This window comes from Haemaphysalis longicornis, unplaced genomic scaffold (genome assembly GCF_048455015.1).
Source record: "Haemaphysalis longicornis isolate Haplotype H1 unplaced genomic scaffold, Haemaphysalis longicornis Haplotype H1 scaffold_7, whole genome shotgun sequence".
Lineage (NCBI taxonomy): Eukaryota > Metazoa > Arthropoda > Arachnida > Ixodida > Ixodidae > Haemaphysalis > Haemaphysalis longicornis.
Window position 1 is genome coordinate 118,144,267 of NW_027526422.1, and position 61,810 is coordinate 118,206,076.

Genomic DNA, 61,810 nt, shown 5'->3' on the forward strand with positions numbered 1-61,810 from the left:
ACAGATGGTTCTCCTTTTCAATGCTAAACCATGGCCACTGTGCAAAAAAATGGGGTCATGAAACTGCAATCACACCCAAATTTCTGTGCGTTCACGTGTAGTTCGAATACTACAAAGTTTACAACAGTCATTATATACAAGAATGTAAAATTTACGATAGCATTTAACATAATGGTAAAACAATATCTAAAAGAAAAGTACTGTTAATGCAGTACTCATTTGTAAAACAAATACGTTAGCAAGAACGACCTCCCAAATCCTTGTTTCGCGTTCCACTTGTTGCGCGGCGGTGACTGCGCAAACGACACAAGATTATCACTCGTAATCTAGTGTAGATGATTTACTTTCTCAGTACTCACTATCACAGTGAGTTCTACAATGCAGTGTTTGGCAATTGATTTTTATATTTATTTAAGCATTCATTTATTTAAACCACCTTACAGCCCCTGGTAGGGCATTAAGTAGGAGGCGTTACATGTGAAAAAAGCATAACCTTCACAAGATTTGTAATAGGCCCGCAAAAAAGAACTGAATTCAAGGCAAAATTAGATAAGAAATTTGCCCTAAATACATATCTAGTAAAGAAAGAACAACAAAAAACAGAAAAACATGCGGCAGATTCGATATCAATACGAGTTAATGCTAAACTGACGCTTCAAACGCGGGAGTGCGATTGCAAAAATTTCCTAAAAAACATAATAGCAGATTAGTAGGTACTACAAAAATGTGAGCTTGAGGACGTTCAACGAAGGCGACGTGATTGAATCCTGCGGCAATGCTATCATTAAAATTGTTTTAAATCCTGATGGCCCGGGGAACTGTTTTGCCATACTTACGGAAAAACGACGCATAATATTTAGCCTATGTGACATGCCGTGAAGAACTTTGAGGTGTAGGGTTGATGTGCGCCATGGAGAATATTTTTGTGACAAAGCCATAGAAGTGTTGCGTCGAAGATATAACCGGAGAAGTGAAAGATTAAGACTAATTCGTGTCAAACTTGAGGGGTACTTGTTATTTTTTTAAATAAACCTTGATTTATAGACTCATTCAAGCATGCTAATCAAATATTGATGGCATGGGAACCAGGTTGCTAACGCAATCTCGAGCTGCGGTCGAACGTTTGTTATGTAAGCTAGTTTCTGAGTGCTAGAAGGAACATGACGCAAATTTTGACGCAAGAAACCTAATGACATTGAAGCCTTGGCGCATATGATGTCTATATCGTTACTCGAGAAAAGGCTTTCTGAGAGGGTATACGCGTGATTATTCGGAGGATGAAACACTCGCTAGTTTGGTGTTATTTATATGATAGCCCAAAATTGATTTTTCACGCTTCCGGGTAAAAGAGGCCACACTGCACTTTCATATGTGTAGGACATTACCTAAGCGTTACACCAATTAGAAATTATGTTTAGGGTTCCTATTCCTGAAAGCCCGAGCTTAAGCGGAACTTGGGAAACACGAGCTCTGGCGACGCCCACGTAACTTAATGATAATATTTCGAGGCAGAGTTCAAGCGCTTTAAGAATGCAATTCATGCTATTTGCTCATAATTGGTGAGACTACCGGTCGAAGGCAGCGCGTTATACGGAGGCGCGACTAGGGCGTGCCGCTTCTTTTATTGCGTTCTCTCGCTCCACTGCTGCGCTGGTGGCTACTGGGGGCACGCCAATCGAACTACATTACTTCATCGCGCTTTTGATATTATTCTGCATTTCACTATAAAGTTGTTTTATTTTTTATTTTAGGCGTTCTTATGAGATTTTTGCTTAAAATTTGCCGTCCTATGAAGCAGTTTCTCCCCATTTCTGTTGTCAGCGGCAGAGAATGCGATCACGTGAATAAGATCTACTGGCAAAAAAAAAGAAAGCGGGTGATTGAAACACGCCACATTCAAATGACTTGCTGTTCGGTGTTATCGAAACCGTCCGTGAGCTTTCAGATTCAAAATTTCATAAGCGCTTGCTTATGTGATTTAAAGGCGAAAGATTGGCGATACATAATAGCAACTGATACATTGCACTTGCAATACTTATTAACAACTCATGATTGTACTTGTGATAATTCTTTACTGATACATTACACTTCCCTATTCCCTCGCTTTTATTTCTTTATTTATTTCTTTAATTAATAGCACAGTGAAAAACTGCGTGATCACCGCCTGCTGATTTTTCACGGGCTTAATCACTACACGGTACTCGATAGGAGCAAGATCACTTATTATATGCGGAAACGTAACTCAAGTATCTCTTTTGCCTTTTGACACTCTTCGATACGTTAAAAAGTTTTAAGGACCAAACGTGCGCTGAAAAGACGCTTTTTTGCTAATTTGAAGCTTTTTTTACGCAATCCATATTGTAGAGAGGTTGCTAGCTGGGATTCTTTACCGAGTGGCGACATTCTTCTTTATCCATGGCGAGAACGGCATTTACTATTTCCTGTTTTCCTTGACAAGACAGGAGTTTTTGTTTCCTGGCTGCAGGACCGACACTACACGTAGCAGTGGCGATGCGCAAGTACACACCGACAGGCAGGCCTAGCACCTAATAAACACCGCGCTCACACGTGGAAAAGCACAGGAACAGTAGTTTACGGTGCGGGTGAAATTCGTGAAATTAGTGTATTTCTCTATCCTATCCTTCAGAAAAATGGCAAAAAACAGGGACTCACCAACGTAGCCAACCACCTGATGCATCGGCTGGCTCTTTGCAGAACAAACCACTTGGCCTCTTTGTTAGACGAGTGGCGTAAACATAATTAGGTGTCACCTCTACCCAAAAATACGAACCGCAGCCTCCATCCCGAGCGCAGGACCGCCCGCAGCGAAGCCCACGAACGCTGATATGGCAATCGATCTGACTTGTCCTACACCGATGATACGCTGACAAAAAAAAAACCATGGTTGCGGCAACCCCTAAAAACCAATTAATTACATGCTGATCGATCCGGATGGCCTCCCCTAGAGACGCCGAAGAACACGCCGGTACATTAGCCATCATCCAATGCTCCAGAAAATTCTGCATTTCTGACTCTTAAGATGCCTGCCGCAGTTTCTTTTTGAGGGAGGGTAGCACCAACGACCCTACCGGTACTTCAGCACTACCGTCTATCTCACAGAGTGGCGATCGTTTGGACAGCTGCACACGCCTCTTCAACGGGCAACCACTTCGACCACCAACCGGCTCGCCAACTCGCCCAGCGAGCCCTCGGAACCGCAGCTACGACCCACTTCTCACCTGTCAGGACTTTGTTTAATTTTACCGGACCACCACACGAAAATTTCCGTTCTTTTACCCATCCTGCAGCAAAACTTAGGAAATAACACTCCGACAATTACAAGCAGGGACGTATATACACGCGGTTCGGGTGAATTTATTCTTTCCCACACAGTACACCGGTCTAATGCAAATTTTGTCCACAGCTAGGTACCCTCCTGCATATAATTCTGGAATGCGCCCTAAGCCCAGCCCTACCACCCCTGTCCTCCTGTTCCTTTTCTGGGCTGTGTTGACCAGCTGGCGACTGGAGGGCCAGACTCTCCGGGTGACACGGGCCAGGACTACAAGGGCAGCGTATGGATAACAGGACTAAGGTCCACTCTCAGTTTTGAGCTCATTGAAATGTTTTTGTCTCCCCCCGGCTTGCGCAGTGCCTTTGCCAAACTAAACTGGCCAAATCCCCGAGGAGCGCCTCGCGTTACGTAGGAACCAACAACGCCACAGCTGGCGCAGCACCTTCTCAACGGTACATCGACGCGACTCCAAGAACACCGCGCATGCGTTGTGGACGTACACACTGCCGCTGCGCCCCAGCTGTCGTCGAGCGGTAGCGCGCATGTAATTCTTGGCATTAGAAACATGACGATATCGATGCATATGCCGATGACTTGTGCTAGCACAGTGCCAAGCGACGACAGAAAACGAAAATAAACATTTCAAACTTCTACAAATGTGCTGTGATGTGTCTTTCAATGATCGCGTATAAAGAAATCCTGCTATGGTCCAAGCCTTGTGCGACTTAGTACAAGCTTCGCCAGTTTTTTTAGTGTAAAAGCCCTATTTACCGTGTGCTTTGAGATCGAAGAGCTGCGGGAGCGGCGTTTGGGCCGCAGTGTTTGAGGCCACAGGTTGGTCCGTGCACCTCCATGCAGGCACGGCCGCAATACAGCGGTCCTCGCTGTGTGCGTGCGGGGGGGAGGGGGGGTAAGGGGGGGGGTGGAGGGGGGGGGAGGGCTATGAGGGGAGGCGACCATGCGTGAGCAGGTTGCGTATGTTCCGCGATATCGAATGGCCTGCGCGCAGCTGCTTACTAAAACGCTCGGGGTTTCGCCCAGCAGCTCGGTGTCCTTCAAACGCAAATCGCTTCAAACGTGTCGCACCGGGTTCAGATCACACAAGCGTTCTGATTGATTGATTGTGGGGTTTAACGCCCCGACGCAACGCAGGCGATGAGGCGCGCCGTAGTGGAGGGCTGCGGATTAATTTTGACCACCTGGGGATCTTTAACGTGCGCCGAAATCTCGTACACACGAGCGTTTTTGCTTTTCGCCTCCATCAGAAAAGCGGCCGCCGCGGCCGGGAATCGAACCCTCGACCTCGTGCTCAGCCACAAGCATTCTGGTTAAACAATTAGCATTGAGCGAGTACTCAATATGTCCCGCCGATGGGAATCCAGGTGCGTACTAAGTCATAGCAACCAAAAGGGAAGAAGGCACAAGCGATAAGTAATTATCACAATAATTGAAAGACAAGTGCGAGCTATACAACTGGACACCTAAGGTTTCGCAATTGCTACTTCGTAAGCAGTCGTTAGGTGTCCTGGTATTTATTCTTGCTGTCAACTGGAAGATGAATGTATATATTTGTGTAATAAAATCAGCAGATATTTCAGCATCTTGTTTCCACACTCAGTGCGATGACTGGGATGAAGACCCTTGCATTGAACAAAATCTCTAAAATATAAAACATCACCGTGTGAGGTAACATACGAAAGGGAAAACTAATTTGTATGAACAAAATATAATACCTGAATTAGAGGGACACTGAAGTCGCAATACGAGTTGTTCAAAGGCGATAAATTAGTTAATCGAGAACAAAATATACCACTCTAACAGGTAGCATTTTTTTAGTCAGGTAGCAAATAGCCAAAACGTGAAGACAGGTACCGCCGCCACTTTCTATTCCGCACAACTTGCTGCGGAACTGGTTAAAGCGTTTGGCGAGCGCATCGTCTTTGTTGGCCGCCGCTGGATAGCGCTACTCGTTCACACTTGGGGCGGCGGTACCGCTTTTCAAGGAAGCGTGTGAGCTACGAACGGACAGTTGGTTGGATGCGGTGCTCTAAAAGGTCGTTTTTTTTTTTCAACGGAACTTCAATACTACGGCCAATTTCCGGTTTTGTGGCATACTCGATCGAATTACTCCCTATTCGTTAATCACTTGAATCCGAATGCAGCAGTTCGATATTTTGGAATTATTCGTCGCTCCCGCATAGGCAGCCAAAAGTTAAGCGTTTCGTCAAGCCATCAAAGGTGACCCCCCAGGCTTGTCGCAATACCTCCCAACGCGAACATTTTTATCGTGAGTGTCATTTCTTACCTTGCGTAGAGGTTAGATGAGCTTCCGGCCACCATCGCTCTCCTTTCCAAGGCGGCAATGAAACGGCACCGCCGCCGACATAGAGGAACCAAGGCGGCGCACTTGTACTGCCGATTCGATACAGAATCAGCGGAGCACTGTTCAAAATGGCGGCCTGTAATCTGCGCTTTGGTTGGCTACGGCTGGGGGTACTATTCTCTACAACACTCTTTTCTTAGCGGAGCGCTTAGGTGGCGCTAAATAATATGGGGCCAATTGCGTGTCACTTTTCTACTTTGGCGACCAGTTATTGCGTTTCAACATAAATCGTCTAATCTAAGTAGATCCATCACTTTTGTGTTTACTTTTTTTTTTCAGTATTCTCTAGGTATTTAGTAAATGAATTCTGGTAAATACGGCAGCTCCCTGCGGGAGCTGCCACGCATTGGTGTAGGCATCAACTGTTTATTTTTTTACCCGTAACGATGTCATCATGCCCCTGGATAGGCTTCAGTCACTTCTGTCTACATTCGGTGTAATTTTGGTGGTGGTGGTGATGCCTTACCTCACTAAAGTAGCCGAATTATTTTTCTGGCCTAGAGGGTAACGAAAAATAGTCCGAATAAAAGAACAATTTCAAGAACTCCGGGAGTGATAAAAACAAACTTTTTTTTTTTTTCACTTGAATAGGACTCAACAAGTCGCGAATAGGTCCTTACCCTAAATTCCGCATTCGTGTACGAACGTCTGCTTGCATCTCTGCAGGCGTCGATTATTCTTCGTAAACACTGTGCAATGCACAGGCGATGGGGTGAGCCTTGTGAACCCCAAAAATACAATGGCTACCGATCAAGTAAAAGAAGAGCGGGCACGACGCGCGACAGGGTACAAACCTGATGACAATCTTGCATATAAATCCGAGTCACCCGGTGCCTAAAAAAGGCGGTGTCTAACAAAATCGCCACATAAGACCCATTTACCGCTTTCGAGGTTGATTACGCCGCAGAAAACATGCAAACGTATCGCCGCCAAGACCAATGTTTGTTACCACGACGTGAGTCTAGCCAGTCCCCGTCCAATGTGAAGCTAGCAAGGGGGCTTAGCCTTAAAAAGGGCGTCGTCCTTGGGTCGCATCGTGACTCTCTCGCGGAATATTTTGCCCGTAAAATCAAACGTTTGGCTTCATTCTTTCCGAAATATTCGTTGTTGATATACATCCCACCTATAGGACAACTTGCGGTTCCTCGGGAAAATTTGCTGTATCCAGCAAGTCCGAATTTTTTTATTCCGAAAAAACTTTAGGCTACTATATTATGAGTCGCCGCGGTCGTCTGAGAAAATGGCGTCGGCGGCACCTGTGTTTGAGCTGCGTGCGTTCGTTAACCTCGTACGGAATTTTTTTCTGGAAGTGTTTGCTGGAGGCGAAGCTCAGTGCGAACTGCGGGCTTGTTTTTAAGACCCCTACAGGGACGACGACCACCCTTGCCACGCACTTGGAACAATATACGGGTTGCATAAGAATACGAGGAATTTCATAAACTTTACCGCAATCGCGAGCGCCTGCAATCATACAGAGTGGTCGATGAACCCAGCAACATTACATGATTCGCTGCGCGATTTCCGGAATATGTTATTTCTTCCAGGAAGGCCTTTGCGCCAATGGTTGTTCCGAATTTGTAAGCTATAAAAAAATTAAAGCCGTTCCACTCAACGTGAAAGCTGTCGTAAATGCAGAGCAGTGATTCCCCATAATGGCCTGTGGCACTGTTATCCGCTTACTGCTACCACCCATCACGCTCTTCGCCTCCCTGTCTCACTTCTCTCTTGATGAATTGAACGGAGGTTTGTCGAAAGCAGTTCAAATTTCCCGCCTTCGCAGTGCTCACGCGCCCCCTGCCTGGAACGAACAGCGCGAGCGGTTCTCGCACGTGCCGGCACCTTACTGCGCAGTCCACAACGCGTTGTTTTTGGCGGTCCCATCTCCCCGCGAGGGGGACTCGAGTAAATGCGTCGCATAGGGGGTGGGTGTATTGCGTTAACGTTTAGTGTTTGGGGAGTTGGTGGCAGTGAATGCGTTTTATAAGCAGCTTTTTGACGTAGTTTGAATGAGTCAATGATATAAGGCGCTTTCGTAGCCTCCCATTCTGTGTCGGCTTTGTGGCGCAGTGGGTAGAGCACCATGTACATTGCGTTCCGCCCGCATGGTCGAGGGATCGAAACCAGTCGCCGGATAGTATTTTTTTATATAGTGTAGGGGTAGGGGTGCGGACAACGACGGTGCGGACTACGACAGACGTCAACGCGGGTGACATCGTCAGTTACTCAAATGCTCTGTATTTAAAACGACCTGAAGGAGCAGTTTCAGGACGTATCTAACCACGGTGGTTCTGAGTGCGCCACTATAACCACAGTTGGCTGGACATCGAGGGCTGGCGACAGCTACGTGTGTGCTACAGTCCATATGTGGGGCCGCGGCTTCAGGCGGCACGTGTACGCATTCGCCGGCAAACCGATGTCACAGGAGCACACTGGAGGGAACACGTTCTGTTTCTCCGACACGTGACGGGAGATTGGGCCATGGCCGCTCGATTGGCGGTGAGCGCGACCACGGGCGGCGCTGCGAATCGCGCCTCCGTGACGTCGGCTTAGCGATTCTCGCATTTGTCGTCTGCTTCACTCAGGCTCGCTCTCCCTCCTGTATCTAAGCGCTCGGTCGACGTCTGATTTTTATTTATTATTTAGCTTCTATTGATGAATGAAAGAAACAGACTACCTTTAGAATACCCAACCTTCTAACTGATGTTTCTAGAACAATGGTCGAACAGAAGGTAACCATACCTGTCGCAACTTTAGCACGTGCATGACATGTTAACGTATGTCGATTCTATACATTATCTACCCTCATAGCAAGTGCACAAGTTCCTAATATGCCAGAAACGCGTGATGATCGCAAGTGTTCTGATAAACGGAGTAGTTGTTCTTACCGCACTCTCGAAGCATTTGCTGGTGGAATTCTACAAATGTATGCGCTAGCAGCTTCCGCCCGGAGTAAGCAAGTCAGAGGTGACACCCCTACCGAAACCTTTTTCCCTTATACTTGAAGACTAGGACCACGTTTGATTTATGACTATAAGTGCCTAAACATTGACAGGAGGCTTCAAGCTGTGCTTCCATGGCTATGTTATGTCACTGTGGTTTGTTTACAAGAGACAAAATGAAATTGCGGTAGGAAGGTTGAAGGCACGTCGTCTTGGTCTTTGTGCAGCAGCATTGTTTATATTTCACCACTGCTTTGCCAACGACTACTGTTCTAAGTTTTATATTACCTTTGATATTGTCCTTCTTTTCATTGCTGTGTTTGCTGTGTGCGTGGCAAGTGGGGAGTAGCAACGCCTGAATACATCAAGCCAGAAAAAAAACGTGGAATGCAATGACAACCTGCCTTCAGTTTAAGTATTACTAAATATAATAGACGAAATATTTTGTTTTAAAGAAATAATATGTCACCTTCCCCTAGAAACTTGTAAAACTAGCCTTGTTGACGTTCGACAAAGGCCAGAGCAGGCAATTTACATTCACTGGAAAAATTACGCAACACACCAATGAAAAGCAAAAAATTAGTCCAATCAAAACAGTCACTCAAAAATTGTTATTCGTCAAGCTAACACTTGCGTGCGGTGGGCGCTATGACGGTGCTCGGAAGCGGTGCCTTGGCCGTTGGAACTATCGTGATTGGCCTAGGACGTGTTCTTGACGCTATTCTCGGTGGTCGCGAAAAACCACTGCATGACTGATGCTGCCAAGTCGTCTCCAGTCTTGCAGGACTGGGCAAAGATGTGGCTCGCGTTGAAGTCCCCTAAACGTTCACGTCCAACAGAGATCTCGCTATTGACCTCATTCCGTCTGCCTCCGCCTTGTCAGGCTTTTTCCTCGGATCGGCCTCGTAGTGCTCAGGCTGTGCCAATAGGCTGTGCCAACAGGCTGTGCCAATAGGATAGGGTTCGGCTTGGACGTCGGCTTGGCCATCGCATCCAGTTCTCCCTGAAAACCATGCAGCTCCGGCCTCATAATTGCAGCATCTCGTTTCCGCCTCCTCTCATGTCGTCTGTTTTGTTCATTTTTGACTCAGATGACCACTACAGATGACCAGTGCGGTGGATACTATAGTCACATTCGGTAAATGGACGGCTAGGATTTTGTAAGTGCTGACTCCTTTGTAATGACCATAAAGGGCTGCAAGGATGTCACCTAGTGATTGCCTTCTTCAGCGGAATAACTGCGTCATATATTTCAGGGCGCACTATACAGCCATGTCCCGTTAATACGGAACCCGTTAATATGGACACCCCGTCATACGGACGATATTTTCGGTGACCAGTTTCTCCCCATGCAATTCTGCTCCGTTAATATGGAAAACCGCAGTCCGGACTATGAACGGGTATTTTGGAGAGGAAATGGGCACATACAGGCATTTCCGTCTCGTTAGTATAGACACGGGTGCAAAAGCCAAAATAAAAAAAATGTCTAGTGACACCCAGAAGCCCCAGCGCGTACCATAGAGTCGCGGTAGGTGGAAGCATACAAAGCCGAAGCATGCATTTATCTCGGAAAGCTCTACCTTCGAGTACCATCTAATTAGATCGAGAACATTCGTCAGCAGGAATTAACACTCTAGGGTTCTGACGACGGAGTGACAACCCGTTTCAATCAAAGAAGATTTCACGGTGCGTCAGACGCCGGAATGAGCACGTTCTGAGGCTCAGGACAAGATAACAGCACGATGAAAGTTCGTACCAAGTATACGATTCACATAAAAGGCAAGGCGATGCACTTCTCTGGTCAGTTTGGCGGATGCAATGGCTGGTGTTAAGCTTAAACGGACCGAGCTTTACCCTCAGATGAAAACGGAAGTATGCCAGGGCTTCTTCAAATGTGAGACACCTTCAGCATGTGTTCCTTAATCGTTGTGTTTAGGACATTGATTAGTTATTAGGGACAATCTACATTATCGACGATTTTTGAGGGGAGCGCAGGCGTACATATTAACAAGACATGACTGTATCAGCCTTTCAATGAACTTCTCTTTAAATGAAAGCACCGAGCAACGATGCATGCAAGTACGTGTGGCCGTTTCGCCCCCAGTGTGCCACCACAGTACTGTGCAATTATTTCAACAGTATGCGACGAACCTTGCACCACAATTGGTAGTGTTAAGCTGCATACCCCCATCATTGCCGACCCTGGCTTCGCTTTCGCTAACGTACTCGTTGCCTTTCCAGTGGCCGCGAGAGAATTATTCTCACAAGCTTACCCATGAGCGCCGGCACATCGTGAACGGGACCACAGAAGACAGTTTTGAAGGTATTTACAACCAGAATGCTCCCTTGTCAATCCTAGTGGCACTACGTTTGTTGCAGGACCTAACGTCGCTGTGCACGTAAACAACACCAGGTTGAAACACATTCTCTCTAGTTGGGTCTCAACCCTCATTTGCGTGCAAATCAGGAGTTTGTCATACTAATCAAACAATACCGCAGTAGTAATCCAGAAGGCCAAGACGTTGATTCGCAAAACACCTAACGTGGGACGGCTTGCAATGCCATATTAGGAAAAGACTACCAGATCACTGATGACGACATACCCGCGTCGTCGAAAAGGCAATGGGCCCCTCCTCTCGTTTTGGTGACAAACATGAGAGATAACGGTTCCATGAAGATTTTAGCGCGGTCAACAAAGTAAAAAGGATGTTTGCAAGCTGCCTCGAAAACGTCCTTTTGTCGGACTGTATCCTGCTCATTAGCTCGGGCAGTATTTCTTTTTTAATATATTAAAATGGTTCGCGGTGCATTGGGGCTATACATTTTTATGCAGTCTTCCTGGACCAAAATGTTTATGTGTGAGTGTATGCCTCAAACACTTTAGTATCCATATTGAGCCTCCGGGAGAATCAGGGAACGTATTCCATTACAGGGATTGCAATTAAATTTCCAAATTCATAACATTCGTTTGGTTACTCACTGTGGAAAGGCTCTCACTGCGTCCCAGCGGGAGAGTAAATGCCTCCCGCTAAAAGTACGTCTGATCATCATCATCCTAATCATCAACATTGTCAGCCTGTCTACGTCCGCTCCGGGCCGAAGGCCTCTCCCATGTAAGTCCAATTATCCCGGTCCTTTGCGAACTGCGGTAAATTTATCCCCGCAAACGTCTTGATCATATTAAACAATAGAACACTCTTGAACAATTTTTGTCTTGAACGATTGACCATATTCGTACGATCAATCATGTGACAGAGTAATGCGTGGACTACACCTAACCCCTATAGACTTCATAGATAATGAGAGAGCACTTGACTGAGTCGAAACCTCAGCAGTCATGCAGGAATGGCGGAATGAAGGGGTAGACGAACATTTCATAAGGATACTAGAGAATATCTACAAAGAACCCACAGCTAGTACAGTTCGTCATAAGGAGAGCAGTAATTTGCCTATGTGGAAGGGAGTCAGGCGAGAACACAGACTCTCCAATGGTATTCACAGCATGTTTAGAAGACACATTCATAACTGTAGATCGGGAACAGGTGGGTGGGACGGTTAATGGAGGATACGTTAATAACCTCAGATTTGATTATGACCTTGCTTTGCTAAGTAGCTCGGTGAACTAATTGAAAAGCATGATCACCGCACTGGACAAGCATAAGAGAATCGTGGTCCTGAAAATTACTCTGGAGAAAACTAAACTAATGCTCAATAGCCCCGTTAGAGCACAGCGGTTTGAGATGTTTGGCGATGCAGTGAAAGTGGTAAACGAATGTATCTCCTAGGCCAAGTGGTGACTCCAGATCCCTATCACGAGGCAGAGATAATCAGAAGGATAAGATTGGGGTGGAGTGCCTTGGGCAGCCATTCTCAGATAATGAGTAGTAGTCTACCATTGTCCCTGAAGAGGAAACTGTATAACAGCTGCATCTTATCGGTACTCACGTAGGGAGCAGAAACTTGGAGGCTCACTAAGAGGGTTGAACTTAAATTGAAGGTGACTCAGCAAGCAATGGAACGGAAGATGATAGGTGTAACGTTAAGGTACAAGAACACAGCTGAGTGGGTCGGGGAAAAGGCATGCTAACTTAGGACATATTAGTGGAAATTAAGAAGGTGAAATGGGCGTGGCCAGGTTTGCAAACTGCAAACTGCTCTCCAAAGCTAACCGAGTTTGCCAACTCGGTTAGCTTTGGAGAACCCAGGTGAAAGAAAACCATCACAGATGCGATGCATGACATATTCTATATCATTTTGCCGACCCGCATGAAGTATATTCGAGACATCACGAGGATCATGTACGGCGGCACGTTGGGTCTCCATACAACGAAGTGGCCGTTTTCGAATTTGGCTCTATAACGAGTGCGAAAATTCCCCCATACCCGCCTCGTGCGGCCAGAAAGTTCCAATTGTGGGCCGGATTCGTTCCACCAACATCCAAGCGCACACTGCGTGAAAGTATTACCGCAAGTAAGAAGTTCTTGGTCTGACGGGCATGAATTTCCATGGCATGTTCCGCTCGCTGTGAGGCATTAGGCTCGAGGTCTTGGTAGACAGAAGTTGGTAAACTGTAGGCAACGCCAAACGTTCCGGACGGGTTGAAATTTTTTATTGCAGAAGCTTCTGCTGGCTAGAGTCCATAGCCATCTCAGCTTGGGGGTAGTCACAGCCACGCACGCATTGCTGGTCCCAAGTGGTGTACAGTGGTCCAGGGCACACTCGGGCGATAGCTTCCAAGCAGCGACCCACAGCGGGAGGGGAAGCGCTTTCTTTCACCCACAGACGGCAACCTGAAAATTAATCCCGAATAAACCACTTTGTTTATCCCTACGTTTTCTGTGTTATCAAGGCGAACAACACATCGGTAGCGCTGTAGATGCCTGAAATGTATGGCATTAAAGGGTTAAATTTGTCAGCTATGCGGTATAGTGTGAAAAATTTTGTAATGGCTCCTCGGGAACCGAACGAGGAAATCGGGGCAGAAGATGAATGCAAAAACGGCATAAAAGATTGCGCAGGTTACACTAATTGAATAAGGTTTGAGAAACAGCAGAGCTGGTGGCGGTGCCTCTTCCTTCTTCGGCGACCCCACTGTTGCATCTCACATAAATACTGGACTTGCCTCTGAGCGTTCTTCACAACTGGCATGCCCGAATTGTTTCTCTTCCCGGGCGGGCCGTGTTAGCACTGACTAGAACCGACGGAAATCGACTTCGCGAACTCGAAGTCTGTTCGCCGACCTGTTCTCTGCTCCCCACTTCAGGCGCGAACGCCCCTCAGCTGCCGAGGAGAAGAGCACGCGAGGTACCACGCCACGAACGCTAGAAAAAGTGTTCTCGAAGGTCGAGCTGGCCGACGCCATGCGCTGCTCACGACGCGCACAATCACGAGCGCTCGGTGTTTATTCTTCGTATTTTTGTGCAAAATGCTCACGTGGCACACGCCCACGCGCAAGCCTGGACGACGCCGTGGGCCCTTATTGAGCCGCAGGCTCACGAGCGCTCGGTATTTTTTTTTGTATTTTCCTGTGACCCCGCGACCCCAAGCACAGGATTAAACAGCTCTGCGGCTAAAATGACTCCCTAGCTCACACTATGCCTTCGCGGTTTCCCTGTGTATTAAACATGGTACACAATAGTGTCAGGCGATTTTCGTTGGGTTAGGAAGAACATATTGCACGGTGATGTTCGTGCTCTGAATGTTAAAATGTCTAGTTAGCGCGAAAGTCTCTTGACTGCCCACGTCCCTTTGCTTATATCGGCGTTGTTTAAAGCAAAAGTAGTATGACATAGCTATATTCGTTACTCTCTGGTAAGTTTTGTTGTTTCAGCCTTCTACAGGCGTCTGCTAATAATCTGAATATTGGTCTCTATAGGACGCGCAGTTGTGTTTCCAGCCTTTTTTCTAATTGACGGGACGGATGATCACAGAAATCTCGCTACCACTGAATTTGGTTCCGGAAAGAAATGTTTTTACACATTGAAAAGCTCTGTACAACAAAGTGCATAGAAATAAATGACGTTCGTTAGCGAACATGTTTGAAGAAGATAGGTATTCTTGTTCAAAAACAACCAAATTTAAATGAGGCTTTCAAACCACACAATGCCGGTACGCAATAGCATTGCTCGAGGAACTATTCCAAACCTGGTTACCTTATTATTGGTAAATTTTTTCTGAATTCAATTTTCATAAGAAATATAAACCGTCGTTGATTGCAATAGAATTAGATTTCCTGCTTACCATAGGCGGAATTACCAAAGTCGGCGACGAAGCAGTTATTGTAGTCGGCAAAGGGAATTCTTACAATCTGCACAGATGATGGGTCTGAAAAAAAATATAAAACGGGTAAATCTCATCAGTAAACATGCATTCGATTCATTCAGAACACAAATACATGTGCAATTAAGACTGGCCTAACACAGCGTTAAGGGTAGATGTTGAATGACCGAATTATATCCAAAAACGAAATATTGTGCATTACATATTGATTAATAATACGAAGCGCACGTACATTGTCTATTGGGGATTTACAAGAAATGTATCTTAAAACATATTGGAGGAAAAAAACCAAACAAACCTCCCAATCTTGTCGGAACCTAGGAAAACGTAATATATTTCGGTGCAAATATTTCACTGTAAACAGATCGCCGTTCAGATGATTGTTTCCTAACGGTTTAACCAGTCTTGCAGTTCACAAAACGCGAAGGCCCTGCAGAACTGCTCTTCGTCAAACAAATTTGTTAGAAAAACAATCCAACACATTTACAAATCTGCATCTGTCATAAGAGAAAAATTTGAATATTCGAAGAACAAATGACACTAAATCGCACGAATGAAAGTAGAGAATAAGAAAAGTGCTTTTGAAATAAAGTATTTGTTTCGACACTAGCCCACACCGTAATTCACCTGGCTATTAACGCCACAGAAAGCTATTGCAGGTAACGTTCGAGAGAGGAAAGAACGTTCTAAACAAACTAATATTTTATACTACATATTGCTAATATTCCAGCTTAGAAAAGTTGCGACACCTAGAAGTAGACTCCTAAGGGACCACCAGCAAAGCCTGTCTGCGGCAGTGCGCAGCCATATTTGAGTGAATTGCCGCAATAGCTGCTGCACCCATATCTTTAGAGGTATGCGGTCTTGGCACGCACCACGAGATCTTGAAGGCTGATGAAATTTATATACTTGGTACTGCTTTACCCGGCCCTCAATCACTCTTTTAAAAAACTAACTACCTCTCCTGCAGCCGAACACACCCGACTAGCTTTCTTGTGGCGTTTTGGAGATGTGTTGTTTGGGCATTTACCACTAATACATTTATGTTGGCCGTTTCCTTCAGCGTAAAAAATTAAAAACATGTCTTCATTTGACATCCTCCCAGTTCTGCAATAGTTTTTAGCTTGAACAACGACACTTACATAAGCTGTGGTTAGCAATATTTGTAATCACCCGTCGCAAAGGTTTGCTTTTTTTGGTGAATGTGTGCCATCAAAGGCAGTGCGCTCCTGTTAATAATTTGTGAATCAACGCTGCGCCCGTTCGTCGCCTCTTTCTTGTGTGTCAAGGGTTTTGGCCTGCTTATTCTTTTAATATACTGCATCAAACATAACCATTGATGTGATGTTTTACAAAATAAAATTTTCTTCAAATGTTTTTTTCTTTCTGATTGTTTTTCAGCCTCTAAGTGGCGGACTTCTATTGGCTTGCTCTCAGACGTGTTTTCGCCAGTCGTATGCTAGAGTTCAGCGTAGGTTTTCAAACAATTACTCTGTTTAGTAACTCCTTCTGCAGCGAATGTGGGAATACTCGGATGTACTTGTTTGACTTCTGCGTACTGAAAGTAATTATTCTAACTTTTAAAATTATTTGCATTTTGAGGGTTTACTCCAGCTGAATTTTTCTGCCATAGTTTTGTTCAAAACCGGCTTCGTTAATTACGGACTCCGAACTTCCTACTTTACTTGGAAAAAAAGAAAACCACATTATATATGTCCTCGACACGTACATATTAATGAATAATTTAAAGAATTCATTTTCAAATAGGCCTGAGGTCCTCCAGTGCTTTCGGGGGGGGGGGGGGGGAGGAAGAGAGGGGAAAGTATCAATTAGGTTCTGACAAAAAAGAAAAGCAATATTCCAATCTTCATTCATCGTATACTAAAATGGGGTGGTTCTAGTTGCGAATGACACAAATATCAATAGTCATTCCCTGGCGTAAATAAGAGAGACGCGATGAACCTTATTTCAATCATATACATGATATTTTTATACACGAGACTTTAGGGTAAATATAAACCAACGTGCAGCAAAGAACTGTTTATTATAAATTTCAAACAGCTCCCAAGAAAGAAATGAACCTGTACTAACAAGCCTTCCATAAACTTCACCATCATTAGAAACAATTTGGCGATTGCATCAAATTTGTACGAAAAACATGCCTATGCCCTCCGTTAAACTATGCGAACTGACAACATTCCTTGTTGTCGTAAGACGTAGGCTACAATTGTTAAACTGAACCTGTTTTTATAGAGTTTTTACCGTGCCTTGGTTATTGACTGTAATATTATTCTTCTAGTCGTTTCCGTTTCGTGCTGTTCACTCGGTTTAGTTGTATATTAAACACTTCGGTACCTCTCATATTTTCCGTCGCAGGAAAATTGTCGGGAGATTTAAATAAAAATTGGAAGACAACGCAAACGACCTTCTTTATAAAATATACGTGCTGCCATTTAGGGTCGATGTGTAAAGGCCTACGTTGTGATGACATCTTGCAATTTCCAGACAGCGTACTGAAATTGTGATTCTGGTAACAGGGGGAAGTCAGGAAGGTTCAACATTGCACCGAACTGAGCGTATCACTTACTCATTTCCGATCGAAGGAAGAAGGCATCCGAGCGCCCAAAAAACGTTCCCGTGGATCTGACGCTGAATCTTTGCCGGAATAAAAAAAATAGAGAAACAGCACTGTTAGTCAAAAAGGCAGCTAGCATATTAAACCTTCCGGCTTTCGGGTGGTTCTAGAGAATAAATAAGATCTCATTATGCGTTAACCTAAGCCTTCTCGCATAACCAAATGCAATATTTTGGAGTTTGATTGTTATCATCTCACGTCTTACCACATTTTCAAAGCATTGCTTTCCCATTCACACAAAAGCATTTCAGAAGGTTAAAGTAAAGATCAAAAACTTGTGACCGCGGCTCAATAGTAGGCCACGTATCAACCTGGTGACGCAGTATTTTCCTCAAACGCCAATAATTGTGATCGCAAAGGATTTGACTGAATGTTAAAAAGTTTGGCAACTCCTCTTTATCTGGTATGGAAAACTGTGTACTGAAGTACAACGGGGGGCTGTCGAGGAGGCCTAATAAAAAGAGCAGTTACAGTTATGTAGTCATAAGCTAGGCCATGCAACGAAGCGGACGCACAGCGTCTATTAGAGATTTAGGAGATATTTGGTACGGTATTTTTTTCAAAAGGTCACAACGTAGCTAGGGCCATGGTATACGACCAGAGTACGATGTCGAAACTTCCATATTTAAGACTGGTAAAAAGGAGAATTGAGATCGCTACATTGCGAAATATAAGGAAAAGGACTACCTTGAAAATCTGTAATTATGTGAATTGTGCAGATGACATGGACATGTGTGTATACTTGGAGAATGAAAAAAAACTAGCCAAATACGATTTCAGTTTCAAGAGCGCAGCTATAATTTTTAAATCGCCACGTCTCACGACCGTGGTGAAGTTAACGCCATGCCCATGGGCAAGCACCTCAAAGCTGCAAGGGTTGCAGCACATGCCCAAGTTGCGAATAACCAGCTGGACAGCTCAAATAATGACGATGAAGCTATGCAGGAAAAAAGCCGGGACGAAAAACATTGCAAAGAAGTGGGCAGATTGGTTCAAGTTGAACATAGCTGCCTGTGTGTTGGCAGAGCTTCTCCATAGTAAATATACGCAAAGTGAAGCTGCAGTGTTACTGCCTTTGCAATATACAAAACGGGAAAAAAAAACAGAACCTCTGACAATAGAATTCGGTAGGACTGGCCCATTATTTTATATAGCCGAATACTCGTTCCCTTGCATTACCCTCAAAGTTCCCTTGACTATTGGTACAAAGCAGAATAAATTTCCTGCAACAATAGCAATGAGGGAACATGAGTCTCGTATTTGGCTGATTGAAGATTATGGTTCTGCAAAGGAAAGCTTGGCTTGAGAGAAATATTTTTGCGTGGTGCTTCTGCAATGGAAATGTGAGAGTAAATATTGCATTTATGTTAATATTTCCATTAATTCATGTTCTGTTACAGACGTCAAATTTGATATCGGGTACACGAATGTCCAGATAAATGTCTGCCGGAGATTCGAGCACATAATAAAATTAAGGTTTGATGGATCTCCTGAAGCACCACTTGTGGCGGGCGCAACTGAGAATTAGTACAGTCAGGCGAACTTCTCCAAAAGAAAACAGGTATTGTATAGTAGGACCCACCGTGCAGTGTATTAGAAGATATCGAAAAACCTTACGCCATGCATTCTCTTACCATTCGTTTCGGTGGACCTTCAACACCCAGATATAAATTTTAATCTTGGAAAAACAATGTTACCTCATCGCCCATCTCAGTTATTTTGCTGAAGGATATGTGTTTTTTGCAGCAAGCTGAAGAGCGTACCTCAACTTCATGGGATAGGTGAAGGCAGTGGGATACGGTAAAGCTGTATTTTGCTTAAGTTGGGCAGTGACGTGCATAAGTATTCTGTACAGTGATGTTTTACCTCTCTGACCGGCACAGAAAATTCACGCGTCCCCGGCCAACACGACGTGTCAGCAGTTCGGAAGGCCGAAGATATTCTGCGTTGTTGGAAGTCGTGGCTAGAAGAAAGCCCCTCCTAAAATGTTGAAGAACCTGCGTGAAAAGAGATGTATAGTTAAAAAAAGGTTCATAAAACATTTCACATCATGATCGTTAGGCGCGCCATGCTGATGGATCGAGCCGTTTTGGTGTTTGCAAGCCTGTGTTTCAGCATTAGTTTCCAAGCGCCTGACACCAGCGTTGTCTCAGTGTGGTTGGGGCTTCAGAAATTTTTGGTATATTATTTTACCTAATTGTGCTTTTTGCGCGGGTTTCTCAGTCGAAGCTCCCACTACGGCCGAAGAAACACCCAAACGCAACACCGCTATTTATTTAGGCAGCTTGGGAACCTTTACCTGATGGCAAAATGTTGCACGTACATACAGGTTTTGCTTGTGGTCGTCTTTAAAATTCAAAGCCGTTCCACTCAATATGAAAGCGGTCGGAAGCGAAGAGCGGTGACTCCCCATTGTGGGCTTTAGCGCCATACCGCTCACTGCTACCCCCAACGCATTTCAAATTTCCAGCCTTCGCAGTGCTCCCTTGCTCTCTCCCTGAAACTGCGCCAGCAGGTGTTATGTTCTTTTTGCGCTTGCTTTTCCTCCCACACGTGCCGGCGTTGTACTGCCACTATTTTTCGCTTACTAAAGAAAAACCTACACAACGAGCGTCCCTACTATATTTCAGTTGGTAGACCTGCAGTTCTCCTTGTGTTTTTTTCTTTTGTATTCGTTTAGTACTCGCTGCTCCTATCCAAGTACTGAGTGGAAACATTATTGTAAAATAAAGCTTCTTCCGCAAAAAACACGGCGTTAAACAGGGTTTTATGTCGTGGAAGTAGATATTTCCGGCTGTACTATATAAAAACGCTTGTTTTCTTTTGTTGAATGTTAAGGGACTGACCCCGTCTTAGATTCTTGACAAAATTAACGTGACTAATTTTCCTACGTATCGGTTCAAGAAAAAGTGATATTCCCGAGCAACTCTAACATCTGCGTTACATTTGCTTTGTGCATCGGCATTGTTCTGCTTTCATTTGTTGTACGTTTTCTTTCTAACCAATTAAATGACACTAAAAGTGTTAACTTACTCTTAGCGGGTTTAATTGTAAAATATGTATATTGAGCTTGTGGTACCAACTGTGCGCGCGCAATAATATTGTTGTGAGGTAAGTTTGCGCATATTTTTGAATGTTGTGTTTCTAAAACTAGTTTTATTGTTATACCAATTTAACCGAAACGAAATATGTCGAGTGATAGATGCTAATGCTACAATTTTAAATTTTGCAAGAGGGTTTTAACATATACACGCGAGGAACACATATTTCAGTCATTTATGATGTCAGTAAATACGTCGGGTACAGTATATTACATAAATACAAAACATACCTAACCATTCACCACTGCGATATTATGAAATACGCCGGAAATTTTTAATCAAAGCCGCAGTTGCAAACTAGTGCACCACGACAGGCTTTGTTCCCTTGTAATTTGAGCCATCTTTGAGGGAAAGACGGAAAAATAATGATTGTAGTATCAGAACAACCCGCTCAAACGCGGGAGGATGTTTCTGCAAAAACAATTGTCAATTTAGACGATCGCGCTTGTGACAATGTGCGCACATACCCGACATTGCAAACGTAACCATTAAATACGCCACGTTGTCAAAATTATTCCGCAGTGCTTTACTACTACGTTCGTGATGCTCCAGGTGTAGCTTAGTTGGCTTGATCCCCCAAATTCCAAATTAATTAAATTTTGCAACTGTGTTTTTATCCAAGTACCGGCCCCTATAGAAACTGCATTTGACACCAATTGCTAATGAAGCTGTTATAATCACGAGCGTTCTCTTGAACGCATTATTAGGGCTTACCGTAGCGGCGGAACATTTTCTGCCGGTGAAATCGGTACAAACTTGGGCGCTAGCGGAAACCGCCAGGATCAAACAAGCCACAGATGATAACCCGGAGGAGAACATCGTTTGTCCGCGCTTGAGTAGAACGTTTAGCCGGCGGCTAACAGATTCTAATCATCGACAGGAACCGTTCGGTTTAGATATTATAGCTGCGGTTTTTCCTAGTCTTTAGTTTTTTGAAGACGCGAAAAACTAGGGCTTGCTGCCACGAAGTCCAAGACACGTCCTACCGGTTCTTGTACGCATCTATATATTTCAGTACTTTGATGCAAGCAACCATTGTCCTGAGATCCAAATCATCTCTTGTATTGTCTGCGAGTCTGTTCATGCCTTTTCGGTACCGTCAATCAAGAAAACTAGAATTTCTCCAAGTAAAGAAAAGTACATGCGCAATAAAAAAATTTTCCGCTGTTAGCTGAGTGTTCATGGACTGTAGCGTTGCGTTATTTGTACACAATAAGTGAACACATATGCAGAATACAACTGGGATGTAAACACATCCTGTTGTCTCGTCTTTGCGTTCAACCCTCACTTTTTTTGAAAGAACATGCCGCTCCATCAAGATATATGTGAAGCCCTATTTTATGAAGTCTGGAGAATACCAAAACAAAGGCAGAGCTAGAACATTCCCCAAATATAGAAAAGAGGGACCATTTCGAAAACACGGGAAATAATTTCTGAAAATAACACCGCTCCTTTCTGCACTGCTCGGAACTAGGGGTTACAATGTCCGATTTTTCTATCTTCTTACCACGCCGCACTTGTTGCAGGTGTTACGTACTTTGTTCACTCAATTAGTCTTCCGCAGCCGGAAATCGTTGGAGTGCTCTCGGTATCAGTCCTACTTAACGGTTTTTCGGAATACGTTATTTCGTGTTACTTTATCTCATAATTCAACAAAACCTTTATCACATTTATTTAAACAAACAATGTTTTGTTATTAACATTTAAAAGTACAATAATGTCGGCTTGTAACAAAACGGAAATTTGAATTTTTAATTAAAATTTGTGACATTAGTTTTCCTATCCTTGGGTTCAAAGTACAAAACGTGTGGTTTCACGTTATACTCTACAAAGAGGTCAGAGTATCTGCTAGAAATAATCTGGAACTACGCCCTTACGCAGATTGTAAAAGCGAAGCATGGGCTTTAGACCTTAAAAAGGTAAAACGTTTTTTCTCTTTCTTGGAAGTCATGATATTCTGGTTTGCCTAATAAAGCTTCGAAGCTTTATACGTACCTTCACAGGTAGCTACCCATCCTACTTACGTTGAATCAACATATAGTCAACTCACCTTAATATGAAGTCGACGGGGGTCGCAAGACAGTACTAGTCAACCCAACCTCAAATGAAACTAAAATCGCTTGAGCAGCGCTTTTATTTGTCCGCAACACGTTTCCCTTCGTGATTTCGTCGAGAATCTAGACTTTCATCGCCAAGGCAAGCGTACGACACCAGTTGCCATAATATTTCGGGCCAATTCCTAAAATTACTGCTTGAAACGTCCACTATACTAACTGCTCAGCCGTCGCTGTGCTGAGCAAGGAACGTTTAGTACCTTATAAGAGAGATTCGTACGATTGGGCGAGTCTCAACTGGCCGGCCGCTTTATAAACTGTGGCATCCTCAGTGGCGATGGCAACATCAGTATAGAACACTGTGATGTTTTTGCGTTTGAAACTTTAGCATGATATTGATGACTGGCTGACAACTCCGCTCTTTTTCTTTAAAATAACTTCCAATTAACGAATATATTAGGTTTTAGATCTAAATTATCGAGCAATCTTTTGATTTAGATTGCATGTAAAAAAAGTTGAAAAGACATCTACGTTTGGATCCTGAGATGTAAGGTGCGATAGCGATACTTCGATTCCCATGGCGCCTTTTTGTACGCCGTTGCTGCATTTTGATCTATGATTCAGGAGCACTAAACGTCACCGAAAAGAGGAAAACCAACAACGAGGCTTTTTGACCGCCGTTTCACAGTAGAGACATAGACTCTCTGCGCTTCCATTGCTTACGGATGCGAAGTGTTGATCAGTTCGAGCGAGGAGGCGTCAGTGTCAGTGCATCAAAATGTTTATTGTGTGATGTCTAGGCCCGCCTGAACAATTTTGCATTTTTCAGGGAGAGAGAGAGAGGGAGGGAGAGGGAAAATCTGCATTCGCGAAGAAATAGTTCTGGTTTCTTAAGATCGAGTAAAGAGATGGCAGGAAGCTCAGAGGTGGAACCTGAGCCTACGGCAACACTGACGCACCCGCTCCTGCACCACTGATTCACCAGCTCCTTCCCTTTCCCTCCCAATCAACTGGCGCTGATAGTGACGTAACGAGCTCGTCAGAGCTACCTGCCATGTCTCCAGCCAGTGGAATATGGTTTGTTTGTGTTGTTATCCCTTGACCATACCCTTGAACATGGCTAGGTTGCGTGCAAGAAGGTGGATCTTTCCCCGATTTTAGCAGAGATTTAAGTTAATGTCTTGTGTCTGCTATTAAGTTATTGCCTGATAGATTTTCTGATACTTCTGGTGGTTTTTCTTCCACAGAGTTTGTGATTCTTCGGCATTGGGACCTGGTTGTAGCCAGGGTAACAATCGTGCTCTTAGGCATTAAATAGGGATTTGTTTTTGACGCTTTCGTCGGAGGGCAGTGTGGTAGTCCTGGTCACAACGAACATGGTATGTGTCTTCGTGTGCCTCTTGATTAGTGCGTCGTTCCCTTCCTGTCCATTAGTTCCAGTTGAACAGGTAACATTGTTTTTCATTGCTGATGGGAATATGTTAGCGAAACGCTTAGGTATTCTGCCTGTAGAAATCAATATAATATCCTTTCAGGGACTTTAACGAGCTTACGTTTCTATTTGATACTACCGCTATTTTGATTGCCAAGAGGATATCTCCAACTTCCGCGTTTTTATTCCTGAGTGTTGGAGTGTCATGCAGTCACAATGATTCTCGGAGTTGTCAACTACAACAATTATGGTCTCCTGCTTTCGTAGATCTCAAAGTCAGTGTATACTCTGATCTCACAATATTGGAACTTTTTACGAATGAAATTGATCATGCCATATCGCTTCTTCTTGTGTAGAATTGGATTCATATTTTTGGTAAAGGAGTGATTTTATGCGGGGTATTTGAATCGGTGCCATGTTATATGGCGTGCAGTACTTTCTTTTCAAATGGGTCGTGCCTGTCTTCTATACAATGGACCGGCCTGATTTTGTTTTTCCATCAGCTTTCTTGGTGCTAAAAGAGTGGTTTCTCCGATTTCTTGAAATGCGTTAGGAAGACACAAGTTGAGCACCTATTTACCGTCATTATCACCAACAAGCTATTTAGGAGGACTCCAGGTTTTGTTTTTCCATCCCCTATCTCAGTGATAATACAGTGGCTTTTTTTATTTTTTTGAAATGCGTTAGAACGACAAACATGCGGAGATACTCACCGTAATTATAACCCACATCCGATTTAGGACAACTGCAGTGTGAAGGACGCTTGATATTCACCCGCCCTTGTCCTGCGCTTCCCGAGTCTATTGTTTGCTCCGAATATTGTAGTTTTATCCATCCGTCGAGTGCATGGCCGTTCCTTTCTTGTGGACCCGTCAATGCATGTCCATTTTATTACCCTGCTGGTTCACCTTTTGTAAGTTCGAATCATAGTAAAAACTGCGAGATTGAAGATTGCCTTACATGCTGTCCTGATGATGGTGTTTTTTTTTCACTTTCTTTGGTGCCGGAAGATTTGTGGTACGTTAGGCTATGCAATATTCGGGTCATGATAAGTCGTTGCATGAGTCTTATTGTTTCGGTTTGTTATTTTATTGCTGTGCTTTTGGTTGGGTGTTTTGGTTGTGGGCAATTGGTTAAAGATTTGATGTTTTTGCCGAGAATTATTTCGTGCATGTTCTCTCGGAAGGCAAGCATATCTATTTTTAGGGTGATTTTAATGGCCCGCTTGGCGCCATCTACCGTTTGCCAAACTGAGCTTGCAGCGGAGACAGAACCGTGGGAATGTTAAAAATATTTTTAGAACTTACGTGGTTACTTGTAGGGTAAGCGCGAGGCAAAGACAGGACGAGACAAGAGATGGGACGAGGACGAGCGCTAATTTCCAACAAAGTTAATTGCGAGAACTAAACAAATATAACTCCCCCCCCCCCCCCCAGACAGTGAAACAATACACACAATCCATTCCATGGTTGCACACTTGCCCTGCGCGAACATTCTGTAGACTCAGGCATTTCATCTCTTTATTACGAAGCCCGAGGTAAGGGGTGTTGACACATTCCGGCCCCACTCAACAAATATTTTCTGCTACGATGATTTTGCTTGCGAGCGTACTGTTGTTTGTCCCTATCACAAAACTTTTTTTGAAAATCCGGCTTACAACCCCACGTGCTACAGTGCATTGCGAAGAAACCATCGCGACCATTCATGACGTTACATGCGTCTTTCCGGAGCCTATAATTCAAACAGTTACCGGTCTGTCCTACATACCTTTTAACACAAGACAGAGGGATCCGGTACACCACATTTTCTGCACACGTAACGAAGGGATTTTTGTGCTGCTTGGAACATCTTCGGTTTACTTTTGCGTCGGAAGATTAGACGCAAGAGTAGACTCAACATTGGTAAGACGCTGCATTGCAGGCTTAATTTTAGCTCTTTTCTGCTTATAATCTATGCCTTCCTTGATTTCTTAGAGGCCGACGTTATCACTTGCCCCGTGTAGAGTTCGGTCACCTAATGCTGGTGCCGGCATAAGTGCCGGTAGAAAACACGCCGCTGTGGCCCAGTGGGTAAGGCGTTGAGCTACTGAGCCCAAGACCACGGGTTCAATTGCCCGCCAGAGTGGCCGTTCTCTTAATGGAAGCAGAAAACAAAAAGACACTCTGGTGAAATTTCGGCGCAGCGCAAGGATACTGAAGCGGTCGAAATTCTTCCGAAGTCTTCCACTACCGCGTGTTACGTAGCCCAAGTGAAATTCCGGCGCACGAATTAACAGATAGTTATAGTTTTATTTCATTTTCGAGTAGAAAAACGCTTTGGTGTGATGGCGTAAGTTGCGGGAACGACTGGCGACCTTGTCCGCCGGGGATGCTACCACCGACTGGGCGTAGAACAAACATCACCGCGCAGGCACGGTACTTGGTGATAACCCGCGTCCTTTCTTTCGTGTGCGACGTTGTATGATTGTCCTCCTTTTCAAACTTCAGTTGTCGTTGTGCCACATTACAAATTCACCGGAGCCATCGAAGCTCTTGTGCCTCAGTCGTATCTTCTGGCTGGCAGCGGTGACGTATTTCCGTGGACGCCTGATGAGCACACCTGGTAGCGGACGGCTCGAAGCCACGGGGGAAGATAAAAATTAACCTAATAACAGTATCGCTTTAAAATGCCAGCACCAGCACACTTCTCATGAAAATAAATCTCTAATTAGGCCACTTCAAATTATCGAGAATCGACTGTTCTTATTTACAGAGGAGTCGTTTATATCAAACTGGTGCCTAAGACTAATGGGTTTATAATACTAATTCAGAAGAACTGCGAGTTGGGCGTGTTGGTACATGTTCCAGGTGGGAAAAGCGCTACAGTAACAAGGACAAGTGAGTACACGGGACAAAGCGCTTATAATACTAATGTCTCCACTCTAATGGGTTTATTTCCACATCTCCGAGCTAGCAGTGCATTTATGCTTTATTTAAAAAAATTTATACTGTCAAAAACTCGAGCGCACGACGTCTAAAAGTACTGTATAGTTTTTTTCATATTCGTGCACAAGCTCAATAGCTCATAAGTACAAGCTCATTACACGCTCATTAAATTTTTCATTAGTGTACAAGCTCATTTTTTCACATTAGTGTACAACACTGTACAAGCACGAGGACATGTAACGTAAGCGAGAGGGAACTTAGAATGAATACAAATGCGGGAAACAGTACAAAATAAGACAAAATGATACAATCAGAAACTGTAAGAATGAATATTAGGAGGTAGAAAAGTTACCTAAAAGAAAACAGTTCAATTCATATGAGAGACAGAGTCCACAATATTCACCGACCGGGCCAGATGATGAACCGCTGTCGGAGGCAATTCGGCTGCCTGTGAAGCGTGGCTTCGTCGTAGGCCAGGCCGCCCGACACGATCACGGTGATTCGAGGCCCGGGAGTATGTTGGAGTGCTCCAGGGTACGGGTCGCCGATGTTGGGATGCAAAAACTGGCAGGTGCCGTTGTCACGTCACAACGAACAAACGTAGCTGGTTTGCTTAGGCGCGGCTTCTCTTTTTATAACTGTGGCGGTGCGGAGAGATAGGGCACAACCACGGGCACAACACACAACGCGCCCGCCGCCTTCGAGCGAACAACTTCCCTCTTTCTCCCTTCCGGAATCATCGCCGCGCATTAGGACTGGCAAGGCCACGCTTGCCCCCTCGAAAGAACTCGAAGCTCCGGTGAAGGCTGAGTGGCGGAGCTTTTATTTTGGTATTTTCTTGCCGGCCAGCCGGCGAGTGGTTGGGGTTGCCGCCGCTTGGTACGAGAGAGTTCGAGTGTTTTCTCGGGACGAATAGAACCGAAACTGAATGAATCGGACGACTGTAACAACAATTAGGCACTGTAAACTAATATGGAAAAAAATTATACTTGAAACACCGGAAAAAAAACTGAAGCACCTCGTGACATTTCAATAGAACTTTAATTATTTCCGGCATAAATGTGTATTTAGTTCTGTTTTTCCAAAGAGGAATAACCGCCGCGGTTTGTTTTTAGTGCTTGATATCAACAGCACGCTCGTCACATATACGGCACCGTTGCGGGCGTTAAACGCATGGCAAGCGCTTTGGCCTCTGCCAAAAACATGCCACTCGCTCGATGGTGATGATGATGATTGCTATTGGTTTCCCCTTTGAAGCGGGGTGATGACATGTCATCTTACCAAAAAGGACTAATATAACCATGTTTTACACTCTTGCGCGGCTTAGTACTAGCGCTTTAATACTAGCGCTGCGTAGGGCAGGCACTCAAGCTTATTAGGCACGAAATACTTTTTTTCCCCTGTTACAGGTTATAACTGCCTTAGGCAATATTCCCCTCTCTGCTTTTCGTCCACCAGCATTCTAATCTTCTTTTCGTCCCCTCGACAGCCTTGAAGTTAACTTCCTCTGTGATACCCTTAAATCCCAGGGCTTCTGGAAGCCCACTATTCCCTTCATGTAGATTTGGATGGATACCCTCACATTCTAACACAAGTGCCGCATAGTGTCTGTTTCTTTTCCGCAGAGCACGCATACCCCATCATTTTGTGAATACTTCCCCACAAAACTCTTAGTTCACAGGCAACCTGCTCTGGCCTCAAAAAGCAAAGCACTACCCTGGGAATTCTCGTAGAAATTTTCCTTTCTGATGTTCAATTTCTCAGCCCTGTACATCTCTAACGACGTTTTAGCTTCCATTTTTTCCCTCCATTTATTTGTTTCAATCTGCCTTTGGTTAATCTGTAATTTGTTTCAATCTGCCTTTGGCTTCAATCTTTTTTTGGTTACCCTGGCTGTTTTGGATTCTCCACTGTTCGTTCCGTATTTCATCGCTAGCCTTCTAGTCTTTCTTAACCACGGAGAAAGCCGCCGCCGAGAAAGGCGCCGCCTGGTGCCGCAGTCGTGAGACACGAAGCGTCGTGGGCGAAATATAGAAAACTGACGTGCGTTGATGAGACTAGAACGCGCATGCGCCCTCAGCTATCTCGACAGCAGGCGCTCGGCCAGAAGGCGTCGCACCGATAGTTATCGCGCAACGCTCCCTGGGGCCCCATTCTGGACTTCACAAATTCCCAGGTAATTTGCCATGTTTTTTTTTTTGCGCAAGCACAACGTAGGCATTCAGTTATGTGATGCACCTATAGCTCTTACGACATGCACTGTAATTTGACGCTTCACTCATAAAGATGGCAAACAAGGTATCAAATAATGCGCATGAAAGATATAAAAACGCTTGGAACGTACTATAAAAATTAAGACGGTATTTAAGGCTGGCAAGAGAAACCCATTTCTTTCGGTCAAAATTGGCGTCAACACAACAAAGCGATCGAGGAACGTTGATCCAAAAGCGACCGAAAGGCGGGTGTTGAGCTAAAAACCATAAAAACTTTTTTACCGTATCTATTTATTTCTTTCAATTGCTTTTAGTAACATAGCTAAGCTCTCTGCTTCAATGCAAGCTTTGTTGCGTTATAACCTTCCCGGCCGCCACCGCCACCACACTGTCGTCTGCTGCTATGTTACAAGTTTATGGCGTGATCACAGAAAAAGACGGCCGCTACCGTCGCTTGTATGACACATAAGAGCAGCGAAGCGCTACGCCTGATAACCGTGCAGCGCACCAATGTCGCCTATACACTCACTCGTAGAGCTCGATTTCAATCAGCGCTAGCGCTGAATTAAACAAAAGACTCGCTTTTCTTTGTTATTTTTCTCTTCGGTTCGATCATGTGACCCAGAAGCTTACTAGGACGAGTGCGGACAAATGCCATGCATTGGGTTCCCTTTCTAATGGAGAGGTTTGTACTGCCCTCTTATGTTGCAGTTACGCCAAAGAGATAATTTTTTTTTCTAAACATGAAAGCACAATACTGCATGTTATTTGTATGCTCCGTGATCGCTGACTTGGAAAAAGTCGATACAATTATTTCTTTCGGTATAAAACACTGCTTTAAATAGCGCGTCATGCGAAACTGCGCCTGCTGCTATTTCCCGGACATTTCGCATCGTCGAAGGTCGGGGAAATTTTTTGCCCTATTTCGCAGCAAAAGCAGCCGCCATTTTCAGGCTTTTACGTAACATTACGCCCCTTTTACGCAGGCTGAAATTGCCAATGTGTGACGTGATCGCTCTCGCATACTCTTTAAATTACATCACACCTTCTCAGCCAATCACAGAGAGGGCGTGTATTATAAGCAGTATTTTTGTTGAATAGCCAAGACAGGCCTACGTTGTCATGTCCGGTGCATTTAGTCTAGTTTTTTATTGCCGGGCAAAAAATATGCACTTTCACTAAGCAGAAATAAGGCAAACTTTAGAAATCGTGCCCGTTAATGTCATAAAACGTCAAAATGACGAAGGCACACGCAACCCCTTTGTCAAACGGAAGCGCGTGACCAAAGTTGAAAGCCAATCACAAAAGACTTCCGGCAAATTCCCCAGTTCCGTGGGAATTTGTGCAGTCTAGAATAGGTCCCGTGCTCCGATTTATTTCGTGTCCGACATTACCCCGTGCCGACCCACTGCTGCTCTTCTTTCGGGAAAATCTTTCGGGGAATGCATCTTTCCAGAACAGCCAGCGTCGGTGCGGTGCAATTATGCGGCGCGGAATGATTCACTGGAATAGCGTTATCTTTTGTTTGCGGGCGTCTGCTTGCCTGAGTTTTGAAACGGTGCCAACTTTTGTTAGACTCTTGTGCCTATTTTCCCCGGTCGGCTAGACTTAATATTGTCACGGATGGCACGAGGGCTTGACAGAAGAGAAGAAAAAAACAGGTTTTTATTTGTCGGGAAGCGCTACAGCTAAAGCGAGGAACACGGTTGCCAAATTCACTGAACGGACGGCGACAGCGTTTTCTTCTTCTGTTCTTTCGGTAATAGGTTCATGGCGATCGGGGATTGCTCATTGCATCACTGGCTGTACAGGCGACATTGCAACTGCCAGAACGGATACATGAGGCATTACTCCCGCTTTTAAGAGGCATCGGCTCGATGCCGCGGGGAAGTATGAAAAAAATATGGCGCTTTCGTGCGGCACGCGGCATGTTAGTGTTCATACTATGGCTTAAGCTGCACAAAAAATCCGACTTCTGACTTTCGTGTTCAAGTAAAGGAGCCTACCACGTCAGGGATTACTTTATCGTTGGAATCTCCGATGCGGACACCAATTTGTACGGATCGAAGTACCGCATCAAAACTTTTTTCATGAGACCTCGGCGGTGAACTGAACTCCACAGCCAAACCCTATCACCGGGTCCGAAGGAGCTGTTCCGGCGAAGAAGATTCTAACGCTCAGCATCGACCTGTTTTTGCACTTGAATCTGGACCCTGGCGAGTTGTCGAGCTTCTTCCACTCTCTGATAGACGTGTTGTGCATCCTCATGGGTGTTGTCGCTGGGTATGTGAGGCAGCATGGCATCCAGCATGGTGGTAACCATCCGGCACAGCACGATGTGAAAGGGAGAGAACCCCGTTGTCTCCTGGACGGCATGTTCGGTACTAGACGCCGACATGGCGATGATGTGGGTGATGGTTTTATTAGGCGCTCGGTAAACCAATTTGTCTGTGGGCCATACGCCTTGTTCTGCGGTGGGTGGTGTTACTCAGTCGCAAAATATCCCACGTAGGTTGTGACCTGGAAGCAGACTCGCAGTCTTTAATTAGAACATTTGGGGCACCGTGCCCCAATGCGATAGCCGGGACACAGAATGCAGCAACTTCATTAATCGTTGCAGAATTGAGGGCTTTCGATTCCGCGTATCGTGTCAAATAGTCTGAGGCTATTATGATCCACCTCATCGTGAGCGATGCATTTAGGAAAAGCGCCGAGTATATCCATGCCCATTTGCTGGAAGGGCGTCATCGGTGGCTGGACCGGCGGTAGAACTCCGGCAGGTCACGTTCCAGGTTTCTGATGCTTCTGATACTACCAGCATGTTTTGTTGTAGTGGCCGAGGGTCTTAGGTAGATGGCGACAGCAGCACTTCTCGCAAATTCTAGCTAGCTTTCGACTGTAGCCTAGCTGATGACCCAGGCGTCTCGGTCATCACGGCAGGCTTGGGTGATCTCGTCGCACAAATTATCTGGTGCGACAAGGAGATAAGACCGGTGTTTGTGGTGAAGTCCTTTTTGCATAGAACGTCGTTTCGGACACCAAATGTCGATACGTGACGGCCAACGGATTGAGGAATAACGGTGCCTTGGCCATTGAGACGCAAAATCAATATTCTGAGTTCGGGACCATGTCGTTGTTGCTCCGCCATGTCTGAGACCTGCCGTGTCCCAAGGAAGGCTTCATCATCGTCGTTGGTGTCCCCCCGGGGTTGTTCAGCGGGCGCTCTGCACAGACAGGTGGCGTCACTGTGATTTCGACCTGATTTCTGGGCAATGGTGACGATAAACGTCTGCAGGCGGAGTCCCAACGAGCGAGTCGTCCCGAGCGTCCCTCGGATTAACGAGCCAGCCTTGAGAGCGGTGCGCGGTAGCCTTGTGAAACGGGTGTCCATATAGTTAGGGGCGAAACATAGTGACGGCGCAAACTACTTGAAGACATTCCTCTTCGGTCGTTAAGTAATTGTGTGCAGCTTTGCTAAGCGTGCGACTGGCGTACACTATGACGTGTTCATCGGCCTCATGTATTTGAATGAGCACAGCGCCCAGCCTATTGTCACTGGAATCGGTATGAATCTCTGTTTCGGCATCCTGATCAAAGTGCGACAAGACTAGCGTTGTCCGCAGAGATTCTTCCAGTTTCTCGTAGACACAATGCTAGTCCTCGGTCCATTGGAATGGAACGTTGTCTTTGGTGAGATAAGCGAGCGGTGCGGCTATCTGTGAGAATCTCGGCAAGCGCACCGGTATATGCACACAAGCCCAAAAACCGTCGTCCTCAACTCTTTGTAGTCGGTACTGGTTGGCGGAAGCCAGCAGTAGACAGTCTTTGCATGACGCCCAGCATGTGAGGCCAGCCACATGGTTCCCAAACCATTTGCGTGCAGTGCCTTCGAGTGAGAAATAGAAGTTGTAGCGGCGTTGTTGCTATGTCAAGCCATTGTGACGAGCAACTCGCTTGTACTGTTCTACCCAGTCCTCCGCATCTTCGCAGTGTCCGCCATAGAAGGGAACGTGAGCACAAGAGTGCGGTAGTCCATTAAATGACAGGCGACCCGAGTCCCTCAGTCTGCTGAGACTGGGACGTCATGGCTATTGCCACTTCTGCCTGCGGCTGCCTCTGCTGGGAAGGCAAGGGCCCCAACTCAGGTGCGTGTCCTTGGAGTCGTCGGCTGGCACGACCTTCTGAATCTTCAATGAACGATAGGCGGCCGGGACATGTTATTGGACTGGGTTTGCTGGGCCGTTGAGTGGGGCTCAGCATGAAATACGCTTACCCGGCTCCTCCACCATAAAATGTAAGGGATGGCACTGGTACTTTAGGGAAAAAAGAAAAAAAACAAGTGTTTAATTGTCGGGAACCACTAGAGATAAAACGAGGAAAGCGGTTGTCAAAATCACCGAACGCACGCCGTCAGCGTTCTCTTCTGTGCCTTCGGTAACACGTCTATGGTGATCTGGGATATCTCATTGGTAAGATTGGCTGAATGTTTCATGCAATAATGAACAAACAACCCCTGCTGTTCTCGTGAAACTGTGTTGTTTCTCGGTGATGTCGCAGGCCAAGAATACTGGCAATATGCTTCCAGCCACCCATTTTATTTGCCTGAGAGAATTATGAGGGCGGTGCGCTGCGGCATCGTAATCCCCAAATGCGTATATTGTCGCCTGATTTTGTAATAAAATTTTTGTTTTTTTTTCAGAATTTTCCGATTTTTGGGAGACAGACTCGTATATATTCTGGCACATATAATTGAGGGCCCCGCGAAGAAAACATACATGTTTAGATATAAGAGATACTGCTTTGTCCCGAGAACAATGATGCAAAATTAATGGCAGAGTTCGATCAAATCACGAAGAAAATAAATAAAACTTGTGAAGCAATGATACTCGCTAGCTACTTTCCGGGAATGTTTTACGATGTCACAGAATACTGTTTGTGCGACTAGTGGCCGCTGTTCAACAAGCCCTTCGCTAAGATATCATACGGAATGATTGTAGTGTGGTCACCAATTACGTTTGATCTGAGCCCTTCAAGTTAAAGTGCAGGAACGCAGTAAACCTTGTGCTTTAGCTCTTGCAAATAAGACGTCCCTCACGCCAATAACACGTTCTTTTGTTTGTTCGGTTATCCTTCGTGGCTAGAATGGAGATACGTGAGGTACGGGAGCCCAGGGCTTTCAAATAAAGATGTTTTCCGGCTTCATGGTCCCTTAGACAGATACTTATTGCTGTTTGGGGAGCCACAGATACAAAAAAACAAATTTCTTTCATTTATGTCAATTTCAAGATCTTTGTTTAGAGGCGTTATTTAAAATAGTTTACATATTTTATTTTTGGGGGGGTTTAGGTTACTTTGCGCCAAGATCATATTTAACCATGTTGTCACTTCTAAATGGCACTGCTACATCCCTATGAGCGTTATTGGACATCACCACCCTCTTGCCTCTTTTGCAAGAGATACCTTTAATGCCACTCCCCACTTCCAAGTACAATGTATAGGGCAGTTATAATGAGATACCAGCAATTATCGGTCAACATCTTTTTAACTCCGGACCCAGAGAAATGAGTCGTTAGGCCCACAGGTATCTAGTTTATGCGGTTGATCCTGGTCAAAATTTGCAGAGGTCTCCGTAAGCCATGTTGTTGACGATGCCTTGGCCCACTGTTCAACAGTGTACTTCATACGCTGAATGAAACACATGGGCCGTAATTTACTGTCCTTCCTGCTTCACGAAGATGTTGACATGAAGCCAGGGGAAATTTATTGCACCACCTGTTGTTGCGATATCTGCTGCTGGCTTGAGCCAGAGCCCAGGGTCCACTGGTTTTGGAGGAAGCCGCATCCGCGCACGCACTGCTGGTTCCAGGTGGTGAAGAGAGGTCCGGGACAAACTCTGGCGAGGCCTTGCAAGCAGCGTCCGACAGCACGAGGAGAGGCGTTATCTTTCACCCAGAGACGGCAGCCTGGAAACAAAATTCTCAGTCAGTTGTCGGCTTCCCGGTAATAGTTTCACGTACGTCGCACGAACACAGAGAGGGCACGCATACGCTTTTCGCACAGTCCAATGCACTCATCAGTTGAAACGGAGAACAGCACACTTGTTCCTGTGTGGACCGGCCGAACCTCGCTGTGTTGCCGCTGCTTGGCTTTTCAGTGCTTTGTAAGTATTGTCCTCGCAAGTACAATGCTATTAGAGCACCAGCTCTCTCAATGATGTTCCGTGCAATGCTAAAAAGAGTGTAATGTCATCTGGATGGTTGTTGATGCAGCAGAATAAGGGTGGATCGTAAGATATATGCTGGTGAGTAGAGGACCTGTGGGGATGTTATTTGTAATATTGCGTCAAAAAATAGGATGCATCTGTCTTATTTGCAATAATACTTTTCTCGTTTTTTTCAGTAATCACGTCAACTGTGGATGTGCCAATCAATTGTGCGATTAGGCCCAACTGACTTCAGCCAGAAAAAAAATTTTAACTACCAACGTAGCTGACATCAGCCAGAAAATAATTTTTAACTACCAACGTTGATATCACGTACCAAATTCTACAGGCGGTATGTTTGCTTCGTATTTTGTTAACAAATCATTGACAGAACAAAAAAGAAGAGGACACAATTCCTGCGTTGGCCCCTTTTTCTGTCTGTTTTCCGTTGAGGTTTTTTTTGGTGTTTTGGGGAAGATAGCTGGCCGTTTATTTCATTAGGTTACTTAGTAGGTTAGGTTAGGTTACTTAGTTCAGGTTTTCTGCTGGGAATACAAAAGTGGTATTGGAACATCTGTTGTCTCATTTCTATATTTTGTGCCCACCAGAATGCCCCTTGAATACGTCGTACCGACTGAAAACAAAAATTGGGCTAATTGTAAATAAAAACTAATATTTAAAGGGCCAATCTGAAAATTGTTGGTTTTAAAACTAGATCAATCACTCTAGAAGATACCATTAATATAGAATAAGTACTTCATTCGAGATATTTATCAACATTTACAAGGGCCCATGTGTCGACGAGAGCTAGTTGGTACATCATCATGGGAACAGGTTAAGCGCCAGGCACAACTGGAGGAAGGAAAAACAGAAAGGAAAGAAGCGCCCCTTTGCTTTCCGTTTTTCCTTCCTTCAATTGTGCCTGGTGCTTAACCTGTTCCCATGAGCAATGACTTATGTTTGCTTGAATTAGTATAGAAAATGTTCCAGGGAAGTTAAAGCATTCTTACGATTAACACGCTTCCTGGACAGCTAAAAACAAACCTTATGATCACTTCCTTTGTGGGCATCTTACGGCAGGTCCAATAACCCTCATGAGGCATAGCACAATTTCTTATAAGTCGAACAAGAGGAACGTTAAAGGAGTCTGGAAGCTTTGGTGGCAAATACGATCATTCTTGACTAGAAGCTTGGGTGCTTTCACACAGCACCTTCAAACAATCTCGCGATACTGGGGTTAAAGGGGCCCCATAGCAAGGATAGTGGATTTGTCACCGACTCCGTTCATGTGTGGAAACGATATGAAAGGTAAAATTACGACTGTCACAGAATGGCACTCAGGGGTTTTCACGCACAACCACGTGCACTATTTATCGCCTCCTTTCGTGTTGTTGCCACTTTATTTACTTCTATAGAAATATTTTATTGCAGTAATGAAACCGGGTGATGGCAGAATGTAGCTTGCTTCGCGTCGGTTTACCCTAAAAGATTCTCGGCCCTTTTGGGAGCGGGGGATACAAAAAGAACCTTCAGAAATATTCTAGGGTTTTTATCCGCACCCTGCAGTAGTATTAGTGGAGAACAGTTTGTGGCCTCCTAATTTACGAGGTATGTGGGATTGTAACCAACGCTTTAGCATTCTTCTACATTTAAAAACACTTGAAGCTGCGTTGTATTAAATGTCACGGCTTTGAAATCAATTGATTTGATTGGTTGAAGGGCTTAGCACGCCGACGCAAATCAGGCAATGAGGAGCGCCGTACTAAAGGGCTCCGGAATAATTTAAACCACCTGGGGATCTCTATCGTGCGCCGAAATCTCGTACACACAGGCGTTTTTGCTTTTCGCCTCCATCAGAAAAGCGGCCGCCGCGGCCGGGAATCAAACCCGCAACCTTGTGCTCAGCAGCACAATGCCTTAGCTAGTGAGCCACCGCAGCGGGTCCTTTAAAAGAAAACAGTAATTGTGTCATTTGCGGCTGATTCTGTTCTAACATACCACGCACAGTTCGCTGTCACGGCAGCACTATCCCCATACAAAGTCACCCCGGTTATTCATTTCTTTCTGACCTAAATTATCCCTAAACAATTTCATTTTCTCACATTTCTGGCTACAGTCAAACATGCAATGTCTAGCCAGCGCAGTGCCTAGTTACTAGCACATCAAAAATCATGGTTTTGAAAACACTATTGTATCATTATTACCGACACTGGCCGATCGAAGTGGAGAATGCTTCAATGTGAACTGACACTTTATGACGAATTCTGTCCTTTCTTAAAATGCGCTTAAGTAGGCCGAAAGAAGGGCCGTAAGATATCAACTTTAACTTGGTGAATTTGTACAACATCCCCGTACATACCCAGCTTTCTCGCTCAACATTTTAACCTCTCGGGAACCTAGAAAAACCACTTTAGGAAAATGATATTTGGCATAAAGCTAGAAGTCAACGTGAAGATTAAAACGCTAAAAGAACACTTCAGGTTTCTGAATATGTTTCTGTGTAATTCGCTGTCAAATCTAACTCCCCATGCATTTCTATGGGATAGTTCCCATGGCTCAGGAACCCAGTCGCGCAACGTGCGCGACTTGAAACTGTGCACAAAGCAAGTATTCACCCCAAATATTAGCTGTGCAAAAGCACTTTTCATTTCGCTAAAAAATTGGAGAGTAATCACTGTTGAAAGGACTGCCATGAGCGGGAAAGCTGCACAGGTTTGATAATAGAGGCGTGTTGAAAGAATCACCGTGGGTTTTTTTTCTAAATGTTACAAGCTTTCACGTTGGTCTCCGCATGACAAACATTCGCTTCCGATAAAAAGCGTAAGTATGACGTTTGAGCACACCACAAAAACGCTTAGTCACAAAGGGGCACTTTATCGGCACAGAGCCTTCTATCGATAGACGTTACTTACAAGCGAGCTTTCTTCCTACGGAAACACCAACTTTGGGCATGGTATATAATAAAGTACCTTATCAACTTTCTCCGGGTATGTGGGAGACAAAGAGGTTACAATTCTGTTAGCTGTTCGCTGCAAGCGCGAACTTCTTACCAAAGCGGTCATCATCAAACTGAGCCACGTAGCAGTTGTTGTAGTCAGCGTAGGGAATTCGGAGAGCGTGCACAGTGTAGGGATCTGAAAAAAAACAAAAATATACCTGTAATATTGCCAGTATGGCACATCGCTTTGCAGGATTTAGAACTCTAACGTAAACTGTATTGTCTCCCAGTTTGCAAGTATGTTAGAACGCATAGACACGCACGTCACCACAACTTTTTAGAAACCTCTTCACTTTTGCGTTGATCAGACTGCTTTCTGCTCAGATTGAATATTCTAATTGTTTATGGTGTAGGATGTCCGCGGGGAGAATGGCGCGTTGAAAAGATTGTAGTGGGTTTCCGAGAATTCGCAGTTGCGGTGGTGGTAAACGTTTATTGGAGCAACAGGGGAAGGGGACAGGGTGTGGGAAGCCTTAGTCCAGAAGGACTCGTGACCGTGCTGACTGGAGAGCCCGGAAGACCAATGCCTGCTGGCGGGCTGGGTCCGGGAGGAGAAGCAGGAGAAACACTTTATTTGCAAACTGGGTCTAGAGGAGAGGGGTGGCGAAGGATGCGATGCTCTCCGCTACCTGGGCGGCCCGGTTGGTTAGAGCCAACTGCACTTCCGGGTCGGAGCTCTCCAGGGCATGCCCCAGTGTACGGGGGAAGGAAAAGGGGGAAATGGGTTGTGGGGACACTCGCAAAGGGAATGGTAGCGCGTATCCGGTTGGAGACATGGAGGGCAAAGAGGCGAATGGTAGAGATTAGGGTTGATGCGGTGAAGGATAGTTCGGCAGGGGGTTGTGTGGGTTTGAGGTCAGCTCAGTCTTCCACTGCTCGAGGGAGGGGTAGGAGAGGGGGTTAGGTGAGTATGGGCAGGAGAATACTAGATGATAAGCGGTGAGAGGGGTATTGCAGTGCTGGCAGTGGGAAGGGTAGATGGTGGGAGCGATGTGGTGTAGGATGACGTGATTGAAGAATGTGCCAATTTGTAGTCGGCGGTATGTGTCAGATTCGTATTTGGTGAACGTGTGATGCGGAGGAGGGTATACTCTTCGTGTGGGGGTATAGTGAGATAGAAGGGCATCGGAAGTGGTGTCGGAGGGTGTGAGTAAGTCAGGTGGGGATAACTGAGGTGTTCGGCTCGCCGGTTTCTTGGATGGGAATTCCCGGGAGTGAAGCACTCGGGCGGCAGCATGCGCTACTTCGTTCCCTGGGAGTCCAGCGTGACAAGGTGCCCAAGTGAGTGTGATTGTAAGATCTTCCGGCAGCCGTTATAGGAGAGGGATGGCCTGAGAAGCGGCAAGGCCTGCTGGGTAGAGGCGGCAGGCCTGTTGGGACTCGGGAATGATTGTTAGGGAGTGAAGGCTTGGGTGGGTTGTTGTGGCGTGGGCGATTGCTAGGGCTTCGGAAGCGTCGACCTTGCATGAGCGGTATGTAGCCGCAGTTGCAATCTGCCCTGTTAGGTGAGAGTGACAAGGGTGGTGCGGGTTGTACTGCGTATAATTTTGTGTTGTTTGGCACCTGCTGCTCTTTGAATAAAAAATTGATATATCGCCAGAAGACGACGCGTTATGCGCCCTCGTGCTAGAGAACCCAGTGCCTTTTTCGCGCGCACATCATCGTTGAGGTCTTATGGCGACATATAAATCTTTTCCCCCAAACTTATTAGCAGCTGTGGCGCCGTTGTTCTTCCAGTGTGCACTGCTATAACGCAGTAATGGTTAGAGCTGCGCAATTACCGTTGTTGTCACGGCGGCGAGCCCTTGCCCATTTGTTTTTCAGTTATGTACAAGCATTCCTTCAAAGTGCTCTCCCATTAGCAAGGTGATAGACGAAGTGCTGCTAATACCTGTTTGCGGTTCCGCACCTCGGATATTCAAACACTAAAGTGCTCATCAACCACCATAAAGCTCAGCGGGCTGACTACTGCAGAATCATTTGGTAGTCGATAACAATTTTGTAGGTAAAGGGTAATGCTGAGAAAAACTAATGGAAAAAAAGCCTTACTTAAGTGATAACACAGCTACACTCTGTTTAATTTAATGCTACAGAAATGAAATCACCACAATGCTTCACTTACCACTTCCATAGCGAAGCACGTAGTGGTCAGAGCGTCCGGTAAGTCCAACAGTGCAGGTGTCCTGGCTCCTGTTGAAGAAAATACGAACCTTTTGTGACTTCCAAATCATATTGTAGCTACGTAGACATTAAACAATTCCTCTATTGTGTTTCTCAAGCCACAGTCTGCTCAACACACGACATGTACTTTGGACATGTTGTGTTCGTTGGTACATGTGCACCAGCAAATTACCGGCGCTTCCATTTAACTATCCCGCATGCTATAAAGTTCACAAGGGAGAGGCTATAACAATGATTGAGAATGAACTGTAATGTTTTCTTGCCGCTCAGAGGCGCCTCTCCCGGTTATTTGACGATATAAAGCCCCAGCTCGTTATTCCAATGAAGTCTTTGCCATAATTGGCGTATGCGAGCAACCGAGATAGCTGCTCCAACCAGGAAATACTCACTGGGTGCTCGACGAGAATGAGGGAAAAACGCTACCGAAACAGTTTCATACGAACCTCGCAACTTCGGGAACTGTATTGGCAAGTTTTCAATGCTTTCGAAATAGAAGCCGCAACTTTAAAACAAAAGCAACCAGTATTGTCACGATTCCAAGCAATTTTGAGGCGTCAAAAAACTGGTTATCCTGAAAAACTTTTACTTTACTCTGCGAAAGTGAAGGCGGCTATATTCGGTAAGAACAACAGTATTCCAAACGATTCTAAACTAAAATCGCCCTAGTCGCAGTTATTGTGCTAGAGTGAACAATATCCCATATGTTACGGTCTGGATTAGATCAAATCCATCCAACTATACAACTAACAGTCTATCTGATTTCGCTTTCCCTCCCGGCAATCACTCGTGAAATATGCCTGATACCGGCTCCACCTCTTTCTTGGTGGCCCGCAATAGCGCGCATTTCTCAAAGCGATGAACGGCAGCGTAGTGTTCGCATATGCTATTGCTTTATTCACCATTTTATTATCCCAATGCTAAGGTCACCTGAAGCAACTTTAGGAAGCCGTACCCCTTGATTGCAAAATGCAAGGATAAGACAAACAGATCTTATATGTAGACCCTGCCTCAAAATTATAAGTGTCTCTCGTGTTTTGATGACGGCATGGTGTTTTGATGAGGGCACACGCGACCATAGCCAAGATACAGTGAAGATTGATAATTGGTACTTTACCTGTGTGACTGAATCCTAAAAAATACTCTGCCCCAGCCAGCCTGGCCAATGCGGACCAGATGGCTTGGTACGGCAAGTTGTGGAGCATATCCCGTTGTAGCCAGCAGGTATCCACTCCGGAATGTGCTGAACACCTGGATGACAAAGAACAGATAAATATTGATGGTCGCAAACAATTAACAAGGGAGCTGCTTTTTAATAATGACATTAAAATTCTTCTTTCTTGACATTTTTTTTACTTCCTGCTTGCATGTTGACATGGGATGGAAAATGGTGCATTTTACGAATAGAAAAAATTAAAAAACGAGCGGTTGTGATTCAGGTAAAGCAAGCTACAAGATATCAGTCGGCGTCTCCAACATCCTCAACGCAAAACCCACCTAGCAAGGGCCACGAAGCTATTTATTTTTAGGGAAGCACTAAAAAAGTTGTCTTTGTCCTGAAAATAGTTATAAATTTGAGGCGTTTACAAATACTCAAGAAGTGATGCATTGGCCTCTGAAACATGAGTAAATTTTTGTTTACGTTAGGCTGTTGTGCTCTGAACGCGCCTTTGATGTAACTAAAAAATGTTTCAGAGGTCCACAATCTCAAACACTCTTTTAACATTGCCCTTTTACTTGTGCCTCTTCACTATACAGAATGTGGAAGCTCCAGAACTCCATTTACGCTGATGACATCACCGTTTGAATAACTTCTGGTAACCTGGAGTTCTGTGTGTCGTCTTCTGTGTTCCTGTCCTCGTCTTTGCTGGGCTTCGGTACGTCGCTGTTTAGCAACTCGCCGAAAGCAATATTCTGCTGGAGTTGTATCGAGGAAATGCTCTATCCGACTTGGGACACCCTTCTCTAGCGTGCTCGTTTATTCGAGGTGAGCCTTCCACCCATTAAAAACTACTTTCGTTTCTGTTTCCCCCATCTGGTGAAAGGACGTACAGTCCGCATAATGCATTTACCGATAACGTACACACCAAAATATAAACAAGTTCGTCAGTTGGCTGAAATAAAACGTAGCCGAAATGTACTTCACGAATGGCAGTTTTCACTGAACTTCTAAAGGCTGTCCCATCGCCTTCAATTGTGGGACCTGTTCCTTAAAAGCTACTTCAAATTCAGCAGCCCCTGGACGTTTCTTCATTACCACTGCGTCCAATACGCTGTGAATATTGATCATCTACAGTCTCAATTTTCGTTTTCAGTGACTCGCAGAAAGCGTACGCAGCATATGTGATATTTACACTCGATCGGACACCACGGGAACCATTTTTGGCACTTTCCACGAATAGACCGTAAGCAAAAACAACAATAAGGCGGCCATGTCAATAAAAACGCGGATAACCAAAAACCACCCCATGTCCCTTCATAGTACCGCAAGCACGTGCAACACTAGCATTAAACAGGGTTGATAGCTAGGCTCTTCAACTGCAATTCAACGCTCTACTGCCAGCAGGTGCTGTGTACCATTCTCTACATGAACCTATTCCATGTAGTTGATTGATCCTTCTGATCCTTCGGCATGAGCTAACCTTACTCTTTCATTTATCGCCTATCCACTGTATACATGCGGTCAAAAGTCCTTCCTCGATTTGCCTCAGCGAGACATGCAACCCCATATTCGTGCCAGCTTCACTTCCATTGAAAACTCGCCTGACGCGGATAATGGCGTTCATATCACATCCTGGCAGGACGTCCTGGCTTCCCACTCCCCTCGGGTAGCTAACGGCATCTGAGAGGCCTACAGACTGCCCACCAATTGTTTAAAATGCTGCGCAGAATGGTAGGAACTAACTCTGTCCTAATTCACGCTTCTCTGTCACTTTGTGGTGTGCTATATATCACCTGTAAGGTTAAACTGAGTTTTAAATAAAAGAACGTATTGATTTACGAAGATACTTGCACTTAGCGATGGTGAAATGAAGATAGAATTAGAAATAAACTGATACCTTACAACGACGTTGCGCAGCGCATGGACAAATGCATTATCCGGTACAAGGCAACGTCGGGAGAACTAGCCGCTCTTGCGCAGCGATTGAGGAGTATTTACGCCGATACATCATTACTTACAGTCGCAGCGCAGCACTGGCGATTGGTGAAGTCGCTGCAGATGTAGGCGCTTGCCGAGGCTGCTAGGAGCAGACAGGAAACAGTAGCCAATGACACCGACATCATGTTGCTGCAGGGCTGCTCAAAGGCGAGTTTCAGGACAAGAGATAAGGTAGTGACTATTTTTGTTGGAGCGGTTTATATAGGGTCTACTGAAAAACACGACGTTCACACTGCAAAAGACAAACAGATGACTACAGAAGGTCGGTTCATAGTTCTGTCATATTCAATGCCACATCATTTTATTTCAGGACACTTTTCTGCAGAAGCCATGTTTACCTTGTTTTGAGCGCTCTATTGCATATTTATGTTCCGTGAATTTCCCGTTTGTTTTCCTAAAAAATTACACCAACCTGCCCAAGCGCATTTTGAAACTGAATTCAGGCATCTTGGAACTGAGCAGGATGCAACCACTCCAAAACGAACAATAGATCTAAGAAAACAAGGAGGGATACTGAAAAAAAAAATTATGTCGTTCAGTTTGCCTAGGTAGCTGCTGGAAAATACTAATATAAATTAGTAACGGCACAAAGGTACACCACTGCGGCTTTTTTCACGAGCTTTTTCGCATCCGAAAACTTGCATGATTGGCAGAGTATTGTTTTGTTGCGTTTCCCTGCATCGGATTCTCCAGCATAAGAAAAATAGCCCCGAGTTATCTCTGCCGAGTGTATTTCTAGTGAAGTTTAAAACGGTAATGTTTTGTAATAGGCTCTCAGAAAATGCTTAAATTTTCTGAAACTACGGAAAAGGAACACCTGAGCATGCCAAAATCGGGAACAACTGCAAGGCTAAGTGAGTTTTGTGCACGAAGTTGAATAGAACTCGTAGTTCTATGCGGCACCTCAGCCGATGACCACGCAGCGTCTTAGCAAGGGAAGACGTTTTATACGAAGTTGTGGAAATCCGCTGCTGAAGGAGCCTTCCAAGCCTTAAAAGCCAGCAGTCCGGGCTTTTCAAACTACGCGTTTGCAACATGGCTTTAGATAAAAAGGCAGGCAACAGTTTTTCAACGTTGTTCAAGTGTCTAGCTCAACTATGCGCCAGTTTTGCGCAATGTCTAAGAGCTTTCAAAACACGTCGAACGTAGTGGGTGCTCTCCCCATGTGTTTATGCTAACCCTATAGTTAGAGCTCTTAAAGAATGTAAAATATAGAAGAAATGTCGGTATGCAAGACCTTTAGCCTGGAAATTTTACGCCGGAATGAATTTCAAGCGATTCATAATGTTTTGAGTGAAGATGTCTATCGCCGCTGCATTTTATAGCTTTATGTCATACCTACCGATCCCAACGTCAGCATTTGGTGTTGAACTACCTACTATAGTTACCTTAGTACAGGTGACAGCAAAGCTGCTGCATTTAGCTCAGCGATATCGGCAGCACTTGCCATATGATACTCTGGGCAGTATCACCCCTGGGAGAGGTCGCACCGAGATATTGCTGTACCTAAATAAGTTATTTTCTACTATTCTGTAGCGTGTTAACGTTAGGTTTAGACTGTCCTTCATTTCCAATCACGGCACTCTTTATTAAGACCACCACACACAGTTTCATGCGTTCAAACCACCGTCAGGCAATAGCCGCCTTGCGGATCAGGACGTCAGCATTCAGCTCATGTTATTTTAATGGTGTGAACACATAGAACGCATTGACCGACAAACTTCTTTGGAGCACCTAATGTAAGGTTCTGTTTAAAAATTTGCATAAAACATTCACCTTGAATTTTCACTGCTGCAAGTATCGAGCGCTACTTGCAGCTCTATTTTGCACAATATTTATTTCTTCAGTATGTTCCGGTTCAACTCCTTGTTTTTTGTAAAACTTTTCACAACGCATTTGGTTCTGTTATTTTTCAAGGTAATTTTCGCTTGCATTTTTCAACTGTGATGTTTCTTATTAAACTAAGCCGGAATACTATTCCTCGAAGTATTTGTTTTGGCCATCTGTCGTGTCAAGTCGCAAGGCTATGAGGAGTATACTAAATAAAAAAAACACTATTTCTCTGGATTGAACGGCTAAAAATGCTAATTAAGTTCGATAAACATGTACACGTAAACATGTACCGTAATGCAGACCTACATTCCTTACTACTGTGTGTCGCAGAATATTATAATTTGTATGAAGCACAACCATTTTTTTACTCCTTACAGGCAAACAATTTTACGCCTCGTCAGCGTAGTTTCAGTGCAGTGTTTTTGGAGGTTGTTTTTGCTGCTAAAATTTTCAAATAACTTTGTTTTTTATTTTGAGCAGCAAAACAAGTTCACAGCGTCTATTAAAAATCAAAACAGCATTTGAAACTAATAAGTGTTTCTTGTTACTTCTTAGGATGCCGTACCTTGCCCTTCTCAATTATATGGTCTGCCTAGGTCGGCATTATTGTCTGGTCAGCGATAAAAGGTGACTAAGAATCAAGAATGGCGGTTCTCACCTCCGACGCCCCACATGAATCTGTTTAGGGCCATTTAAAGTCATTAGATATATGTCAGCAACATCAATCGAAGCATTACATTTACTTTTTCTTATAAGCCGTATTTCCATGGTTAACATGAACGTAGAAAATGGTGCTGATACTTTATTCCTGCCGCAGGATCTTGACGGAATTCTTGATTAATGTCCTAAGTGGCCCATGAAGCGTACTCCTTCATGATGTCATATTCCCTTTAGTGGAAAGTGGGTTCACATAATAGGACATTATCATCTGGACAACGTTACAATGGGAAAGCGATACGAAGCACGATATCAGCGTGGTTTATAATACTTTTTTGTGTAATCAGGTTGAGTAGTGCATCGCTGCAAAAGCGAGACGTATAGTCAATTTGGTTTTTAAAACATTAATATAGCCCCACACGATCTGGAAAAACTTTCGTACTTTTTGTAATCTACGTACAATCCGAAACTACTCAGCCTTGGTCTCAGATTCGAACACGAACTGATAGCAGCGTCACGTGTTTCCAATACTCAATCTCGTGGGACACTGTAGCTCCGGCGGATCTTTTCAAAGGGGCAGTTTGGAAAACATATAATGTATAAAAATCTAGGCGCACGTCGACACCACAACCTTCATACTCCCCTGTATATCCAGTTTACATCCTGTGCATCCAACCATAATTTTTCCGCAAACTGGGATTTCCAGCCGGACGCTGTAATACCGTCCCTCCGGGAGTGTTTTCCGCGGCGTTTTAAAACCACGGCACACAAGCGGGAACATTACATGTACGCTTTTTATGCAATATGCCTCTGTAGTTTGCTATTTTCGCCGTAATTCTGGTATGCTGTTGTAAAACGACTCGCATTTTATCGCCTCTATAGGTCTATTTATCATGTGCAGTGAGATTAAGAGGAATTTCGTAGGTGTGTGAGCGCTATGGGCATCCTATACTGACAGTTGTGAAAACGGCTGGGCCAAGGTGTAGCTCGAGTTGTCGTGGTTTAATTGTGAATAAAATGAATTTTTTGTAAATGGATCGCTTCATTATCAGTCAAGCTCCGTGTTGCATCGTTTTTAACCCCCTTTTCGGCTGCGAAGCTTCCCCCAGTGTGTTCACCTGAAGCCATCGCCTCAGTACTCATGGATAGTGTCATCTTGCAAGACCCCATGAGCGATGGGCATGAATATTTCTCTGCCCCATGTCTCCTGCGTAACACCCGCCGAGACCAGTTTACGTGGCGCTACCCTAACGTAAAGCCCACAACATTCTCCTTCTCCGTTGTCCAACGCATCTAAGGATTTTGGACGTTCCTTCGTGGCATCGCAGGCTATCGCTCTTGTGGGGACCATTTTCCTCAACCGATCAACGCATTCGGGATGGCAAGAATTTCACTGTGCAGAAAAATTACATCTCCAGATCTCTGACTGTGGACTTGACGGCGGCGGTCACATTCGAGGAGAAGTCAGTGTAACGAGAAGAAAAGAAATTGCACCGTGGCACGAAGCTCCGTGGGCATCCTACACGGACGACAATGAAAAAAAAGGTGAGGCCACGGAATTGCTTGAGCATTCAAGGCCGAATAGTGAATATATTTTCGTTGTAAATATATCGCTTCATCCCCAACCATGGTTTATGTAGTCTTTCCAGCCGTGACCCAACAATATCGAGCTTTTCGCTTTGTACGTTTTTCCCTACATAAGAACCCTTTAGGCACTATCCAAAGGAGAATGGAGTCATAATAGCAAAAAATAAGCAAAGAGTAAACACATTCTACCAAACACGTGTAACATTTTTAGTGAATATTTATACGATATTCATTTCTGTTCCATACTGCCGAATGACAGCCGACAGGCTTTTGTGTTTTACAATAAAACAAACAAAACCAAGATGATTTGCATAGATACGACCTCTGCAATACACACTATTAAACATGATGCTATTTGGATAAACAATAACACTTATTGAACAGTTTTTCATGAAGGGGCTCAGGGAAGGGTGGCCCTTTTTACTGGCGCAAAATGTAACAGAAAATCAGTAGCAAGAAGAAATATTCAAAGCGTGCGGTAAGATTGAATTGGATTGAATAAACTTTATTTAGGCCCGTAGAACGACGTTTTTACGCGCCGTGACGCGGGCCGCGGCATTTCTTGGTGGTTAGCTATTACTCAGCTGAGACGTGACGTAGCCATTTCCGACTCGTGAGTATCATGCCTTTGAAGCACCCGCAGGACCTGCTGGACGGCCCAGTGCTGATGCTCGTAGGTAATAAAATGATTCAATCGGCCGTGATGAAATAAACATTATTTTTTTTCTTCTCCGAGATCCTTCAGAACATGTGTTGCGTACAAATTTGTGCGATGCGAAAAGTGTTTCCCACAAAAAACGTAACCATTCCAAAAACTAAAACTCTTTCTTATACAGAGAATGGTGGGCCCACAGCAATGCAAACAACGATGGAAACAGCAAGAAAAGCACACGGACATAATGAGAACTAACTTGGTCTCCGAAATCAGTGGAAACATTGTATATGCTATTTTTATGACAAAATAGAAAGATTATAGTACCCGCATGCGTCTGAACAGAAAGGTGGCATCAGCTGGTGAAGTTGGGATGCCGGCCGAACATATGATATAAGGGATCGGTAATCTGAACGGAGACTGTTGGAACTTCTTCCTCTTCTGCGCTGTAGCAGACGACGCTGCATCATAATCAGTTTCATCAGCACCAATCGAGCGCTGTCGCGCGCCCGCGCTGCAACTTCGCGCTGCAACCCCAGCCAGTGCGATTAAAGCCCTCACCCTCACTAGACTTGTCCTCTCCGCTCTTTCACGACGGCTTGGCAGCAGGAGGACCTTGAGATCAAAAACAGCGACAATGGCTGTTACGGGGCATGAAAGTACGGAAGGGGTGACCCTTGTGTTTTTATATGCGCGCTGGTAAGCTGCGTTTTATAAAACGTTCAGTACAGGTAGGTTTTCTGTGGATTAGCTTCCAGAGGAATGTTAAGTTACGCTTGTGCCACCCAGCTCTAAACATGGCAGCACTACCTAGTATAGCGGTTCCGGTAGTGCAATTAGGTATGGGAAAATAAGTCTTCATTTATAACAGACAACCCTCTGTTTTCATGGATCTGTCCATAGTTGAGGACGAGTGAAGCATGGCTGGTGACCTATTCATGAAGGACCCAGAGCTGCACAATTATGTTGACACCCAGCACATTTCGAACAAGCGCCCGAGAGCTTGCCGTTGGAAAGTTCTATATGCCTTGAAGATCACTTTGGCATCAATAAGCGCGCCAATATCAACCGGTGCAGAATTTCATGGCAATGTAAAGTGTAGAAATGCATTATGGAAAAGAATGCGGCCTCCGTTTTACACGTTTATGGCAATATTTTGGTTGCCGGCACGTATGAGGTTTAAACATCCCTTAAATAAACGCACGTAACGCGTAGACTCCTTTTCGAAAATAGAGATGACAAGCCGGAATTGAATATTTGTTTTATTTTCGAATGCGTTGCTGAAACATGAACTGAGACTTTCTCATTACGAAACGCTCCAAGAATTCATACCTTTAATACATTTCGTAATTCAGCCTTTTATATTGGTTGAATTTCTGAAAAGACTGTTCTTGAGAGTTAGGCATGTATTTTCTCTACAGGGTTGTGCACAAGTCGTATGAGTAGCCACCGCTCCGTTATTACTACTGTAGTGTAACCGTCAGGCTTCAGTATGTGAAGTCCGGGGTTAGCATTGAGTGCGTCAAACAGATTGTTTTTTATATAGTACTTGATCGCAATATTGAAAGCGCTGAGGCTGTAATAACTATAGCTTGGTGCAGTTTATGATATGTTGGCCAATGATTTGTTTGTCAATTACGAGGCGTCTGTTTCGTGGCTGCTCTCACAACCCCACAAATAATGCAATGCTGCAGAAAGCCTGGTGCTTTAAAAAAACTTGTCAACAATGCCGCAATAGGAGTCGCAAGCTATGTATGCTCCCTCTTGGATAAACAAATCTAATGCGGTAGTCAAAGATACAGTGGTAATGCGGAACAAGGTATTTTGTATAAGTGGTATAAAATAAATATCACATCTGAAATAAGTTTATTTGCAGACGACTGTGTAATTTATAGTCATATAACGAACGACACTGACGTTATGCAGCTTCAAACTGACTTGGATAATCTCTCCGCTTGGTGTAAAACATGGCAGATGCAGTTAAATGTCTCAAAATGCAGGTCAATGCGAATTTCCCGTAATAACCAGACACCACCCGCTTACACTCTTAACGATTCCCCTTTACAAACCACAGTGTCTTACAAGTATCTTGGCATTATTAGTACTAACAACCTTTCCTGGAAGCTACATATAGAGTACATAACATCCAAGGCTAACAAAACTCAAGGCTACCTCCGTAGAAATTTTTCTCTCGCACCTTTGTCGTTAAAGTTACTTTTATACGCTACCTATGTTCGCCCTATATTAGAGTATGCTTCTTCTATTTGGGATCCGGCTCACATAATAGTAAGACATTCAGTCGAGATGGTACAAAATCGCGCAGCCCGTTTTATTTTATCTAATTATCAGAGAACAGCCAGCGTTACCCAAATGAAAAAAAAAAAAAATTCAGGCCTTCCGAACCTCTAGACTCACCGAAAACGCTCTCTAATTTGCCTTTTTCATAAAATTTACCACCATACCTTAACGTGCACAATACATGGATTCGTCCTGCGCCTTACGTGTCAGCTCGCCGAGACCACTCACATAAAGTCGATGTACCTCATTCAAATACTGTCGCACATTCCGCATCATTCTTTCCGAAAACCTGCAAGGATTGGAACCATCTACCGAGCTCACTAACAAGTATTAAAAACCCTGATCTATTTAAGGATGCTTTAAATACCTCTGAATAAATTCCCACTCAGTGTTCAAATTGTATACCTCAGAGCGCTTGCATGATGGTTATGTTATTGATTACGACCATTATTATTTTTATATATGCTTGAAATATTGCCGAATGAATTCACCACTGTGCACCTGGGTTGTATTTTCTTTAATCCTTTGGGAGACGGTTCTATTGTTGCTGTTTAGTTACGAACAGTGCATCTGTCATCAATATGTTATTGCTGTAACCCCTCGCCTCTATAATGTATCCGTACCATGAGGGAAAAATAAATGAAATGAAATGAAATGAAATACACTTCTTACGGAAATATCAACGCGAAAAAGGCGCGCAGGTAACACATCACGTCCAACGACGAGCTTATTGCGAACATTGTCTACCATGTAGAGTATCTGCTCAGCAAACGCGAACACCAGTCATTAACGTACCCAAAGAAACATCCTTTTTAATTGCAGTAGCTATTGAAAGCATTCCTATCCTGTATAGTTAAGTGTATGCTGGCACAGCAGTAGTGGTCTCTCTCGAAAAAAATGGTGGAACTGCTAACGGGAAAGTGTGAAGCTATGCGGAAAAATTTATTTCAGAGGCTCATTACCGTGTTTTCACCTGTGCGTAAGTTTGCCTTAGGCGGCCAACGAAGAGTACGTGTTTGTTTTGCTAAACGTTAAAAAGCACATTTAGATTTCAGCACAGCACGTGTACATTCAATTATTTCTGTTTTTGCAGTTGTGGGCATCTACCGATTTCTACGCATATTCGGAGGTAATTCCGTGAACATATTCTGGAAAGTGACGACCCTTAACATCTACCGGGACAACGCGTGGTCAAGCCGTTCCTTGGAAATCCCCTTTATATGCTTGTATTGGGCGAACACGTTTGACCAGCCCATTGTCCTTCAACCCCTGAAACTCTTCAGACGTCTACAAAAGCCTGACAATTACTTGGAAGTGCCTAGTTTTGAGTTGGAACGAAATGTAGAAGCTAGACAACTTGCCCTTCTAGAAAACATTTTCGAGCCCGTCAAGTGTTCATAGATATATTATTTGTTACAGGAATGCTCACTGACAAACGATTATGAAGATAGGCTTTGAATCATTAATCTCATGTCGTGGAATCTCTCCTCAATACAGCGAAATTGCCAACAAGCAACTAATTGCGTTGATCGAGACATGTGCGCAGGTTGACAAACTGGGTACAGAAATTTTGCAGCGGGCTGCTTACTGGCGAACAAATGTTCGCATGATACTACATACACAAACGGAAAAGAAAAGGGTTAGCGTGCGACCACACTCTGCAGAATTGAAGAGACACCACCTACCTCGAGTATTAACCTACAGCGTATTTTAATGCGAAAGGAGTAGTTAGCTTTGTTCGTGTCAAGTTGTGCGTCTAAAGCACGCAACACAGCCGATGGACGGAACAAAAACCGGCCGACCGTTCAAAAAATAGGAGAGGTACTGAATAAAAGTTACAATGCCGCCTCAATGTTTATACAACTCTGATGAAGAAACAATTTGGGCTGATCAAAACTAAATAAATTTGGGTTAATGTTTTTACATTTCAACCAGTCGAAAGTGGTACAAACACTTTACCCTGGGCTACGACAGCGCGACGATTCTAGCGGAATAAATATCGCCATAGGCAACAGTTTCTTTCGTTCACATTAGAAACGTTTGTGCACACCTTCACCGCGGCAACAGGAGTAATGTCAATTTGTTAGGTAGAAAAGTAGCGGTAATGGGACAGGCAAAGAAATTTGTTTTTATAGCAGCCGCCATAGTAATTCGTCAAGACTCTTATGCGTTATTCGTATGAACGAGAAGAATACGAAAAATACGCAGAGACAAAGCATTATTGGTAATTTGCGATGAAACAGTCACCTTACCTGACACGTACGGTTTAAGCTTATCCAAAGCAGGTGTCACCATTGAAGGCACCACCCCGTGAATGTACGTAGAAAAACTGCATGACATCACACGATGCACGTTTTGGCATAATTTCTCAGTTTGAGGTGCATGGCCACGGAATCTCAGCAGCCTACACAGTAGCAGCTCCCAAAAGTGGTCGCCCGCTCCAATACGGCACTCCAGTGCCAAACGCGCTAAAGGGAACTAAATTAATGCCCCCCTTCCCCCGTACCTCAGCGAGAAACAACTAGAAGTTCAGTAAACAAAGGGCGACGCAACAGTGATAGTGAGGAAAAAGAATCAGAAGGTGCCAATCCAAAGAAGCAGAAGCTACAGCGATGTCTTCGTTCGCGTGCATGGTATGTCCGGCTGCGTATATGCGTTTCCTACCAAGCATAGACAAGTAACACGTGGCTCCAACTGGGGAGCGCTTGAACATTCATGGGCAGGATCCTGATATTATATTTACTGTGGTGAACCGTCTGGTATCGTGGTGTAGAGGTTTCGCTTCTGGCAAGCAAGCTTCTGGAGACGAGTGCGAAAGGAGCTGTCTGTTTATTTTTAAAGTTTTATTGTTTTACACTTGAGTGATAATATTTGTATCACTCTCAAAATTTAATTTGCACACTTGTGTAGAACATAAATTGTATTTCTGGTAGCTTTGTTTCTTTTAGGTTAGTTTCAGCTACTACTTTCTGCGATTTTGTAGTTTTCCCTTTTTCAGGTCGGTGTTAGCTAATCCTGTGAAAATTGTTTCTGTCTTGGGCGGGGTTTGGTTAGCATTTTTCTGATTTGGGTGGTTTCGTTCGCTTTACGTTCGTTCCGCCTTGCCATATCGGTCAGCAAAGAGATGATGACTAAGCTGCGGGAAACACAATTGTAGTCAAGTGTTAGAAGAATCTAGGACTCTTCGGTATCATATTTAGAAAACTAAAATAGGCTGTAAGTACAGCGCTACTTACCGGCAATCGGGGTTTCTCCACGAACGCAAGTCCGCTAGCTGGCAGGACAACAAAGAATGTTTTCAATTCCGGTGATTTTGTAGAAAAGGTAAGGGAATTGGCTTTGTCCGAACATAAGGTTATCGTTTCTTCCGACGTGACCACATTCTTAAGTAGCTTTCCAGTGGGCGTAACCCTACAAATCAGCGCAGAAACCCTGCGTTCGGACGTCGTATTCACCGACCGGACCCCCTTGGTGTGCCTGAACTGAGCGAGGTACCGCGCTTGCGCCTCAGAAACACGCACTTTTCTTAAGGGCCAAAAATTTATAAACAAGTCCGCGGAACAGTTATGGGCGCCTCAATATCGTTCACTGAGGCCAACATTTCTAAGCAAGCGATCGGCGAGACGGCTCTGAACAAGTTTACGCCCGCTCCAAAGGTACTCCTTACGTTACGTTCACGACTATTTTTGCATCCTCCCTGAGGGAGGTTTGGGAAGCCCTATAGTTGGTTGAGCCTCACATAGCGTGTACGTGAGAAACAGACGCTAAAGAGTGCCTTCCGTTCTTTGATTTCTGCGGTCGTCACTCGAACGTCTACCATCCTCCGCAGTTTACCGCAGGAACAGGCACATCGGACGCTACCTGGAGTACAGCCCCTGCGAACCATTTTCACACCAGGGCTCCTTGATCTTGTCCCTGTTCACTAGGTCCACACGGATGTGCTCCGATAAACTGAGATTGACAGAAAAATTGACGACTGTGCACGACGAGCACTTGGCGAACACATACACTGGGCATTTTGTGGCAGGAATACAAATACAGATTCTTGGACCCTACGGCATCGCCAGAAAGACCGCCGCCTTGCCTGCAGCCATTTCTAATGTAAGAAGCCACCGAAGCGCTTTGCGACGTATTTTCGAAATACGATCTACATGTAGTGCAGGACCCTTCATGCAAAGTTGAGAGGTCTGACAATTTATCGCCAGACTGATGACTTCTTGTGACTCTTGTTGAGCAAAATTTTAATGTGGGGGCTCGGATACTCTCTGCCTCGTTTTAGCATTGGTCATTTCATATATTTAGGGCCTTCCCGAAAACCACTTTCCGAAAAAAGTGTTTTAAATGACCTTTCAGTGCACTTCAGCCGTTGATACAAACTGAACAAAGAAACAAAAGAAGCTTTCAGGCAGATGATATCAATCTGGGAAAGTCTAGACAAATGAGTCACTCGACCAGAGCACCGTACAACGCTACTTACCCGCACAAACGGAACTTTGTTTGCTCTTTTTAATATACGGCACCTGATGTCTTATGACAGGCGTCAAATCCTTTAGAGAACGCTGTCGGTTAAAGTCTAATGCTTCAGAAGTTTGTGTGAGTTTGAGAGTTCGTGCAGTGTGGTGGGAAGTGCGTATGACAATGTATGATAGGCACCAAAATGTACTAAAGCAGTGAAATGGGTAATACAAGGCGTGCAGTGAACGCCCGTTTCAAGCCCGTTTTGAAACATATATGTGTTAGCTTTTCTGTAGGCAGTAGTCCACCGTATTGGCTTTCTAGCACCAGAGCAAGCGAATAAAACTTGTAAAATGGTTTTATACATGTTGTAATATCTGCATCCGCGAATCTAACTAATGAAGAAGTACTTACTGGCATGGCCTTGGTCAAAATGGCGACTTTTCTGACTTCTTTTCAAGGACTCATTTTAGGGTGAAGACTTTTTCGGTTCCTTTCTGGAATTTCCCGGTGACTTCTGCTTCTGAGGACCTGGCATACCTACCTGCAAGCAAGGCACGCAAAAAGCTCGTGAACTTTGAAACAAGTTGGCAAGTGATAAGTTCACGGGAGACCAACACAAAATGCTTTCTGCAGACTGCAAATGCGTTTATATCAGCGAAACGGGATAATTTCCACGGCGACTGAAGTAGCCACTACTTGATGTACACAAAGAAAATATAACAACAAATTCCCTAGAATGGCACGCTTGCCAGCATAGTCGCCGTATCAATTAGGAGGACGCGGCTATCATAGGTCAGTAAAAAAAATTGCCTTCTGGAGATTTCCTAGATCCACAGATTATTGAAGTCATACCACACACTGTCAATCGGACAGATGACAGCTTGCCAGCAATCTAGCGATGTATACGCGAGTGTGCAAATCCACGAGAGTGTGCAGATAAATTGACGACAGATTCCGGCTGGCTTCGTTGCGAACCAGATACCCGCTTATGTTCCCAAACTTCAGATATTCTGTTTTTACTTGGTCAGTGACTGCGAGTTTATACTCCCAGACTGAATTGCACGTATTTTTTTCTAGTTTGGTTGGTTTGTTTATTTTAAGTGGGATTGTGTTCTTTTTTTATTGCGGACGGTTATTTGTGATCCGCTTAGCTTTTTCTACCGATATAACCCCTATAGCGGGCTCAGGTTACGGTAGCCTGTGCTCAATAGAAAACAAATATACGCGGCCCATCAGTGCATAGAAAAAGTCTGTAAAGCCCGTCAAGACCTCATCCTGCCTGTAACATGGTGGGAGGCATAAAATAGACGTGCTGAAATGATTGGAGGAAGAAGAGGTGGTGAGTGACAGTGGCTTAGTAATGTCATTATTATGCGAAGATGGTAGTTTTTTCCACTCTTAAAGACACTGTCACCGCTCCGCATGCACGGATGCGTTTTCCACCAACCAGAACATTTGATTTATAAGTTTACACTAACGCTTGAGCAATAACTACATCAGAAGTGGTGCTCGTTTGTCGTAGTATGTTTTAAATTATTGCGAAAGCGCAACAAAAAAGGTGTTGAGAGAAAATGTTTAAAATTCCTCGAATGGCTAAAGCATCCGCTGATTGTATTTTCCTCGATTTCTCGAAGGCTTTTGACAAAGTGTCTCACAAACTACTCCTTTACAAACTAAGCAAGGTAAATCTAGATCCTAAGTTGTTTGCATGGATTGAATATTTCCTTTGTAATCGTTTCCAGTTCGTCACAGCCAATAACTACGAATCTTAACCCAGTTCTGTTCATTCCGGTGTTCCCCAGGGCTCTGTCTTGGGACCACTTTTGTTTTTGATATACGTTAATGATCTACCTAGCTGTGTTCTCTCTAATATTCACTTGTTTGCAGATGACTGCGTTATTTTTCGAGAAAGTAACAACGATAACGACGTTGCGGCACTGCAATCAGACATTAATGCAATTTCTAACTGGTGTGAGCAATGGTTAATAGATCTTAATGCTACTAAGTGCAAAGTCTTACGCATTTCAAGAACAGCCCCTTCGACAGCTTCCTATTATCTTAACAGCACTCTTCTTGAACCTGTAACGTCGTACCGATACCTGGGAATTCACATGACAACTGATCTTTCCTGGTCGCTTCATATTAATACCGTTATTAATAATGCCATTCGCATGCTTGGCTACCTTCGCCGCAACTTCTTTTCTGCACCTACCTCTTTAAAAACACTTTTGTACAAATCACTGGTTCGTTCCAAACTCGAATATGCGTCATCCATTTGGGACCCGAGCCATGACTATCTGGTGACATCGCTTGAGCTTGTGCAGAACAACGCAGCACGTTTCATTCCCGGCAATTTCACCCGTGCGGCAAGTGTCACGTCCATGAAAAACTTGCTTCAGTTACCCACTCCAAGTTCACGCCGCAAACACTTTCGCCTCTGTCTCTTTCACAAAATTCACTACCATAATTCGCCCCTATGCAGTGAGTTAATTACTCCTCCTTCATATATCTCTTCTCGTATTGACCACCGACACAAAGTAGGAACAATATCATGTAACACCAACGCCTTCTCTCAGTGATTTATTCCTCGGACGTCACAAGATTGGAACCGCCTTCCCGGACTGACCGCCGCAATCGAAGACAACCCTCAGTTTCGTGCAGCCCTAGCTAACATTGTATGATTAGGGCCCATCTATGTTTGTACTTACCTGCTTACTACATTTGTTGCTGCTTTCTAGTTTTGTGTATAAACCTTGTAACCCACTCCCCTCTGAAATGCCTCTCGGCCTGGAGGGTACAAATAAATAAATAAATAAATAAATAAATAAATAAATAAATAAATAAATAAATAAATAAATAAATAAATAAATAAATAAATAAATAAATAAATAAATAAATAAATAAATAAATAAATAAATAAATAAATAAATTGAAAAACGTGTAAAAAGTAAAATATTTCATTATGGCTTTTCGAACAGGTTTCCGCATGAACAATAAACTGCATTTTGCCGCAATGTTTTTCCTGGTCGAAAAATAAAGCGTTTTAAAATATTGCACAATTCTGCAGTTACCTAGTAAACAGCTGCTTTGTTTTTACATGAGGACAATAGCCACGGCATCTGCACGTTAAAATGCATTCTGTTTTTTGTTTTTATTTTGCCTTTTTCTTGTTTTGCTCCACTTTTTTAGGTCCCCATTTCCCAGCCTCATTGTTAGGGCTTGACGTTCCACTGCACACTGAAGGCTGCAACAAGGCTCCATGCAGTTGTCATGGTTGAACGATGGACAAGAAGATAGGTTTTCCTATAACAAATGTAATGTGAAACCACGCGTTGGAAGAAGTTCTGTCGGTCATCTCTATACCCTGTTGCTTTGCAGTATGTCCTGATAACCTGCACGCAAGCCGACGGCTTAAAAGAGCCATTTGTCTCGAGGTTGCATATTGCGTTGCAGCGACAAACCCCACACGTTTTGTATAACACTGACATCTCACGCAGAAAAACAGCTATGTTTTTTACAGATACAAATAATAACAGATATGTCAGAAACGGCGCCAGACTGACGCTGACGCCGTTTCGCGCTTACCAGTGTCCGCTGACGTTTACTGCCTTGCCACCACAGATACTGATCCGTTCTTGTTGTCCCTTGACGTGACTAACATGCCGGTTGAGCAACGCAAAAATCCGTGGAATACTTTTATGATTGAACGGTTCTCGGCTACAGGCGCGTCACTTCGGAGAGGGTGGTGAGCTCGGCGCGGCCAGTTTCGCCCTCTGTGACGAGTTGCTCTACCGACGCAACTACCTCTCCAAAGAGCGGAAGTCATTGCTGGTTACTCTTCGCCATTTGCGCGCCGATACATGCGTTTCCTTACACACGGATCCAAGTTGCGCTCATGCCAGCATGCTGAAGACGTATGAGCAGCTTCCCTTACGGTACTATTGGCGCGGCATGTAAAACTTCGTGCTCAAGTACGTCCGCTCGTGTACAGATTGTGAACGCCGAACATTGTCGCCATCTCAATTTACGGGCCCGTTGTAGCCCCTACCCTGTCCACCAAGGCCTTCCGAGTGTGTCGGCATCGACCTGTATGGCCCACTGGCAATTACGTGTGCCGTAAACCAATGATAGCGGCTGTGAACCACCTGACCAGGTAGGTGGCAACCGCAGCGCTACATCCTACGACAACACAAGTCGTTGCCTGCTTTTTCCTCCGTCACTTTATTCTTCGCCGCAGGGCGCTGCGGGAACTCTTCAGTGACTGAGGACGGGTGTTCTTATCCGACGCTATTGAAGCCGTACTCGCTGAATGCCATATTGTTCAACTGACAACTACGTCATACCATCCGCAAACAAATGGGCTCACTGAGAGCTTTAATCGTACTCTTGATGACATGCTGTCGATGTACGCGTCTTTCAACCAATCCCTTCGGGACATTGGGTGGCACTTCGTCACATTTGGCTACAATACGACGATGCAGAGCACCACGGTGTTCTCGCCATTTTTCTTGTACGGACGTGAGCCGTCTTGTACGATTGACACCATTCTCCCCTACAATCCCGATGCCACGGAATTTACACCGGTTTCGGAGCCTGCCCACAACGACGAAGAATGCTGATAAATTCGCCCGTTCATTTACATCAACCGATCAACAGCTTCAGAAACATCGCCGTGACGATTCTACCAAAGCGCCGACTTATGCCCCCACCCCACTTGTATGGCTTGGGGTCCCCTGCCCAACACCTGGTCTCTTCCCGAAGCTCGTAGCCAATTATGGTCACAAAGTATGGTCAGTAACCAAGTATGGTCTGTATTTTGACGCGTTAATCGCGTTAAATTGGAAATGCACGCAAAAATCTCCCCTTTACGTGATTAACGCGTCAAATACTCACCATTCACCAGCTCACATTAGCGCCGGTACCGATCAGTCTGCGAACGCAAAGCCAAATTTTCATCCCCCTTCTGTCAACTCTCCCCATGCTGTGAACCCTAACGAAAATCTCGCTGGAAATATGATGAACCTCTCTAGTATTACCCTGTCACCTGATGAAATGGGCGCCCCGTCAAAAGGTCTCAGCTTTTGCCCGGCAACTGGCGGTTTCGACAAATTTCAACTTTTGAAGGACTTATGTAACTTCGCCAGGAATATGAGACTGCGAGAGTAATTACATAACCATCCTCCAACCAACGACCCCGAACTGCATTACCTAGCCATGAGCACTGGACCCCTCCCATGCAGAGCGATACATGCCTCGACATGTGCTACGTTAAAGCCGTTCATCGCGATGTGCGGGCAGCATACCAAAACAAAATCTCGTTCAGCCGTAACATCACAAACAAGAAAAAGAAAGCCCTGGAGGAACTCGCAGGTTGCTAGGAAATAGTAATCGAACCGGCCGATAAAGGAGGTGCCATTGTGATCCTCGACAAAGATGATTATATCAGCGAGGCTCATGGAAAACTATCAGAAGCTCCGTTCTACAAAGTACTCCCTAGTGATCCCATTATTGATTGTCAAAGATGAGCTCACTGAGCTTGTTCAAACCCAGAAAATAACAAACACAACTGCTCGTTCTCTTATTCCCTGAAGCCCAGTAGGCGGTAGATATTAGCTTCTCCCTAAGATTCATAAAAATAACTACCCATGTCCACCCATTCTTTCGGGCATTGGTACTGTCACCGAGAACCGCTCGCGCTACGTCGACTCTCTCATTCGCGAAATTCCACCCCAGCTTTCCAACCCTTGTTAAGGATACAAATGATTTTATCTCGGATATCATAATTGACATTCCTAACCACTGTTTACTTGTTACCCTGGATGCCGTGTCGCTTTACGCAAACATTCCGCTTGCGGATGGAATCACCGCTTTATCATTCGCGTATGAGCGGTCAGCGGGTGACAAACGTATCGATTCTCTCACCCTTGAAACATTCCTTCACTTTATCTTTGAACTTATCAATTTTGGGTTTGATGGTGTTTATTACGTGCAAGTCAGCAGAACGGTCAATGGGAGCCAAGATCGGGCCCAATTAGCGAATATCTGGATGGGGAGTCCAGAGTCAAACTTCCTCGCAACCCACAATTTGAAGACACTGTACTACGAAAGGTATATAGATGATATATTCATGACATCGCAGCCCGGTGAAATGGAACGTCTTACGTTTATTGTGGCTTTACCCCTTGCGCATCCCGCAATTTCCCTCTCTCATTCCTACTCTACGCACAGCACGAATTTCCTGGATATTACAGTTACAGTTTCTCAGGGCAGGCTTCAGACTAATCTCTATAGGAAACCTACGGACACGCGCACATGCACTTCGACAGCAGCCATTTCAGGCGCTGCCAGACTGTCATACCTTATAGCCAATCTCACCATTTTAGGTGAATCTGCACAAGCCAAGCGGATTTCAATTCTAACTGCAGAGAACCTAAAACTGCGCTCTTGAATCAGAAATACCCAGAGAAGGTGATCGATGACGCGATTACACGAGCTAACCAGCTGAACCGCACCGAAAGCCTCCGTAAAAAAG

The 61,810-nt window shown here is 44.6% G+C and overlaps 2 protein-coding genes and 1 long non-coding RNA gene across 4 annotated transcripts; 1 reads left to right on the forward strand and 2 right to left on the reverse strand.

Annotated features, from left to right (window-relative positions):
* Positions 1-13,210: 13,210 nt before the first annotated feature.
* Positions 13,211-21,633, reverse strand: LOC144146875 (uncharacterized). The gene is made up of 5 exons (XM_077678835.1): positions 21,347-21,633; positions 19,398-19,528; positions 17,484-17,551; positions 14,858-14,941; positions 13,211-13,407 (listed from the first exon to the last, which is right to left on the reverse strand). The coding sequence occupies exons 1-5, from the start codon at positions 21,449-21,451 to the stop codon at positions 13,226-13,228; spliced, it is 570 nt and encodes a 189-aa protein (XP_077534961.1). The 5' UTR covers positions 21,452-21,633; the 3' UTR covers positions 13,211-13,225.
* Positions 21,634-34,964: 13,331 nt separating this feature from the next.
* LOC144146876 (uncharacterized) lies at positions 34,965-43,980 on the reverse strand. The gene is made up of 5 exons (XM_077678836.1): positions 43,814-43,980; positions 41,751-41,884; positions 40,578-40,645; positions 38,508-38,591; positions 34,965-35,218 (listed from the first exon to the last, which is right to left on the reverse strand). Exons 1-5 carry the CDS (start codon positions 43,916-43,918, stop codon positions 35,016-35,018), a joined length of 594 nt encoding a protein of 197 aa, XP_077534962.1. The 5' UTR covers positions 43,919-43,980; the 3' UTR covers positions 34,965-35,015.
* Positions 43,981-44,346: 366 nt separating this feature from the next.
* Positions 44,347-58,071, forward strand: LOC144146877 (uncharacterized). Of its 2 annotated transcripts, XR_013317746.1 has the most exons (4): positions 44,347-44,647; positions 47,702-47,828; positions 54,747-54,921; positions 55,737-57,988. It is a non-coding gene; the product is annotated as an uncharacterized LOC144146877 (long non-coding RNA). The 2 variants fall into 2 exon arrangements; XR_013317747.1 differs by lacking the exon at positions 54,747-54,921 and having other exon boundaries at positions 44,357-44,647; positions 55,749-58,071.
* The last annotated feature ends 3,739 nt before the right edge of the window (positions 58,072-61,810 follow it).

Bases quoted from the DNA above. Each gene is read 5' to 3' on its own strand.
- LOC144146875 (XM_077678835.1), bottom strand. From the start codon at position 21,451: ATGTTCTCCTCCGGGTTATCATCTGTGGCTTGTTTGATCCTGGCGGTT. The intron at 17,552-19,397 runs GTAAAACATCAC...ATTCCGGCAAAG, and splicing joins TTTCTGTGCCGGTCAGAGAG to ATTCAGCGTCAGATCCACGG. The intron at 13,408-14,857 runs GTAAGCAGGAAA...ATTAATTTTCAG, and splicing joins CTTTGGTAATTCCGCCTATG to GTTGCCGTCTGTGGGTGAAA.
- LOC144146876 (XM_077678836.1), bottom strand. From the start codon at position 43,918: ATGATGTCGGTGTCATTGGCTACTGTTTCCTGTCTGCTCCTAGCAGCC. The intron at 41,885-43,813 runs GTAAGTAATGAT...TTTGTCATCCAG, and splicing joins GCCAGTGCTGCGCTGCGACT to GTGTTCAGCACATTCCGGAG. The intron at 35,219-38,507 runs GTAAGAAGTTCG...TTTTGTTTCCAG, and splicing joins GTTTGATGATGACCGCTTTG to GCTGCCGTCTCTGGGTGAAA.